The sequence below is a fragment of the Cannabis sativa genome, chromosome 3 (genome assembly GCF_029168945.1).
Source record: "Cannabis sativa cultivar Pink pepper isolate KNU-18-1 chromosome 3, ASM2916894v1, whole genome shotgun sequence".
NCBI lineage: Eukaryota > Viridiplantae > Streptophyta > Magnoliopsida > Rosales > Cannabaceae > Cannabis > Cannabis sativa.
In genome coordinates, this window is record NC_083603.1 from 11,998,121 (window position 1) to 12,070,209 (window position 72,089).

The following is a 72,089-nucleotide window of genomic DNA, read 5'->3' on the forward strand; positions in this document are numbered from 1 at the left end:
GACAGCCATGATTACAAAACTTGCTCTGGTACCAGTTTGTTGTGCTAAACGGTAGGGGTGAACATAAAATCCGGAAAACCGTTCAAATCGACCTACCGAAAACCGTTGGAAACCGAAACCGAAAACCGAAAAAATCGCTAACGGTTTAAACCGCCATTAAATGGTCGGTTTTTTTTGGTAATAAACCGACCAAAAAATTCGAAACCGACCGTTATACATATATATATTAATTTATTAAGTTTTTTTTCATGTATTATAGTTACTAATAATATATACAAATAATATATTATTTTTTTTATTAATATTAAAGTTAAAAGAATAAGATAATTAGTTTTTGAAAAATTAATTTATATGTTTGTAGTTGTAAAATGTAAAATAATATATTTATAGAATAAATTGGATTATTTTTTTTTTTTAAAAAAAAAGTTCGGTTTGGGTGGTTTAAACCGACCAAACCGAGGTTTAAAACGGTCAGTTTTAAGATATGTTTTGGATTGGTCGGTCGGTTTTCGGATTGCACCGATCCAAACCGAAAACTGAATTTTGGATTTTTATCTAAAAAAAACCGACCAAACCGACCGATGCTCAGCCCTACTAAACGGAAACAATCAGTGACTTACGATTAGTGTACCAGAGGAACAAACACGCAACACAATCGAGAAACAATAAATCAAGAGATCACAGAATTTAATTAATGAATTTAGCAATAAAATAGAATAGAATAACGTGAGGTTTAACGAGTTCGAGCCATGTGAAATGCTTTACATCTCGGTCGAAACAGCAACATCCATATCTTTATTGATATCAGTGTCTATAAGGTTACAAGAATCTTTCCGAACTCTGAGAGATTACAAGAAGAAGTTTCTCTCTCTAGTTTAGATTCTCTCATTCAACCTTACACTATTATGATTTTCACTCAAGCAATAATGGTCTTAAACTCATACAAATTACAAAGATTGATAGTTATTTATAAATTTACATTGTTGCCAAAAAAATATTTATGAAATCATCTTGGCACATTTACACTGCCTTAAATGATCCAGCTCATTACCAACAACAATAATTCACGTCAGTTTTGATAATGCACTTTCAATGCAAACAATCTGAAAGCTTTAAGACGGACAAGCTATCCGAATATGTATAGGCGTTCCTTCTAGATAAACATCTGTGATTGACAATAGGCTATTTGGGAATACATCTCTCGGTTGACAACAAGCTATCTGAAAGATATTACAACTACGAAACACAAGCTTCACGGAAGGTCCATTCAGATTGGCCACCACTTTACTAACAAAGCTTCCAAATGATTACCAAGCTTTTTGTAACTTCTTTTTGGAGTAATACAGCTTCCCAAATGACAAAATTTGTAACCATAATCAACACTAACTTTAGTTTTATTTTTATTAATACCAGACGTTTCTTTTCAAAAAAAAAAAAAAAAAAAAAAAAATTTGACCAAAAAAAAAACCACAAAAAATGAAACGAAACGACATTTAGTCATGCTAACCCACATATATTGATGACCCCAAATCAGTCTATTTGTTGCAAATGATGACACATTAACTTAAATTACAAAAGTTTACAAACCCAACCAACCTTTTATATATTGTATAGATAAGGGAAATAATTTTATTAATTTTAATATAAAATAAAAGTAGTATCTACCTTATATATTATTTTTTTTAATTAATTGTTTGGGTTACTCCTGTAATTTTTACGTGGATTGTTATATTTTCATAAAAATATGAAAGAAGCTGATTTAAAGTGTAAAAAATAAATAAAACCTTTTTTATGAAAAAGAAAATAATAGTATAGTTGAACATTTTTTGCTGAAAAGTAGTACACTTGGAGTTGTTCTTTGATTTACATCCAATTTCTTCATTTCTCGTATATTCTACTCACATTACTTTGTTCTTTGTTCTTTTTTAGTATTCACCTTTCCAATTTTGTGTATATCACTATCAATGCTAATAAAAGATCACATACAGTATAAATGTTGTTTTTTCGTCTTCAAGTATTATTGCAATTTTTATAGGGATTATTTCACGAATACACAAAAATAATAAAAAAAAATTATAAAAATACGGTTTCACAAAATTTTAAATAATTTTACTATTATTTTGATTTTATTTACAGAAAATACGATTTTTTATGTTGTACTCTTGTTAATTTGTTGTTAATTTTTTATTATATGTATGCTATTTTTTGTTGTTGTTTTAATGTTATTTTGATATTATTTTCATGTTATTTTTATGTAGTTTTCTTGTTATTTTTGTGTTTATTTTCATAGAAAATCGTAATAATATAAAAAAAGTTCTGTAAACATAAAAATGTAATTTTTTTTATAAAAAAATAATGCCTTATGTAATACCCTATAGTTTATTAACGAAACGGAATATTTATGTTGTATTTAAAATTACAAGCGTGATGATATGGGTAATACCTTTGAGCATGAGCGTGCTTGGTTAGTCACACTTCATGCTTCCACTAATTCGCAAACATATATTATACATAGCCAACAGCCATGATGTATATACATAATACATAGACATGCATGTATTAGCTCATAAATCAATTTCAAGAGTTTTATTTTGACCCTTCATATAAAAATATGTAAACTATACTCCACAAGTCAACCATGACATGAATGAATATCATAGAAGCATGAAGAAGAGAGTGAAAAGGTAGTTGATAAATCATATAAATATATGTAATCCATTTTGACCATTGGAAAATACATACAAAAATGCAATGTTTATATGAAATTAATAAAAAAGAGGATATATTGGAGAGTCAGAGTGTAACGCCCGTACTTTTATAAAAATATTAATTTTGTTTACAAGTGTTAAACGCGGAAAATCATAATGTCGTATTTTTATTTAATACTTGAAAATATTCACAACTGGCCAGTTTTCGTACAAAAGACATAATAAATAATAACTAAAATAATTGTGACATAAGTTTAATAGCGTAAATAAATAAACAGAGCGCCCTAGACCGCCCACAGTTATATGGTCCTCAGCGAGTTCACACACACAAGCGTCCAAAGTTCCACTCGCCACCGACTTTCTAAACTTTCAGTTACCTTGGTCTGCACATGGTAATTTGATAAGGGTGAGCTACTAAACTCAGTAAGGAAATGTGTGTCAGGTAGTCACATAAACAAAAAAAATAAAAATAAAACTTAACTAAAAATGCACATGCTCATATATTGACAACTAGCAATACATAAACTTAACCATATCACTAGTAGCTAATAATTAGGTTCTAAGCTAAATCACATAAAATGATTACGCCCAAGTTCGACTTTGGCAAATAAACCCGAGCTATTGGACTAAATGGCGGAGGGCTGGGTTCAGTAAAATCGTACCCACTACTAAATGGCCCCCTATCTACCATATAGACCCAAGAATCAAGTATTTAACCATTATCTTCTCGGTCAAACCATGTCACATAAACTATAATCTATCTAATTTAAATAATGTCAAACTACTATACATTATTTAAATAACATAACAATCATAACTAAATAATGTGAATCTTATAAACACACTATTTACATACATACTTAAATAACATGAATCTTATAAACATATTATTTAAATATATACCTTTAGCAATGACCATGCTCTAATACTGTAAACATACATAAATAACATGAATCTTATAAACATATTATTTAAATATATATTATACAGTACATTAAATAACAAACAATAAAGAGTCAGGCAGAAGACCTTAGTTAACTTCTCTTTTACTATTCCCACTCTTCCTATGAATGTTATTACATACAGAAAACTTAAGTTTTTCTACTTAATTTCCTTACCTCGAATGTGGAGTTCTAGCCTTGATTGCAATAAGAGTGATCCTTGAAAACCAATAATGAGTTTCTTATGAAAAACCTAAATTTTACACTTATTAATTAGAACATATCACAATAGTATATATATAAATATATATACACGAGACCTTAACTTTGAATCTATAAACCCAAAATTATAGAATGATATACCTTAATTAGCTTCCAATGAGATCTAGTTGAGCACCAAAACTTGAACTTCAAATGATAGATGGTGACGCTAATATGATGTAAGATATATGAGAGGATGATATTAACTTAGTGTCTTAGCCTTGAGTTAATATGGACAAGAAAACAATGGTTTGTGGGTGGTGTTTGGTTTTATGGTGACATATTAAGCGGAGCTAAGGCTTCATTCTAAAATGAAATAAGTGAATATATGAGGGAGAGAATAATTGCAAGAGAATTTTGGTATGTAAATCCATAATAGAGATTGGTGTGAGCTATGTTTACACTAATGACTCCTATTTATAGCCTTAAGCTTTAGTTAACTCACCCTAAGCTATATCCTTTAACTTATGCCACGATCCCCATCTAACCATAGTTAAACTTTATAAAGCTATTAAATTAAGCAATTAGATAAATATATTCATCCTTAGCCCCTAACTATTCGGTCAAAGCTTCAGTAATTCCCCAAATAAATCGAATTGAAGTTAGCAATTGGTTTTTGATTTGTTAATTGGTGAGAGCTTTATCCTCTCTAGTTCCCACGTATACAATCTTACTAGACTAGGTTGTATAAGATTCTCCTTAAACTTCTAACTATCCTTAGTACAACTATTACTACTCAATAATGATTATAAAATCTTTTCCTAACTTAATAATATTACCATATCAAAGCACATAGTAATTTCAAATAATCCAAGTTATAAGAACGACACAATGCCTACAACTTGAAAGCAAGACTTACTCATAATTTGCCACCTGTACAATTTTAATTTTATGCTTAATTACTAACCACCCCATTACTTGTATTACACACATATACTGTATGGAAGTAGCTTACAAGCAACTAGCACCAATCCATCAAATAAACCCATCAATTTCTCAACTAATTTAAAAATCTAAATAATTCACTATAATTTACTATATCATGCTACACGTGCATGCTTTCCATGCATAACATAAAATCACTATAACTTTATTATCGTAAATTTAAAGAAGGTCACTCTTTTACTAATTTATTCATCTATTCACTACTTCCACATCGAGATATCTAGACTATTCTAATAATAATTAAATAAGTAATTTTAATAATTGAGTTATTACAATCTACCCTCCTTAAAGGAATTTCGTCCTCGAAATTTACTTACTTGAGAGTAACTCGGGGTACTGATTCTGCATGTCCTTCTCCAACACCCATGTCGCTTCTCTATTAGAACTATCACTCCACAAGATTTTGACTAAAGGTATAGTCTTATTTCGTAAGACTTTTGTTCCTTTTTCTATCACGCGCACAGGGCGTGCCATGTAACTCATGTCCTGCTGCAAGTTCAAGTTCTCGTATTTAAGCACATGTGTCGGATCAGGTACATACTTCCGTAACATAGAAATGTGGAAAATATTATGTGTTTCTGCTAATGTTGGCGGTAGGGTCAAACGGTAAGCTACCTCACCAACTCTGTCCAATATTTCAAAAGGACCTATAAATCTTGGGCTTAACTTTTCCCTTTTTTTTTCGAAACGCATAACCCCGTTCATAGGTGATACCTTCAAGAACACTAAGTTCCCTACAGAAAACTCAACCTCCCGTCTTTTCAAATCTGCATAACTTTTCTGTCTACTTTAGGCGGTGAGCATCCTTTGCCGTATCTTTTCAACTGCTTCTAAAGCTTCTCTTACTGCTTTGGACCTAAGTAGTGTCTTTCTCCAACTTCATCCAAGTGAAGCGGCGATCTACATTTTCATCCATAAAGCATCTCATATGGTGTCATTTAGATTGTGGCTTGATAGCTATTATTGTAGGAGAACACCATTAGAGGTAAATACTTACTCCACGAGCCAGTGAAGTCCAGTGCACACGCTCGAAGCATATCCACAAGCATTTGGATGGTACGTTCAGATTGTCCATCTGTTTGGGGATGAAATGTTGTACTTAATTTCAACCGCGTCCCCATTGCCTTATGTAGACTCTCCCAGAACTTGGAGGTGAATACTGAGCCTCTATCAGAGACTATCGTCTTTGGAACTCCACGCAACCTTAATATCTCATGTACGTACAAGTCAGCGTACTGCTCTGTGCTGTAAGTAGACTTTACTGGAACAAAGTGTGCTTACTTTGTGAGTCTGTCTATAATTACCCAAATTGAGTCGTGTTTCTTGGTTGTTCGAGGTAGTCTTGTCACAAAATCCATGGCTATATCTTCCCACTTCCATTCCGGGATTACCAAGGGTTGTAACATCCTTGTTGGTATCTGATATTCAACCTTAACTTGTTGACATGTGAGGCATCTAGCTACAAATTCAGCTACATCCTTCTTTATCCCTGGCCACCAATACAAGGTTTTTAAGTCATTGTACATTTTGGTTCACCCTGGATGCATTGAGTAGGGTGTAGTGTGTGCTTCAATCAAGATATTGTTTTTAAGCTCTACGTCGTTGGCTTCACACACTCTTCCCTTATACCTTAGCATGCCGTCTGAACCTTCGGAGAAATCCTCTGCCTCCTTCTCTGGCATGCCTGCTCTTTTCTTCTGTAAGAACTCATCAACAATCTGTGCATCTTTAAGTTCTTGTAGCAGCGTCAAGACAATGGTTAGGTTAGCTAGCTTTTGTGTAATGATCTTTATACCATTTCTTTGGAGTTCTTGTTGTAGTGGCATTTCCATTTGTGCCAGTATTGCCAAGCTGGCATAACTGCGTCTACTTAGCGCGTCTGCTACTACGTTGGCCTTCCCCGGATGGTAGTGGATTTCACAATCATAGTCCTTAACAAGCTCTAGCCATCGCCTCTGCCTCATGTTGAGTTTCTTTTGCATAAAGAAGTATTTCAGGCTCTTGTGGTCGGTATAAAAATTTCACATTTCTCCCCGTAGAGATAGTGCCTCCATATTTTTAGCGCAAAAACTACTGCCGCCAACTCCAGATCGTGTGTTGGGTACCTCTGTTCATACTCCTTAAGTTGTCTTGAGGCATAGGCTACTACATTGTCATTTTGCATCAGCACGCATCCTAACCCTTGTTTTAATGCATCACAGTACACCACAAACTTATCCTTGTTATTGGGAACACATAATACACGGGCTGTTATTAGTTTGTCCTTAAGTGTTTAGAAGCTACCCTCATACTTTTCTGACTAGACAAACTTTTGGGTCTTTCAAGTCAAGTTGGTCAGAGGAGTTGCGATCTTGGAAAATCCTTCCACGAAGCGTCTATAGTAACCAACTAGACCCAAGAAGCTTCTTACTTCACTTGCAGTCTTAGGTGTTGGCCAGCTCTTGACCGCTTCGATCTTTGTAAGATCCACCTCGACTCCATCTTTGGAAACTATATGGCCTAGGAATGCCACCTTCTCTAACCAGAATTCACATTTCTTCAATTTGGCGTATAGTTGGCTCTCCTTAAGTCGGTTTAGAGTCATCCTCAGGTGTTCCTCATGTTCCTCCACAGTTTTGGAGTAGATAAGAATGTCATCAATGAATACAACAACAAACTTATCTAGGTACTCCTTGAACACCATATTCATCATATCCATGAAGGTTGTTGGGGCGTTAGTTAGTCCGAAAGACATTACTAAAAACTCATAGTGTCCATACCATGTTCTGAATGCTACCTTGGGTATGTCTTCCTTCCAGACCTTCAACTGGTGATACCTAGATCTTAAATATATATATATATATATTTTTTTAGAATACACTCAAGCCTTGTAATTGATCGAAGAGATCGTCTATCCTTGGTAAAGGGTACTTATTCTTGATGGTCACCTTGTTGAGCTTGAGGTAGTATATGCACAATCTCATATGCTTCCATCTTTCTTCTTGATGAAGAATACTGGAGCACCCCAAGGTGAGTAACTTGGTCTAATGATCCCCTTGTCTAGGAGATCTTGTAGCTATACTTTGAGTTTCTACAGCTCGTAAATTGCCATTTTGTATGGAGCCTTCAAAATTTAAGCACTCTTAGAGCTAACTTGATTATGAACTCCACATCACTGTCTGAGGGTATCCCTGGTAGATCTTTTAGAAAGACCTTTGGGATTATCAGACTGCGTGGATGTTTGTTAACCGTGTCTCCACTACTTGGTTCATTAGATTGGCCAACAATGCTTGACACCATGCCTTTCTTATCTAGGTAGTCTTTAAGGATGAGATTAAAGAAGTTCATAAGGCTATCTTAACTCTTATCAACGTATACTTGTCTCTGGCCTTTGTTGCCAAAAGCGACTAAATACTTTTAGCAATTGATGAATGGATAGCCAATCCATATCGTGTGCGATGTCATGATCCTTCATTTCTAGCTCTATCAAGTCATTTGTCAGTTGTCTATTATTGAGTTTCATATATCCAATATGGGATCTACAATACTTTGTCGTTCCTTCCCCTCCAATGGGTTAGAGCCTCCTTCAAATGTCAATAATATTTTTTTTTTAATACTTTCATATGGTGGCTCAAAGCAATGTGTTGACTGTTGAATTGAATTCCTCGTGCTTTACCGCTTATTGCAATGCAACTTTTCATCCTTAGCTTGGAGTCGTTCCCTAAGCTTGACATTCTCTTTCACCAACTACTCGCAAAAACAAGCGTCCTCTCAACTCAGCTTACACGGGTGCCTCTTCCATAATAGTACAACTCATTAGCCTTGTAGCTCGTCTCCTTCCTAAACTTCTTGTAGGTGTTGAAGCTCCTCCTTCTTGTTTGTTTCTATTTAGCTAACTTGATCGTCTAAGCAACACTAACTCATAATATTTAGTTCTAATTCTTCTACAATAAAATTCTTAAGAAACGGGCCTAACTATTTCTCTATAATATATATATTTAGTAGATTAAATTTCTAAGAAACTAGCATAACTATTCTCTATAATAGGAAAATTCTCCCTATTAGCATAACAGTTCACAAAATAATTTCTATTTATTCTAAGATAAATAACTAAATAGCTAAATAACTAAATAACAATAAATAAATACATAAAATAAAATAATAAAACATTTTTTTTTTTAATATTTTTACTTAAAGAAAAGAAAATTTCTAGCCTTTCTAGTAATAATTTTTTTTTTTTTTAAAAAAAAATATTTGATTTCATATGCATGGGTAGTACCTAAACTTGGTTATTGGTACTAAGGTCTCTGTAGTAAATGCAATTTTAAAATTACACAAGTACAAATAATAATGCAAACATATAATATGAGACTTACATGGTAGCAAGCGGAGACTTTTTAACCGATGTGTGTAACTCGTGAGAACGTTCTGGACCGATATAACTGTGGCTCTGATACCAAACTGTAACGCCCGTACTTTTATAAAAATATTAATTTTGTTTACAAGTGTTAAACGCGGAAAATCATAATGTCGCATTTTTATTTAATACTTGAAAATATTCACAACTGGCCAGTTTTCGTACAAAAGACATAATAAATAATAACTAAAATAATTGCGACATAAGTTTAATAGCGTAAATAAATAAACAGAGCGCCCTAGACCGCCCACAGTTATATGGTCCTCAGCGAGTTCACACACACAAGCGTCCAAAATTCCACTCGCCACCGACTTTCTAAACTTTCAGTTACCTTGGTCTGCACATGGTAATTTGATAAGGGTGAGCTACTAAACTCAGTAAGGAAATGTGTGTCAGGTAGTCACATAAACAAAAAAAATAAAAATAAAACTTAACTAAAAATGCACATGCTCATATATTGACAACTAGCAATACATAAACTTAACCATATCACTAGTAGCTAATAATTAGGTTCTAAGCTAAATCACATAAAATGATTACGCCCAAGTTCGACTTTGGCAAATAAACCCGAGCTATTGGACTAAATGGCGGAGGGCTGGGTTCAGTAAAATCGTACCCACTACTAAATGGCCCCCTATCTACCATATAGACCCAAGAATCAAGTATTTAACCATTATCTTCTCGGTCAAACCATGTCACATAAACTATAATCTATCTAATTTAAATAATGTCAAACTACTATACATTATTTAAATAACATAACAATCATAACTAAATAATGTGAATCTTATAAACACACTATTTACATACATACTTAAATAACATGAATCTTATAAACATATTATTTAAATATATACCTTTAGCAATGGCCATGCTCTAATACTGTAAACATACATAAATAACATGAATCTTATAAACATATTATTTAAATATATATTATACAGTACATTAAATAACAAACAATAAAGAGTCAGGCAGAAGACCTTAGTTAACTTCTCTTTTACTATTCCCACTCTTCCTATGAATGTTATTACATACAGAAAACTTAAGTTTTTCTACTTAATTTCCTTACCTCGAATGTGAAGTTCTAGCCTTGATTGCAATAAGAGTGATCCTTGAAAACCAATAATGAGTTTCTTATGAAAAACCTAAATTTTACACTTATTAATTAGAACATATCACAATAGTATATATATAAATATATATACACGAGACCTTAACTTTGAATCTATAAACCCAAAATTATAGAATGATATACCTTAATTAGCTTCCAATGAGATCTAGTTGAGCACCAAAACTTGAACTTCAAATGATAGATGGTGACGCTAATATGATGTAAGATATATGAGAGGATGATATTAACTTAGTGTCTTAGCCTTGAGTTAATATGGACAAGAAAACAATGGTTTGTGGGTGGTGTTTGGTTTTATGGTGACATATTAAGCGGAGCTAAGGCTTCATTCTAAAATGAAATAAGTGAATATATGAGGGAGAGAATAATTGCAAGAGAATTTTGGTATGTAAATCCATAATAGAGATTGGTGTGAGCTATGTTTACACTAATGACTCCTATTTATAGCCTTAAGCTTTAGTTAACTCACCCTAAGCTATATCCTTTAACTTATGCCACGATCCCCATCTAACCATAGTTAAACTTTATAAAGCTATTAAATTAAGCAATTAGATAAATATATTCATCCTTAGCCCCTAACTATTCGGTCAAAGCTTCAGTAATTCCCCAAATAAATCGAATTGAAGTTAGCAATTGGTTTTTGATTTGTTAATTGGTGAGAGCTTTATCCTCTCTAGTTCCCACGTATACAATCTTACTAGACTAGGTTGTATAAGATTCTCCTTAAACTTCTAACTATCCTTAGTACAACTATTACTACTCAATAATGATTATAAAATCTTTTCCTAACTTAATAATATTACCATATCAAAGCACATAGTAATTTCAAATAATCCAAGTTATAAGAACGACACAATGCCTACAACTTGAAAGCAAGACTTACTCATAATTTGCCACCTGTACAATTTTAATTTTATGCTTAATTACTAACCACCCCATTACTTGTATTACACACATATACTGTATGGAAGTAGCTTACAAGCAACTAGCACCAATCCATCAAATAAACCCATCAATTTCTCAACTAATTTAAAAATCTAAATAATTCACTATAATTTACTATATCATGCTACACGTGCATGCTTTCCATGCATAACATAAAATCACTATAACTTTATTATCGTAAATTTAAAGAAGGTCACTCTTTTACTAATTTATTCATCTATTCACTACTTCCACATCGAGATATCTAGACTATTCTAATAATAATTAAATAAGTAATTTTAATAATTGAGTTATTACACAGAGACCACGAGTAATCTAAAAAAAAAATACTTTGCCAGAATAAAATAATAAAAGGGTGCCAAAAGTTGAGTTTAACATAAATTTAATTTTTTTTAGCAAGTATCTAATATGTTTGTAAAATTATATGCAAACTCTAATATTATTTTAAACATAATATATAAAGCTCAAATGTTAAATCATTATCTAAACGAAACATATTATATCAATTACATTCAAATCTTCTTTTAATAAATTCAAAACCCAGTCTGTACTTAATAAAATTATAATTTTATAAACATCGAGCACTTTATACGCTAATAAAAATCATTAAATTTATACTACTTATAAATTCTAAATTTTAAGTATTTATGTTCCTATTTGCCCATGATAAAATATTTACTTATAATTTATACATGATCGAAATGATTGGCAATTAAGAGTATACCTCAAAATTGGTTTGATGTACTTTCGTATCTAATAATTCAAAATTAATCAATCAGCCCAACTATTAATACAACAGTAGTAGGAGTGAAGTGAACATAATATATAGGACAAAATCTATTCCCATTTGCTTCTGCGTCTTGCGCTCTTAGCATATCTAAGCAAGCTTACCAATGATTCCATATTCATGAAAAAAAGGGGCCCTTTTATCTTTAGCTGAGAGAAGAGAAATGATTGGAGGAGATGGGATTTATCAACCAAGGGATAGAGATAGGAGTTGCGGCTCGGCTATGAACAGAGGCACCATAGTACATACGTAAAACCAACCAACAGGGCATTTGCAACCAATGCATTGGACCAGAATTGAACCCACCATTTGCACTGACAAAGCAATTTATAGATTCAGAGTTAGTTATCATTGTGATTTGTTGTTGTTGAACTTACCAGAAGAAAAAAAAAGGGAAGAAAAAAAAATACCCATAGCTTTGAAAATCACAATGCAAATGCAATATGCTAAGTATTCATATTAGCATCTTTCAAATATCTTGTAGAGTTTCTCCAAAGAAGCAACCTGCACAAAGGGAAGTTAGTACAATATTTCAATCCCAGCAGAATCGAGAAAAAAAACATATCATTGTTGCGACCACAGACCATAAACGTAAGCAGCAGCATCAAAATTATCTGAGTACAGCTTGGAACAGTTAAGAATTTAATCAATACTCAATGTTTAGAGATGCAAATGCAAATGCAATTACAAAGATGAATCTAGTATCCAATCAGAATAAGTCTAGATGTACAATGCTGTATTCCAAACCAAACCATAGTTGTTAGCTAGCTCTTTATATTATGTGATGTTTATTATTTATTTAATTTCATGAACAAAAAGCGATTCAACCTGAACAACTGGATAATAAATTTTACAATTAAAACAGAGTTTTGGCCACATATGACTGAGCAAGGATAGATATGAAGTTGTCATTTACCCTGTAGATATAAAAAGAGCCTTAAAGTGACCAATTATTTTTATCTCCTCCATGAACACCCAAAATACATTATTACTGATGCATGACCTCAAAGTTCAACTTTTGCTAGAGCTCATTGTGAGTCACTTACACTTCAGCATATACTAAGATTTCTATTTTTTTTATGTCTTTTGGCATTTGTCAGGTTCATGTTCTCATTTCTATGAGATTAACATGTTTCTTTACTTTGCATTTCATCCCGTTCATTAATACAGATTTTCGTTTCCATTTTTTTCTTTAAATAAATAAAAAATCCTCAATGATAGTAATCAGTACAGTTGTGTTTTATAGAAGACTTACCCGAACAAATGTTCCATTATTAGCCATGGAAGCTGGAGGCTTAAGAAAGAGTTTTATGGCTGGAAACAAGATATGCTGGATTGACCACTCACGCTGGGCCCATGCAGTTTCTGCCTCTGAAAGTAATTCATTGTCAATTTCAGTTGTCATGATGGCATTATCCCCTGTGAAAACAATCAATTTATAGTATATAGTTAGAGGCAAAATGAAGCTGCATGATTCCCCACATAAAAGTGATATTAATATCTTCTACATGCTGACATTTGACAACTAATATTAATCTTAAATTGTAGTCAAGCGAAAGAAAGATAACCAAGCAGTCAGAAAAAGAAATTTAAACATACGAATGATGCCTAACAACACAACCAGAAACCACTCCTCAGCTGTCGTCATGCCTTGAGGTGCAACAAAAAATATATCTGATTATCCACAAAATATTTAATATTATGTCCCATACACAAATGTTTATGCAGCTTTATGGAAGAACTTTTAAGTTTTGATACAGAATTAAGTGAAGAAACACTGCAATATCGCTACTCAACATAACTATCAATCAAGTCCACATGTCTCAGAAGATGCATTCCAATTTATCAACCATTAAGTTAAACCCAATTTCCACACAACCCACAAAGAAGTTTTTGTAGCAATTTAGCAGCTATAAGTATTACAAAGATTTAGTCCTTTATGATTGTAAAAGCCATGCTGAAATCCATTGACATTTCTTAATAGAGAAGATAGAAAAAGGAATAATCTCATTAGTGCATCTGTTCCAAGTGCCTTACAAACAGCTAACATCCTCACCAAAGCTCTACTAAAAACATTTATTTCTTGATCAGGGATCTTACCTCAGATCTATGGCAGCTTTGTCTCTTTCTTTTGGTATTATAAATTAAAAACATATATTTTACAGGTACGTTTAATTTATGAAATTCTTTAGAAAAGAAAACAGCATGGTGAAAATAGTACCTCTTATTTCCATTTGTAATAAGAAAATGAATTATTAACAACAAACCAATGAGCATTCCGGTAAGAACTACAAACTAATGAGCTTCAACGGCTTTACTTATTATTTTTCTGTAGCTAAAAGAGCCTCTGAATCATCATCCATCAGTATTTTTTATACATTTTTACAAAAGAAACAATTACAAAAAAATTAAAAAATTAAAAATAAAGCTGATAAGATGTTGAAAGATTAATTAATAAAGGATAACAACATTTCCGTAGGAAGTTATGAATGAAACACATAAAGGTGATAAGATATCCTAACATGTTTCCCTTAAAAGTATAATTATAAATGTTAAAATAGAATTAATTCAGGCATAAAAAGTATACTTTGTCTCACCTGACGGAGTTTCTATGTCTTCAGTGTTCTGCGAAGGCCTTTTCTTTTCATAAAATTTCAAACCATCACCAGTTGGGTTGGGCAACATCGGTGGATGCATAGCATAGAAGTTTCCAAGAGCTGCTGCGATTGCTTGAAAGCAAGTTTTTTCATTCTCCCAATCCACCTAGAGAAAGATAAATTGTCTCAAAAACCAAATACCTGAAAATCATGCTAGGGAAAACCTGAAATTAAGGAAAACATAGCACGCCTACATCATTTCCCAAACAAAGGACAAAGTCAGGAACACGATCCATGTCAGGTGTGTACTGGTCAAGTACAACTGGAAGTCTCGTCAAATTCCCATCTATGTCTATATGAATGCAAAAATATTCTTCTAGCATTTCACGTTTCTGCTTCAATAGCGCTGCACTCATCTAGAAAATATAACATTCCAATAATTATTGTTAGTGTACTGAGAAAGAGGTTTAGGAATTGAAAATTTGGCATTGAGAAAAGAAGCATTAATGGCTATGGAGGTTTCCTTAGAAGATTCATTATGGCATAGAGTTTAACAAAAGCAAGCATGGAGCGGTGGTATCACTATCAATTCTCAATTGGGATTCTGGAAAAAGACCAGTCCCCTTGCCTTAATCCCCTAGAACCAAGCACATAAGAATAATTTGCCATCTATAATAGAAGTCTTTGCTAGTAAAGAATCTACAAATGCATCTCACATACGACATGACATGTCTATGAGAGTGTATACTAAGACGTGCAAGAAGTTCTAAATGACCAAGAATTGTCCTCTATGGTCACACTTACCAATTAACATTCCCAGCAGAAAAAGGTTTATTGAGGCATGTCCAACAAACTATACATGTTGTGTTTACTATGTACATTAAGGATTTTTGAGCATCATGTTGATTATGGATCATATTCTAAACTTCAAATCTTCTCGACAATAATTTGCATCCCAACAATATGACACAAGCGAAGCTCCAAGTTGTTCAAAAAGAGTTGTGTATTTTCCAGCTTTTAGCTTTATGAATGTCATAATTCTGATACCTATTTTGCTAGTTCAGATAATATTACTGAAATTAATATGGTCAATATATGAAATAGAGAGAATTGGATTTAACAGCGGACCGGAAACAGGAAAGATTTTCTACAAACACAAATATACTAGATGAAGACTGAAGAGAACGCATACTTCGGCAATCTTCTCGTTCAAATCATCATTAACCGCGCATTCTGGATTTAAATTCTCCTCTTTCAATGCCAACATACTTAACTCCTTCAGTGATGCTGGATTACTTAGCTCTATAGCATTGAAATGGGCAAAACGACGCAATACTTGCTGATACATTAGCTCTTTGCTGTAGACATTAGAGAGGAGTAAAACAAATTAAAAGCCAAGAACAAAGAAGTGAAGAACATGAGAATCGTGTTTAGAATCTACTTTTATGTATCGATTTTGAAAAAGAAAATACAGCATAGCACATGGAGGTCCCAAGGTCCCAAGCTGCATGTGCCATTCAGAAACTCACATATCTACACATGCATAAATTTTTTATTTTTTCATTTTTATTTTTATTTTTTTTATTTTATCTACACATGCATAAATAGTAAAGTTAAATAATAATAATAGACATCCCACAAATATGCCAACACAAATACATTATATTTCTGGAACTCGCACTCATGCTCATGCAATACAAACATACATGCATACATAAGCTGATGTAAAACGGAAGTTTTATTTTCAGGTGTGGTCTATATTCTTTACTACTTATTTCACTTCAAGTTCTAAAAACTTATTTTAATGTTAGTAATCAACCTAATAAAATTGGTAAGTGCCACAAAAGGAGACAAAGGTTACACTTCTATGAGTGACCTCCTCCCAAATTTATTAGGGACCCTCAGTTATGGCGAAGGAAAAGAAAAACTGTGGTGACAATCAGCAATTTGGAAATTTCAACATAAACAAAAAAAGTACAAACTATGACATGAAGATGAAACCCTCTCAATACAAGAAAGTTCCCAACCCTCTACTAGGGTCAAGAAAAGGTAAGCCCTCAAAACCTGTAGCTTGATAAACCCTATTTGCTTAAAAAAAAAACAAATTGCTACCCAAAACATAACTTTCTCCCATAGCTCTGTTGCTGCTTCCTCTTTATCTTCAATAATTCCATTCCAGTCACACCCTAAAGAACAGCAAGGATGCCTGCTGTCCATAATGTAGAAATCCTCCTTCCCCCAAATATTTTACACTCTTAACAGAAACAAGACTTAGGAATGCACCACTGAATGTCAAATTCAGTGAGCAATTTAACCCACAATTCTGTAACAAAATCACACTCCATTCAAAAATATGAAAGATATTCTCTCCATTTCTCTTAAAGCATACACATCATCCGGGAGAGAACAATTGGCATGGCTACCTCTGTGAAGCGTCTCATGAATTCCAAAGCTCGTAACCAAGCGAACACTTTGACTTTTGATGGTGCACAGCTCTTCCAAACTGTGTTTGGCCCACCTGTCCTATCTGAAACCCACACTCTCCCATCCTCCAACACAGAATGAATCGAGCCATTTACAAAAATAGATTTCCCTCCACTGTCAACTATCATGTCTTTAGTCTTTGATACACATTCTTAGCTGAAGAAACTGACTTTTTTTTTTCTTTCAAAAGGAGACCAGTTACATGTCCATGAATGACCTACTCCCAAATATATTAAGAGGCCTCACACATGGCAGAGGAAAAGCGGGATTACAAACACCAACAATTTATTGTACAAATACAAATACCAACTTTCAAGTATTGTGATTCTTTCTAAGGTCTAACAGGTTGTTATCTCTTCGCCAATAAACTCTTTTTATCTCTCATTTGACACCGACAAATCAAGAATAAATATAACTCAAAAGATTATGCCAAATAAATCAGGATCTGAAAAAAAATTCAAACTTAAACTAAAAATAAAATAATGTCGAGCCTAATTTCTAACTAACTAATTTTTAAATTTCTACACAATTCATCATTGAATATCTAGGCACACCAAAATCAAACTATAAATGGAATCCTTGAAAGTTGAAAGCCAACCAGATAAGTTTGAGCAGATAAATACCTCAAATTCACTACATTTGCAAGATAGAGATGAGTGTCATGCTGAAGCAGTGCAAATACATCATCTGCCATTCCGACATATGTACAGTGTCTTACAATGTCCAGCAAACCTAGAAAGAATTTTTTGACAGAAATATGCCAATAAGAAGCATTCAGTAAATCCACATGACAAATAAATAATAGACATTAATATCATCAATGAGCTCCTGAATGAGAAACTTACTAGAATGAGAATTGCCATCAATGTCATCAATGAGCTCCTGGATGCTAGTGAGATCTGCAGTTTCCTTTGGGTTCCTTCTTTGTCTTATAGATGACCTATAATTGGTTGGGAGTTTATGAAGGGTAAAGTGTGAAGAGGTATTTTATTTTTGATTACTTACTATTTTAGGAAAAAGAAAAAAGGAAATAAAATCTCCCAAATCAGCCACTAAAATAGCAACTACATCAAGAGCAAAATCAGTAATAAAACATTAATCAATTAATCGATGACTTAAAGGAATAGCTTATCTAAAGAGAGCTGTTATCTTGTCATTGGAAAACAAATAAGGTTTAATCTCTATTTATTTAATAAACAACAGATAAGAATGATAATACTAGAAGTTTTGTAATCTCTATTTATTTAATAAAGAACTTATATTCATAAGATAAGAATGATAATACCAGAGTAGAGTGAGTGAAAAACACCTACAAACATTCAGAATTTTTGGGGGTCTAATTTGAAAGAAATAGCAGAATTTTTTAAGACAATGTAAACTCAGAAGACAACCTCTGGGAAAGGATTAACTTTTGGGTGGCAATTTGGGTAAGAAATCAAAAGGTTTTGAAGGATTATCATTTTCAGATACAACTAGAAATTGGGAGAACTTTATGTATTAATTGTAAAGATTTATTTTCATGTATATGATGTAGAAGTTTTCACCCTATTTTGTGATTGTCTTGTTTTGTAAATCTTTTCTTGTTTTTGCTTTTGTCTAAATTATATTTGTACTTGTGTTGGTGTTTGTTGGTGTTGGTGTTGGTGTTGTAACCACTGTTTTGCTCTGCCACATGTGGAGAATTCTCAATAAATTTGTGAGGTAAGTTATGGAAATGTGACCTTTGTCTCTTTTTCCAAAAAAAATAAGAAAAACACCTACAAACATGTTTTGTAAATCTTTATGAATTTGTAGAATCCGATTCAATTCAAGTTTAGTCACTCTGCATTGGCTTAATGAACTTTTAAGTCCTCCTTTAAGATGTTAAGTTTATCGTTCTTTTGTAACATAAAAGAACTGTTAGTCTCACTTTGGACAAAGAAAATACCCATACATAATATATATATAAATATAAATTGACTGCCAGGTACCTAGGTGACTTAGGAATCCAGCCTAACAGCAAGCCTACCTTACTGAAGTCAAACTAGAAATCCCGTCAAGATGGCTATGGGATTTGGTTTGCATGTAGGCATGCAACCTTCCAGCAGGATCTGATGAATCTGTTCTAACCATTTTATGCACTGGAACCTTTGGAGGTTTTGATCCTATTAATCATAAAAAAAGAAAAAAAATATTAAACAAGAATAAAGAAAAAAGAAAAACATTGAGTATTTTCAATCAGTTACAAATGAAAGAGTAGAGCTAGCCAAGGGTATGCAACTAAAACTAATGAAGGCAATTGAGTTACCAGATGGTGAAGGATTAATATCCGAATCCTTTAGCGAACACACTTGACCAGATGAAGATGGCTCAATTGTCTGTTATGTGTAGAGCACGAAAGATATTCCAGGAAAGGAAAGTTAGAGAAAAGGCATTATTTGAGAAATAGAGTTGCAAAAATGGTTGTACAGCTCATTCAGAAATGAATATTGAATTAGTATACTCAACATGAGCACATTAATAAAAAATGCCAATCTCTATGTAAGTCGGAGCTCTTTAAAATCTTTGATATCAAAAAGTCACAAAGCCACCCAATGTTCAACTTTTTCAAGCAGACAATCCTTGTTTTCCTCTCTTTAAAAGATCCTTTGTTTCTTTCAAGCCATAAAGCCCACCAAATAGCTACAACTCCCATTTCCCACAAGACTTTTTTAGCTTTTATTGCCAGACACATCATGGATTAGTAATCCACTGCAGTAATTTGAAAAGCAGCCAACAATCTCAAGAAATTAGACCAAATGCCCAAGGAAAGAAAGAGGAATGGAGGAGCAAATGATTTACATTTTCTTTACAATTCATCAATAAGACGCACCTCCTTGGAGAAAGCATCCAAAACGGTCTACTCCTTTGAAGATTTTCGTGGACACTCAGACAATTGAAACACACAAGCCACGAGCTAAGCAAAAACACTTTTGGAAGCCATAGGACATTTCCAAACCGTATTTGTGTACTTCACAAGGCTAGAAGAGACCTCTTCTCACTAGTATGTTGAAGGCTGATTTGCAAAATAATATTTCAGAGGAATCTCCTAACCATACTCTCCAATCCTCCATGGTTTTTTGCCACAATCTCTACCTTATGGGTTCTTAACATTAATGGCCTAAATTTTGTGTTGTTTGGCAAATTGGGCCCTAAGAATTGTGTTTTTGTAAATAAGTCCTAATTCTAACATTTTCAAGGGCAAAATTGGCATTTCTCTATATATTATCTATATCCACAAAATTTTCTAAGAAAAACAATGTATAATGAAATTCAAATGTCTACATGCAAGAATTACGCATTTTTTCAAAAACATCAACAGTTATTAACAAACTTGACTAATTTGTCACTATTTTGAAATCTCAAAAACTTGATTGCAAGAAAGATACAAGCGACTAGATTGTCAAATAGTAAAAAAGCTAAGTAGCACTCATGCTAAAAACTTCAACCTTATTTCCATTGAAGCCCGAAATCTCCCATTCAACAAATAAAAAATTGATTGAAGGGTACGTATCAAAAAACTATTCGCTTATATTCACATACAACTTAAGAGCCACCGTGACAATATAAAAAACACAAGTAAATAATAAAATTGATCCAATGCAAATCCAAGATTTCCCCACCATTTGACATGTGCAACAATCCTTTTAAACTTTTCTCAATTTTATATAAAGGACTTTTGGTCAAATACACAAAGATTCATCACAAGCTAAAGGTCAAAAGTATCTGAACTATCAAAATTCACCTTCATACGGATCAAACAAAGAAGTAGAATTCTGAAATATGCGGTTTGGAGCAAAATACAATCCAACTCACACCACAAAGAGTTCATAACCACATGGTACAGGGCAGGCAATTTCAATGGATTTGAGATCATTTTTAACAGCTTTGTCATGAACGCAACTACTCATTCTATGAAACTTGTGGGAACAAAAGCCGAACAAACAAACAAACAAACTCTATTGTCTAGTTTCAATTATAGAGAAAAAATATATATTTTTAAGAAAAAAAAGACAAAATTCAAGAAAAATATATGAGCTATGATTCTTTAATTTGAAAAATTAAAAAAAAAACAAAAACAAAAACAAAAGAGAAAAGAGAAAAGAAAAGAAAATCATAAAATCAAAGCTAAGTACCCCGTTGCAAGACTACCTGTTCTTGAAATGTCCTTGTGTCATTTGAGTTCCTCAATTTTGACTCAACTAGAGATTGTATCTTCTCAATGATGACTTCTTGATTCAAAAGGCTTACCTGCATAATATCCACATATCAACAGTTAGTTATAAATTTACAAGCAAAGCATTATGGTATCTATCAATGTTTTCACATCGTATTAGAAGAGAAACCGAGCTTGAAGGGGTGTGTGGAATTATTTCCTAAATATGAAGTTGACGAGCATTGAAAATAGTCTTTCCTAGATTAGGAAATCCTTTCCTTATATCATTGTATCAATTATTTTTACAAGTTAAGACAGCAGATTGTAAAGTTTGTCTGCTGATTGTAAAGTTACGTCAGCAGATTGTATTATGCTATACACAATATTATTTTGCATAATGAGAAAGTATTCCATTTTTCCAAATCTCACATGGTAATAATTCTGGTACTCCAGGTAATTCATCAATTTATAATGAATTGAAAGAGATAAAATAATACAAAAATAAAAGTATGGACATGATCATAAAATTAGTAAAACAAAAATTATTGACAACTTCAGGTAATTCATCATAGATAATAAGGTTTCAAAATAAAAATAATGACGTTTCAGTATAGTGTACAACTGACACTTATTCTCCAAAAGCTTAGAGATAAAAATTGTAAGAGTAAAGAATTAATGAATAAGATGAAATTTAGAAGAAAAAAAAATCTGAAAGTCTATACCTCTCTTTTAGTTGGGTGAACATTCACATCCACATGCTCTGGTGGCAGTACAATGGACATGTATATGAAGGGTTTTGATGCTTTTGGCAATGTTGCAGAATAAACAATTTCAAGAGCTCTTTTCAAAGCAGTCCATTCAACTAATCTATCTGTGCTTTAAGACAAAATTAAACTATGGTCAAAAGAAAACATGCATATAATATATATATATATATTTATATATATATATATATATATAGAGAGAGAGAGAGAGAGAGAGAGAGAATACAGAAGTTTGTTGCGACCTTAAAGTAATGCTCATTGTAACAATTTTCACATATTCAATTTATTTCTTCAAGGAAAACTGATAATTGAAAGAGGTTATAACTACAATTTGAGAAGACTAAATACTACATATATATAAATATATGATAACTACCCTTTTGGTAACTTCATGACTTGTAGAATTTAGGTCTAGATGTTGGAATAACTATTAAACCAACAACGGAACTAGCAGACCAGCAAAAAATTATTGCCTTCTCTAGAAGATATTCATTTATGAAGCATCATAAAACAAACTTAGTTTGACAGGACAACATAAGAGATGCATGCACATGAAGCAACTTTTTCACTTTACCTAATTACTAATGAATGATATATACCATTTATGCTTTCCAAAAAAAAATGATATATACCATTTATGAAAAGAACCATTGTTATCTTCTTTGCAACAAAATTGAAATTGGAGATGAGTCCATCCATCTTAAAAACTGAACTAGATAGGTCATTGTCAGAAGCTTCTATTTTCATAAGATTTTGGGCAATTGACACCCCATAAACAGATCTAATAGCATCAACCCTTGAACGTGTGCCAACAGAATGAACATCTGCTCTGGCAGCGCCGTGCTGATCATTTACAAAAAAGACGAAAAGCCATTTTAAACCGTGTATGTTACATAACATAAATATAAATTATCAGAATGTTAGTAACCCACCTTTCTACATGAGAAACTAACACTTGTATGATGAATTGCAAAGCGGCTTAATAAGTCTACAATCTTTGAGTAATCATCAGCAGAATTTTGTAGTGTCTTTCTCCGAGCACTCATATTATAGAATAGATTTTCAACCTAACACCACAATGACCCAATAAAAACAATAAACAAATTACAATTTCATGAAACAAACAGTAAAGTTTTACCTTGTGCATTAAATGGGCCTCATTATTTTGTACATAACAATGATGTAAGATTTTGGAGGGGATAAATCAAAACAAAACTCAAATAGTATATGAATCAGTGTACTAACTTTCTAACAGACTACAACAGAATTTATGGTTCTTACCATTATCTGAGTTAAAAATACCAAACAGTAAACTTTTACCTTGTGCATTAGATGGGCCTTATTATTTTGTACATAACAATAATGTAAGATTTTGGAGGGGACAAATCAAAACAAAACTCAAATATTCTTCTATACAAATCAGTGTACTAACTTTCTAACAGACTAAAACAGAATTTATGGTTCTTACTTACCATTATCTGGGTTCCTTTTACAGCAGCACATGCTTTGGGTTCACGCTCCATGACTCCATCCTTATAAGATACCCTGAAAGTGAAACCATAAATAAAATAGAACAAACTAAAGGAACGAAAATGCAAAATTGAACTTTCAATTTTTGTCGAAGGACATATTGTCAAACAGGTATCCTGCACCACCTGTAACCATGCAATTGCCCCTTTGTAATTGTGGTAACTGTAACGTGTCCAACATAGGTCATACTCGCCAACGCTTCTCCTCGAAAACCCATAGACTTAATCGACTGCAAATCCTCGAAAGTAGACAACTTCGAAGTCGTATGCCTCTCGCAAAGTATCGGCAAGTCCTCGTACTGTTAAAGTTGCAACCATTTGAAACAATCAGAGAATAGTACTATCCATTATTCCGTTTGGATAACGAGAAAATTGATCAAAATAATTAAATAAATAAACTGACGCGGATTCCATGGCCGTCATCAGTCACTTGTATGAGCTTCAGGCCGCCGTCCTTCACGACAACGTTTACAGAGGACGAGTGGGCGTCGAGACTGTTCTCGACTAACTCTTTGACGGCGGAGACCGGGCGTTGGATGACCTCTCCGGCGGCAATCCGATTAACGACGGTTTCGTCTAGACGACGGATGTTGGGAGGGTCTTTAAAGACACGCTCTTCTTGTAGGTCGACTTCCATTGCATCGGCCATTGAAGGTTTCGCGAGAAGTGTGCAGTCCTTGTCGACTGTTTGTTCGAATTTTATCTCCCGCGCGCTCCAGCTTCGACTTCAAAGGCCAAAGGTTCAACTTGGTAGCGCCATTTCCGAATGCCGCCTCGTCACTAACAAAAAAAAACCACTTAGACTTTTTGGAAGGGAAATTTGATTTTCGAAAATCAAAAAGAATTTTCCCTAAACCAAAAATTTAAAACCTAAAAAAACTATTCCTTTTTTTCCAAAACCCCAAAAATACCCCCCTCACAATATTCTCTCTCTCTGCATCATCTCTCTCTCCCTCTATCTCACCCCAACCGCCCACCCTCACCCGAACCACCCTCACCCACCCACGTCAACCCCAACGCCGATCACCACCCTCACCCCCGTCGACCACGACCCCAACCCCTCCGACCCCAACCCCAACCCGAAAGAGCAACCCCAGTCTCTGAAACTTTTTTTTTTTTTTCCTGCGATTTGAGAGAGGGAAGAAGACAAAGGTCCGACCGTCTTTTTAATTTTTTTTTTTTTTTTCTGCGATTTTGGAGAGAGAGGAAGAAAGGGTCCGATGGTCGGACCTTCGGGTCCAATGGGTCCGATGGTCGGACCCATCGGACCAGAAGGTCCGACCGGCTTTAATTTTTTTTTTTTTTTTTTTTTGCGATTTGAGAGAGAGGGGAAGAGAGAGGTCCGATGGTCGGACCTTGGGGTCCGATGGGTCCGATTGGTCGGACCCCATCGGACCCCATGGTCCGACCATCGGACCTGGGGTGTGGGATTCTTGGGACCGGCTAGATAGAGAGAGAAAGAGAGATAGTTTTAGTTTGGGGGTATTTTTGGGGTTTTGAAAAAAAAAAGTATAGTTTTTTTAGGGTTTAAATTATTGGTTTAGAAATTAAATTTTTTGATTTTCTAAGTATAGAAAATCAAATTTCCCTTTTGGAAATTTAAAAAATTTATCTTTGTAATTATTTTTTTTTTTTTTTGGAGTTATTAGATAGAAAATTCATTTTATTTATAAATGTACCTTCCTATAGTAAAGAAAACATTTATATATTTTATGTAATTTTAATTAGAAAAATACTACTTATTGTTGCACGGTTGCGCGGTAGTTGCATAAGACGAAAGTTTCAATCAGACGATGGTTGCAGGGTGGTTGCTAGGTGGTTGGCTGAAGGTTGCATCAGATGAAGGTTTCAATCAGACAAAAATTTTTGGGTAGTTGGTCGAAGGTTACATCAGACGAAATAACTATTAGCAAAATGTTTATGCAATTGTAATGCAACTATTGTGAAACATTAAAAATCATAACAATGTTTTCACGTACATAACTTTCTACATGTCTCGTTATGATTTAATATGAACAAATTCACCATTAGATCTTTGGAAAACAACAAAAATACACCAGGATAAATATTTTACTATAGTATCGATGTAATTTTTTTTGGATTATACTTGAGCTGGATTGTTTGGGAACTCCAGTTCAACATTTTGAGATCTGTCTTTTATGGATCTAAAAATTGATTGGAAAATTCAAAATCCGCACTTGTGTAGATTGAATGTTGATTGACATGTAAAAATAGTCGATCAAATACAATCCACACATATTTATAAAAAAATATTAAAAATTATATATAATTAAAATTTTAATGTAAATAAAATAGTAATTTAAAAATCTAATACATATGAAACACATATATTTCAAAACTTTTATAGATCAAATGTATATTCCATTTTTATATATAGTTTTTACATTTCTTTATTCATATAATTTTTTCTTCTTTTGAATTTGTTATTTTATTTATTTTAATTTGTTGTTAGAGACATAAAATATTTTATTTTGTTGCTAATTATGTGAAAAATATATATATATTTTAATAAATATTAAATAATTTAATATTGAAAAGTAACCAATCCAAAATAACCGATCCAATTCGCACTTTTGCGGATTGGATGCGGATTGGATTGAATCCAAAATATGAAATCTGCATTTAGTGCGGATCGGATGTACTATGAGTAAAATAGTGTAGATCAGATGTACTATGAGCAAAATAGTGCGGATTGGATTGGATGAACGCCCCTAGTTGGAATTCAAAATAATCGTGGAACAACCGTGAAAACTTAACACAGTAAATAATATAAAACTTTCACATTATTTTTTTAAAAAAATTTACCCTACACTATAAAAAAAAAAGGAAAAAAATTAAAAATTTCGAAGACAGTGTAAAAATTAGAATAAGTTGAAGAATACTTTTTTTTGTGTCTATTAATTAAAAATACCTTTATATTATATTTTATTAAAATTTACCTATTTTTATGAGTAAATTACTTTATATATCTTTGATTTTTACTTAAGTATAACACATTATTTATATTAATTTATGGAAGATAATAGAGATATTTATAAAAGTAAGTATATTTTAAAGAATATAAAAATAAATGTAAAAATTAAAGAGCAATTTGCGGCGAAACCCCCTTATGTTTTGATTTTTATACACTTAACCCCCTTATCTTTATTTTTGGTGGCAAAACCCCCTTATGTTTTAATTTTTATACACTTAACCCCCTTATCTTTTTTTTTGGTGGCAAAACCCCCTTATGTTTTAATTTTTTACACTTAACCCCTCTATCTTTTGTTTTGGTGGCAAAACCCTTCAGTTTACTTTTCTTTACAAATTTAAAGTTTTAGTTAAATATTACCGTTAAATACTAACTGGATTACTACTGTATCGACTTCGAGGTTTTACCGTTACATATACAAAGGTGTATACAGTGGTCATCCAGTTGATATTTAACGGTAATATTTAACTGGCGTGTCAAATTTGCAAAGAAAAATAAACATAAGGGGGTTTTGCCACAAAAAAAAAGATAAGGGGGTTAAGTGTATAAAAATTAAAACATAAGGGGGTTTTGCCACAAAAAAAAAGATAAGGGGGTTAAGTGTATAAAAATTAAAACATAAAGGGGTTTTGCCACCAAAAATAAAAATAAGGGGGTTAAGTGTATAAAAATCAAAACATAAGGGGGTTTCGCCGCAAATTGCTCAAAATTAAAATAAATAAAGTAAACTGAGTATACAATTTAATTTCCTCGTAAAAACTATGATACTGAACCTAGGCCCAATAACGGTCCAAATAAACCATGGGAAAGTAATGTCACTACTCACCCACCACACCGCTACACTCATTCACACGTGACTCACGTGACTATCTCCTCTCAAATCCCCTTGTTGTTCCCTCCGCCCAAAATCCTAACCGAAAAACAATCTCCAACACTTCTCTCTCTCTCTCTCTATTCTCCACCTATCAACAATGGCGGCCTCTCTCTCAATCTCAAGGCTCCTCACAGCTCCATCAGCCACTCTCTGCCTCTCCACCACCGCAACTGCTTCTCTCTTCCCATCCAAAACACTACTCTCCTCTCGTCTCTCTTTCACTTCCTTCGCCCTCAACAACCGCCACCTCCCAAAGCCACTCCGTTTCTCCACCGCTAAATCAACCTCAACAATCTCCGCCACAATCGCCGTCGGCGACAAGCTTCCGGAATCAACCTTGTCTTACTTAGACGCCGCCGGAGAAGTCCAGACCGTCACCGTCTCTGACCTCACCAAGGGCAAGAAAGCCGTACTCTTCGCCGTTCCCGGCGCTTTCACCCCGACCTGCTCGCAGAAACACCTCCCCGGATTCGTGGAGAAGTCAGCGGAGCTGAAATCGAAAGGCGTGGATACCATCGCCTGCATTTCGGTGAACGACGCCTTCGTGATGAAGGCTTGGAAGGAGGATCTGAAGGTAAACGATGAGGTTCTTCTGTTATCCGATGGAAATGGGGATTTCACTAGGGCAATTGGTGCGGAGCTAGATTTGAGTGACAAGCCAGTCGGGCTCGGAGTTAGGTCTAGGAGATACGCACTATTGGCCGAAGACGGCGTCGTTAAGGTCCTCAATTTGGAGGAAGGTGGTGCCTTCACCTTTAGCAGCGCCGACGATATTCTCAAAGCCCTTTAAGTTTAATCTCGGCTCTTTTCAAAGGTATTTTCTGTTTATTTTTTTTTACTCTTTAGAATAAATGTTAGTGTACGGACGTTATGAGCTTTCCGGTCAGGCAGTCATGGAAAAATGTTGTTGAGCTTTTGGTTTCAGATAACAATGTCAGAAATGTGGTTCATATTTATATTATGATAATGATGGTGAAATGGGTTAGTCCAGTAGTCTTTTGATCTTTCAATAAGGCTCAAATGAAGTAGATTAACAACATAATTCATTGTTAAATTTGATACGTTCAATTCAAAATGTTGTTTGTTTGGATTGATTTTGAGTAATGTGGAAGAAAAGGAATGAAAACAGTGCACAAATCATAACGGTCCAAATCCAATGAGCTACTAACAATGGTAGCCGCAAAAAATTTAGTGAACGCCGTCTTAGGCTATCCATAGTGTTCTCATAGCATAAAAATTTGGCAGGGAATTGTGTAATTTAGGCACAAAGTTAATGGCTTTAATTATCTATGTATTTGAAAAAGAAACATAAGGTGACAACTTTATGCATAAAGTTCTCTCATGGCACAACGATATGGTAGGGAATTGTGTACAAAGGTATTGTCCCTATAATAACAAAAAAAAAAAAAAAAAAAAAAAAATCTCAATCACGTAAAACACAATTTGACAACTTCTCAATTGTATTTCAAGCAATAATTTCTTCTTCTTTTATTTGAGAACCACAAATCAGAGAAACATAGGACAAGTATTGCTTACCTTAAGATTAAGAGACAACAATATTTTGTGTAAGTATTTTTTTTTATTTATTTTATTTGGGGTGGTAATTGGAGATCAAGATAAATAGTTCAAAAGCTATGGAAATAATTTTGTTATATCCAAGATTCCGCTATGTACCAGAACTGTCACGTGTCCTACAGAAGGAATATGAATCAACTCAATGTATATAATAATGACATTATATTATTAAATGTCATTCAAATAACTCGTGTCAATTAAATACAAGTTTGATAGAAATGTTCAAACTCGCTAACTGCATAGTTTTATGCGAGACAAGAATAAAAACTATTAAATTAGAATTGACAAGACATATGTTCACCTTGGAATAAACAGAGTAGCAAGATATATGATACAAGATATCAGAGATGGTGAAAATAACAACACTCAATCGTCTCACATTATTCACAACACGCATCACTAATACAAGTAAAGGGATACAGCGAGATGAAGTGTTTCCAACATTTAGTAGTTTTTCCTATTAAGATGGATAAGAAGAAGAACTCAATTTGACGAGATACAACCATCCTAGTCAACATAACCGTCTAAAGGATAAAAACAAGGGGCAGTTGGATAGTTATTAGATATTATCCATGTTTAAATAAATGAAATGTGGGAATGTCCACGTTTCATCAACAAATGTAAATGAATTAATCCCAATAAAATAACTGCAAATAAGGGCTGAATTTATGAGAAAAGGGACGACAAAAAATAGAGAGAAATTCTATTATTTTCAAACATTGAAATTTATTTTCTGCAATCTAAAAAATATCTCTAATAAGGACTCGTGGAGTATGTAAATTTTAACTACAAAACCACGTAAAATTTTTGGTGTTATTTATTATTATTAAATTCTGTAGTATATTTATTGCAAAAAAGCTATTAATTTGGTTAAAAAAATCTGTGTTAACAGTTTGGTGCTTTCATTGAGAGCCTTGGTGATAAAAACTCAGAATAATCACTCCTTATAAACACAAATTCAAACTCATATTAAATGACTGGTAACAATCAACACAACAGTAATTGTCCTGAGGAAACAACCCATCGTCTTGGCAAGGAACCTATGGGATCTTAAAGAACCAACACATCTAACCGCGTTCAGGGAGGAATGATGGTAATTTCAATGTTGCTAGGGATCAAATCCCAAAAAGAAGGAGTGAGGACGCCTATGATCCTACCAGATACGTGCCACTGGTAGAATTAGAAAATAGGCAACTTCGACAATGCCTGGCTGAATCAAACCAATGAAATGTTGAGTTGGAGCGAGAAGCAACAGCGCCCAGGGCAACACAATGAACGATTCCTCAAAACCAGCCTGATCCAACAATAAGGAGACCACGAGGAAGACCTCGGGTTCCAAGACTATGAGACAAGAGAATAACCAAGGGAATCCCCCAAATACCCAAGAGGAGCAACTTGGGGATACAAGGGATGTCCCAATGGATAATCAACCTAACCCAAATAGTACAAGGAATCAAGAACATCGACGAGATGTTCCACGAACTTCCCATAGATTTGCGAACCAAGGGAATGAACGAATTGACATGCCATAATCATCTTGCATGAATGAAGAGGTGAGGCAACCTTGACCAGGGGACCATGGATTTCCTCGTGATAATGAGAGAAACCTTGGAAACTAACTTAGGTCCAGTGATCTCCCTCCGAAACATCCGCAACACCCATCTCGCGCGAATAGGGAAAACATGCACACTTTCTTGAGTAGGGGACGTGTGTTTAATCTCTTCCAAAGAAGAAGACCAACGCGAGATGAAGCAAGCTCAAGTACAGGGGGATTGCGATCCCACAGGCATAATAGGTCGAGTAGACAAACGGGAGATGGAAGTAGATCTCGACATAATTATGCAGACCAGGAGAGTATAAGTAACTCACGAAGTTATTTGTCGGAGAGCTACTCAGAGATTAGGTCTGTAAGCAACTATGAACAAAGGCATCACGAACCTGATTTACGTGAGAGATTAAACTGAAGGCAACCAGACCTTCGCGAGCACTTAAATTGAAATACGCCTGATTTGCATAATCAACTTAACCAAAATGCAAATCAGCAACCTGTGGATCCCATCCAATTACGAGTAATTCAATTAAAGGACAAATTTAGAAAATATCAAGATGGAGAATATGGCAAGTTGCCAGGATACGATTTAGGCGAAGAAACTGAGCCATTCCATCCTGATATCTTAAATTCAAAGTTTCCTCAGGGATTTAAGAACCCACATGTGTCGCAATACGATGGAACCACAAATATGGTCGCTCATTTAAACAATTTTAATACTATTATGCGAGTAAGTAATGTTTCAAATAACTTGCGTTGCATTTTATTCCCAACCTCCTTAATAGGAGTCGCGAGTAGTTGGTTTGATAAATTCACCAATCATTCCATAACATCCTAGGAACAATTATCGAGGGACTTTAAAAAGTAGTTTCAGGCTGCAAGAGACCGTTGACCCAAAGCATCATCTTTGACCAACATAAAACAACAACCTGGGGAATCTCTTAAAGCGTATTTGAGTCACTTCAATACGACCACTGCAAAAGTCAGAAACCTGAATGATAGTATTCAACTAACAGCACTTTAGGCAGGAATCACACCTTAATAAAAAAACAAAATAGTACTTTGGAGGGTTTTCCCACCAAAATTTGAGGTTGGAGGGTTAATTGCAAGTGAATTGAGAGTTCGAGGGGTTTAGTCGCAAATTACTCATAATATATTTTTCTCTAAAAAATACTTTTACATTTTAAAAAAAACTTCTCTCTCTAACTCTCTCACTCTCCGGCATTTAACTCCGACCCAGAACCCCTGTCGTCAACACATAGTCCGAAAAACCCTGGACGCAAGGTCCCCTTGGTCGCCTTCTCTCACGGCGTCTCTCATTTTTTGCATTTTTTAGTTTCCAATTTTTTTGTGTATTTTGCGATATTTAGCGATGTGTTTACACTGATAGACCAAATTTGAGGTTATGGATGAAGTTTAGCGATGATTAGTGATATTTGGCCATGTTTTATATATTTCACGATAATATTAGTGATGTATTTGTGATATGAGACTAAAAAATACATAACACATCGCTAAACATTGATAATTATCGTGGAAACTTGAATGTGATTTCACGACATTTAGCGATGTGTTTAGCGATGTTGTGAATTAGAGACATTTAGCGATGTTTTGGGATATAGTGACATTTAGTGATGTTTTGCGACATTGTCAAAAATTAGAAAAAAATGCAAAAAACAAGCGAGTTGAGAACTCGATCGATGAGTAAGGATTTCAGGGTGGTTGAACTCATGAATTTTGGGGCTTCGAGGTGGAGACAATAAAACTCGGATAGAGTGAGAGAGTGAGAGAGTTAGAGAGGGAGAAAGTCTTTTTTTAAATATAAATATTTTTAAGAAAAAAAAATATTAGTAATTTTTTCCCCCGAACTTTGACATGTACTAAATCGTGCCCCCTGAATTTTTTTGGCCGTTAAAAATTCCCCTCGAACTATTGAGATTGTTAAATTTAAGGACTTTTATCTAATTTTAGTAAAAAAATTGTAACATGTATGAAAGTTCATGGGGCGTGATTTAGTACATATCAAAGTTTGAGGGGCGTGATTTGATAGATATCAAAGTCTAGGGAGCATAGTTTAGTACATAAACAATCACTGAACAGTAAAATTGAATGAAATTTGACAAAAGTCCTTAAACTTAACAATCTCAATAGTTCGAGGGGAATTTCTAATGGCCAAAAAAGTTCAGGGGTACGATTTAGCACATGTCAAAGTTCGGGGGGAAGAATTGCTAATTAGCTTAAATTATAAGTATCTTAGTTTTACTTGGGTAGTATAATATGCTAAACCAAATTTCCTATTTGTATAACCCTAATTTGAATAATGAGTTGAATAATGGCCTACGTAGTCACCTTGCTCCACAACAACAACCATGTAAAATAAAACCAACTCACTTTAAATTTTTTCTTCTTCTTCTTCTTCTTCTTCTTCTTGGGGATTAAGTTAAGTTTCGGAACCGAGACTCAGACATGGCGAGACGACTCTATCTTCTTCCCCAAAAACTCATCTTCACAACCTCTTCCATTCCCCAAAACTCACGACCACTTCCTCTTTCCCACTTCTTCAGCTCCGAGCCCGACACTGAAGCTTCTTCCAACCTTAACTCCGGAGATTCGATGGCTAACCTCAGCAGAGACGAAGAACGCCTTGAAAAGGTTCAGAAAATTCGACATCTTCTCCAACAAGGCAGTGTGGATACTGCTCAGAGGCTAATCGGGTCTCTTGTTTCCTCAAAATCTCATTTTTCTTCTCCCTATGATCTTTACTCTCTCTTATCTATCTCCGCTGCGCCTTCCATGAGACCTGCTTTATCAAATATTATATTATCGGCTTGTTTGGAATCTAAAATGGTCGCCGAAGCCATGGAGTTGTATGGTTTGGTGAAGAAAGATGGTGTGGTTCCTTCTTTGAACACGGTTCATATGTTGTTTGAGTCTCTGGTGTCTACGAAACAGTATGGGAAAATGCTCGAGTTGTTTTCTGAGCTTGTTGATTCAGGTATTCGACCCGATAAGTTCACGTATGGGAAAGCGATTCAGGCTGCGGTTAAATTGGGTGACATGAAAAGGGCTATGGAGCTTATGAATTACATGAAGACGAGACATATTAGCCCTTCTGTGTTTATATACAATGTCTTGCTTGGTGGGTTGTGCAGAGAGAAGAGAACTAAGGATGCAGAGAACTTGTTTGAGGAAATGACTGAGAGAAATGCAGTTCCCAATTTGGTCACCTATAACACGCTTATTGATGGATATTGTAAGGTGGGTGAAGTGGAGAAGGCTTTTGATTTAAGAGATAGAATGAAGAGTAAAAATGTGGAGCTTAATATTCTTACTTACAATTCATTGCTAAGTGGGCTTTGTCGGGCAAGAAAAATGGATGAAGCGAAGCAACTTTTGGAAGAAATGAAAGCTACTGGTTTGGTGCCTGATTGTTTTACTTATAGTGTGCTTTTTGATGGGCATTCCAGGTGTGGTGATAGTGAGGCATCACTAGCTTTATTTGAAGAAGCAATGAAAAGAGGGGTGAGAATTAATCATTATACTTGTAGTATTCTGTTAAATGGTTTATGCAAAGATGGGAAGATGGAAATTGCAGAGGAGGTTTTAAAGAAACTAAGGGAAATTGGGTTGGTTCTGGATGAGGTAATTTATAACACCATGGTTAATGGTTATTGTATAAGAGGTGACATGGAAAAGGCCATTTCTACAATTGGAGAAATGGAAGTTCATGGGTTGAGACCAAATTGCATAACTTTCAATTCTTTGATTGGTAAGTTCTTTGAAATGAAGAAGATTGATAAGGCAGAGGAATGGATTCAGAAAATGGCACAAAAAGGAGTTTCCCCAGATGCAGCGACATATAACATCTCAATCAAAGGTTATGGAGTAATGCGCGAATTCGATAAGTGTTTTCTCATTCTTGAAGAAATGGAGAGTAAAGGGGTTAAACCAAATGTTGTAACTTATGGTTCTGTCATAAGTTGTTTATGTGGGGATGGTAGGCTCCTCGAGGCTGAAGTAATTCTAAGGGATATGATGATTAGAGGCGTTAGAGCAAATGCACAGATATATAATATAATCATTGATGGTTTGTGTAATGCAGGAAAGTTAAATGATGCCCTTAGAATCTTTGATGAGATGGTGAAAATTGGTATACGTCCAACACTTGTGACATACAACTCATTAATTCATGGGTTTTGCAGAAAAGGAAAATTGACTGAGGCTGAAGGCTTGTTTTCCCAAATTCCAATTAGCGGATATAGTCCTGATGTCATCACTTATAATTCTTTAATTTCTGGTTATTCTGATGTAGAAGACAGTGAGAAATGTTTGCAGTTGTATGAAACTATGAAGAGAGTGGGGATTAAGCCTACACTAAAAACATTTCATCCTCTAATTAGTGGATGCAGTAAGGAAGGTATGGAGGTAGCAGAGAGAGTATATCAAGAGATGTTAGAGCTTGGTTTGGCCCCAGATCAACTTATATTCAATGCCATGATTCATGGTTATGCAGAGCATGGTGATACTCAAAAGGCAACTGCTCTGCATACTGAGATGATAAACAAGGGACTTCATGTTAACAAGATGACCTACAATAGCTTGATTCTGGGACATTTTAGAGAAGGAAAATTGTCTGAGATAAATGATATTGTCAATGATATGAAGGCCAAAGGATTGGCTCCTAAAGCTGACACCTACTATTTACTTGTTAAGGGATATTGTGAACAGAAAGACTTTAGCGGGGCATATATTTGGTACAGAGAAATGTTTGACAATGGTTTTATTTTGAATAATAACATAGCTAAGGAGCTTGTCTCTGGTCTTTGCCAAGAGGGTATGTTGCTGGAAAGCCAGGTTGTCTCCTCAGAAATGAGCGTCAAAGAAGAAGATGATTGCAGCTTTAATGAGGAGGATCTTTCTACTGTTTCTAAAATGTAAGACACAAAACTTATCTAAAAAGCCAAAAGGATCAATTAAACTCGTGTACTTTCCTTTCCTTTCATTCACTATCGGGTGATCGTGTTCTTTTGAGCTCCATTATATTTGATTAAATGTGACCGTAATTACTTGAAGATGAAGTTATTTGTAATTTGTTTCAAACACTGTGATTTTGACATCCATATCATGTACTTAAAATATTGTTTCTATTTCCCTTTAACCATTGACCTCCGATGCATGAAGGTGAGTTGATTCCAAACATGGTTGGTGGGAACTTCACACTTTGCAGGGTCACTGTTCTGCCCGTAGACCCGGTATTGAAGAGGTAAATGTGTATCCTCTCACTGTTATCTGATCCATGATGCTCTTCGTGTAGATACTGTTTTGTTTCTCTTTATTATTATGTTCTTGAATGTAGAGGACAAATGAGGTTCACTTTTCAAACATTTACTAGTTCTTATGTGACATGGTTTTCGATTCAGTATAGCATGGACACAAATGGCTCGCAAAGTAGAGTTTCATAAACAAATAGCCCCTTTTTATACAAAAGAACAGCATTGCTTAAACTACCATACCCATCTGCTATATATGATCCGATCCCAATAGGCTAACAACAAATTCTAATTTACTCTCTCTGATATGATCAAACCTTCTGAGCAGTAGTATTTAACAGAGAAAAATGCCAGCCATTTACAATAGAACAGTAGTATACCACAAGAATTAGCCAGAAAAGAGTAGTATTACTGATTGAAATTCCAGAGCAGAAATGTAACAGAGAAGTAATGGTCCTTTCTGACCAATGATGCAGATAATAAACTCAGTGCTTGCATACTCACTTTATTCCTTTACTTACCTATTTACACTATCCTAAGCCAACGCACCCACTGTCCTTCCATACAATGATCCGTATACCCTTTTTTCCCTTTATGTGCTTACACATGTTAACAATTCTGGGGTCTAACATTACCGGCTGCCCAAATTTCAGTTTGTCCTCGTGGTGAAGGATGTTAACACTCAAGTCACAACCCCGCTCGATCTCTATCAAAGAACCATGTCAGTAATGCGGTGCCCTCTGAAGGAAAGGAGCAACCCAATTGGAGTGAACAATCGAGTCTGTGAGAGAAATAGCTCCTCACAGCATATTGACCCTAACCAACGGAAATGAAGTGCAGCTTGATTGAGCTCCTTGTGCAACTTTTGCCACCAGGATACATAGTGAAGCCCGACCTTGAAAATGTGGTTCTTGTCCCTGTTGGGCGTGCTCCACCCCTCTATCAAAAATCCTCCAAAGGAATTTGAGCATTTCCTGTGGCAATTACACTAGGTGTTGCTCATCTGAACCCCATAAACCCAAACTAACATGAACAAGAAAGAAATTGCATGTGACCTTGTTGCAAACTGCTTGGTTTAAGCAGAGGAGTGGTTAGAGTGCCTTATCTATTATAATTAAGAAATTTTTATAATCTTGAATGCGTCGAATTTAAATTAATAAATTCTTATATTATAAATTTGTAAATTCTTGTGTTTGTGTTGTGCATTAATTTTATATTTAAAATGTAAAAGTTTTACTTAACATGAATACGAACGAGTCCTTTAATTCGGTTTAAAGAAATTAAATTACAAAGTACAAACTTTTAGCAGGCTAATATAATTTTTTTTGGTTACAAATATAAATTTTATCTAATTCTAAAGCATGTTTTATTAAGTTATAAGTAGTTTTATTGGCATCCCTCCTAAAATGAGACAATAATTTCAATTAATAAATAAATAAAAGTTTGACAACTTCTATAATAATTTCTTTAAAAGTAGAATGGGAGTAACTTCATTTAGATTATCATGAAATTAGGAAAGAGTAAACTCTTGTGTAGAGACCAATCCTCACGAAAGATTAGGAATTTGGAGAGAAGAGTCTCTTGGAAGCTCAATATTATGACTTTGTCACTGTCTTTTCAAAAGATTTGAAGAGATGGACCTTTCGGAAGCTTGAAATTTTAACTTTGTTACTGTTTTTTTCAGGGTAAAGATCACTTGAGGAATTCATTATTGGTGAAAATAGCTGGTAGAATATTTCTATTCTTGATTATTCTATCAGCACCCACACCTGTTTTACGATCAGCAAGATACACCTCTGCATCAACATTTAATTTTAAACCCAAACCAGCAGGCAGCTTCCAAGTTCCTTGAGCAGTAGGGACAGCAGCAGCGGGAATCAAAACTGGGTCTGGTGGCGCACAAGCTGCTATATATTGGAGCACGTAAGAGGCGGCAAAGAATGCAAGAGCAGCCGCTGGCCTTCCTCATCGACCATGAGCAGCCCATTCTGTTCTGTCCAGATATACCACATTATAATAGATTCCAATTCAGCTTTGAAAAATGAAGACAAATGTACCAAGTAGTCCTCATGAACCATTGAGTTTGCCTTGTGAAAATCAAAATGATAGTCTGAATGATTTCAAAGCAATTATTTATATATTAATGAAAGATAGTGTAAATATATCTTTGGACTGGTACATACAAATTTGTCCTTAGAATGCCATTTGTTGCTAGTGTACGTATTGAGAAGATTGTGCTCAAAATTCATATTTATTTAATATGAAACCATCATTAATTGTGAAAGTAGAACTACTGGTCAATATTGTCATCTACTATGAAATTTTAGCTATGCTCAAAAATGTTATGCTGAACATTTTATAAGAGAATTAGAGGCAGAAAAGAGAAATACATTATAACTGTAGACTTTATCTCATTTCTTACTTTCTTTTTTCTCAAACAATTCCAAGGAAATAGAAAGACAACTACAAAATTTCACAATTACAAGCAATTCACTCAAATAACTTCAACCTACTTGGGTGGTCAAACCCAGAAGATTTTACTTCACTTGATCTTTTTCCCCCTCTTTGTGCTTCATTTCATACAACATTTCCTTTTTGTGTTTTCTCGTTACATTTCTTGAATATTCACAAGAGAACTAACAGATCTTCGAGTTCACTAACTCGAAATTTTATGATGAACTTGAAAAGAATGACAATATAATTTTTTTTTTCTTTTTTCTTTTTTCTTTTTTCCCCTTCTTTTTTACAAGCTATAGGAGACAACTCACAATTTTTAAAAAAGCAGATATTACGTTGGTGAAGAAAAGTATGTTTATGAAGGCACATGGCTAAGAGAGAGATCAGAGGATACTTGATCATTGATCTTATTATTGGGTTCCCTATTAAGAGTTTGGGACAAAGGTGCCAACATATCCAAACCCCATGATGAAAAAGGCTATTGCTTGTACGAAAAGGTAAATGAAGAAGTGGTTCTTGCCAAAGAGAACATCATAACAGCCGCAGAAGAAAAGGTAAACTCCCACCCCAAGCTCCAGCAAATGAAGCCTGCACACAATGCAATCAAGTTTGCAAATGTAAACTACATAATCATAGCTCTATTACTAAAATGCATTACGTGGTTAGAAAGAAAAACAAATTTCTACCTTTCTCCAATCTTAAACCGAGGTTTTTTCGGTGTTTTTGATGCTTTTCCTTTGAGGGCGTCTCCTAGTTTTTCAGTCACAACCCATTCATTCACTCTGCTCGTCTCTAGAAGACCGATGATAGTAGCCTTAGTTCGGTGTAAGGACATGACATTCTCAAAAAGAATCCAGAAAACTATTAAATGGAGTGACCTGCATATAGTTATGGAGACAAGCAAGCCTTGCATTTTTCAGAAATAATCATTGAACAGCAAGAACAGAGACACAGATAATCATACTGAGAAGGGTTTATCTCAAAACTTCAGATACTTGTACTAATCTAATATGAAGATGAATAATAAGAGCTCTAATGGAGAGTTGACCTTGGAGTTCCAACAGCATTAAGAAGGGTAATGATTGAAGGAATATATACAGCTCCCCATTTAGGAACCTGAACTTCTGGTACAATAACAGTTGCAGGCAAAACAATGCAGTAAAAGATGAACGTAATGATATGCGCCACGATCTTCCTGACAAAGAAGAAGCTGTAAATAACATGCACCTTCTTCCAAGTTGTAACTTTCTGCAATCAAAACAATGGATCAGTTAAAAAGAAGAAGAGTCATTAATATCCACACTACATACATCATCAATACAATCTCTCTCACCTTGTTCTTTATAATCTCCATAACCATTTTCCTGAAAAGATTGGCTGGACCACAAGACCAACGATGTTGTTGATAACGGTAGGCCTTTAATGTACTAGGCAATTCATTTTTAACCTGAGTAAATATATAAATATATATACATAAAAAAGATTAGTTCATCTAACATTTCTTCCCAAAGGGTGTCTAAATTTGTTATTATTAATACAATTAAGCACCTTAAGATTACTAAGGTAGACAAATTTCCACCCTTTAAGACTAGCTCTAACAGCTAAATCCATGTCTTCCACTGTGGTCCGGTCTTTCCAACCTCCTGCCTCATTCAGTGCAGCAATTCTCCAAACACCAGCTGTGCCTGTTTCATCAATTACATAAAGAGAGAAGTTAGCTCATATAATTGAATTGCTCCTACCATTATTACTATCCACACACACCAACCAAGCTCAATCATTAAATACTAAACAAACCCATGTCACATTATATGTTACAATGTAATTTTTTACTATTGTTACCTAAGTTTGTTTGTATCAACCCTTGAAAAAAACAATATATACAATGTTTGTAGCTCATAACATCACAGTCAAGTAAGTAACTCTTCACAAACCCTTTAACATCATTCCACTAGTTTAAACTCAAAGATTTATTATTATCTGACAATATAACCAACAACATTTATTGAAGTGTAAGGAAAGTATTTTCCTTTGTTTTTAAATAAAACAAATAAAAGGGATTTTGGTTAAGCTGACCATTGAATCCAAAGAAGGCATAGGTGGAGGAGCCCACTTCTTGCTCCACAGTGAAATGGTAATCCAGTGACATTTCTTGCATTCTTGTCATCAAGCACTCATCTGAGTTCACTACAAAAATAAAAATAAAAAATAACAAAAATTATAATTATAAAATACAATAACTATCACCATAGTCAATGTTACAAATGAGATGTTTCACAATTATTATATATACGTATATAAATAAAAAATAATAATTTGAAACCGAGGAAATGACTTGAATTGTCGGTTAACAGAGCATTGACACTGACTAGGGAAAGAGGTCCACCATAAACAAAGCACATGCTACTGCCGGACTTGGGAAAAGAAAGAACAACAATCCCATTCTTTTTTTTTTTGAAGAGACCAATATACCCCTGACAATATGATCCAAATCCAAACACACCCTTTATGATGGCACACGTGTTTGTGATATATAGCACTTAAAAATAGTCATATAGTTATAAAAATAATAATATAACACTAGAAACCAAACCTTAAAATTCTTTGGACTATATATATACTAGTCTCTGTTGATATTTAGTTTTTACATTCAGTATATATTGTTTTGACTTTTAAAAGGGTTTACTTCATTTACTTAATTTATATGGAGCAAAATCAATAAGATTGTTCCATGAAGAAAAGGAAGATGCCCTATAAGGCTATAATATTCTAGTAATAACTTATTTAAGCCTTTACATTACTCATTGCTAAGTGTATGTTGAAAAAGAGGACCATTTTGGTCACATTACACAGCCACAAAAAATAAAAACTTTGGCTTTCTTAATTATAATAAATGAGTTCTGATATTGGTTGCCTTTTCATTAATGAAAAGTTGGTTACTACTTACTATATCACCATCACCACCAATTCAATCTTACATTAAAGTAAAACTAAGTAAAAACAGAATATCAATAGACGAGGGTCCATTTTTTTGACCCATTGAAGCTAAAAAAGAAAAACATAAACAACAAGAATTGAATATCTCCATCAACCTCCATTAAGGTTTTAATTAAAAAAAAAGCAGCTTGAAATAGCTACGAGTTGAATACTTGGTATAGAATTCACACACATGTGGTTTTGATTTTAGAGGGTTGGACCCAACCCAAAAAAAGAAAAAAGCTGATAAGAGATCCAAACGTGGCCAAATTATAAGAAGCCAACAAGGACTATAATTTGATTATAGGTGTCTTGAGCTAAAAATTAAAAATGACTAAAAAGCAAAAAAGTGGGGTCACACTCATTTTCTATACACAAGTTTCTCAATGTTTGTATACTTGTAAAAATAAGGCTCACCGACAGTTCTAACAAAAGACACTGATTTTTGTTAATTTTAATAATAATAATAATAAAAACATACTAAGAACTTAAGAAGAAGAAAACACCAACCAAGTAGTATTAGCATTAAACATAAGAATAATATTATTTTAGAATGTATTACCAAATTTCCAACGAGCCTGAACCAGACCCAATTCAGAGTTGTGAACAAGAAAAGGAATGGTTCGCCATAAAAAGTCTGGTTCGGGCTGAAAATCTGCATCGAAAATGGCTACGTAGTCGCAGTCTTTGACATAGCTTCGTTTCATGCCTTCTTTCAAAGCACCAGCTTTGTAACCATTTCTATTGTCTCTTATTTCGTACTTAATATTTATACCTTTGCTAGCCCATCTTTGGCATTCTAACTCAACCAAATCCTGAATTTCCCATTAACCATAATTACATAAAAAAAAAAATTAGATTTTTAATCAAATATGACAAATGTTTTTTTTTCTGGGTACCTTGATTGTTGGGTCTGTTGAGTCATCTAGTACTTGTACGATGATTCTATCAGATGGCCATGAAAGCCCACATGCAGCTCCAATAGAGAGTTGATAAACCTACAAATAAAAAAAAAAATAAAATGAAAACAGAGACAAAACAATAATGGTATGAAAAATGAAATATGAAATATGAAAATGACCTCTCTTTCGTTGTACATTGGGATTTGTACCAAAACCATGGGATAAGCTAAGTTACCAAGCTCAACATCATCTCTAATGGGTTCCCATTTGTAACGTTTTTCTGGTTTTTGACCAAAGAGTTTGACAAGAACAATCACAATGCCCATGTAAACTCTCTCGATGAAAAGCATCAACGACATGATTAAGCACAAAACGACAGCAAGTTGTAGCAAAGGAACTATCAATGGAGCTTTGATCTGACCCCAAATTAATCCCATTTGACTTACAATGTCATCTCTGGTACCTTCAAATGTGTCTGGAAGAATACTTGTCCCACTCAACCGTTCCATTTTCAGCTATTGAAAATGAAAAAAACAGAGCAAAGAAAAACAAAACGAGAGAAAGAGTGTACAAGTAGTGAAGATTGTCGTTTATTTTGCTCAGTAGATCTATATGGACTTTAAAGAACCTTCCTTTGTTTAAAGAGTAAGAATATATTTATAGGGTGGCTTTTGCTTCTTTGATAAGCAAAACACACACACAAAAAAAAAAAAGGAGAGAAGAAAGAAACAATGGAAGAAATGGCAGAGCAGAAATGTCAGTGAAGAAGAGCTTAAAATCCAACAAGTATTACTTCAAACACCCGCAATAACCCCAAAACAAAAGTACAAAAAAAAAAAAAAACAATACTTAGAATAAACCCATCTTAGATCTCAATCCAACCAAGCCCATGAACACAAAAACAGAAAGAAAGAATGGGAGAAGAGAAGATGAAACAGAAAGAAAAGAAAATGTTATATTATTATTAATATAGCAAGGCCTCTCTTCCTTCTTTCTCTTCTCTAAAAAGGCCTTGGAAGTGTTATGTGTTTTTTTTTTTGGGTGTTTATATAATGTGTTTTGGCTCCTAGAAAATGCCTATAGGAAGATTTAAGTACTGTTCCAACTACAACAAATATGCGGCTTGGCCTTGGTCTTGGCCTTGGGATTGTGTAAAATAAGTAAAAGAAAGGTCAAAAGACAAAGAGCATTATTATAAGGTACCAAGTCCCACCACTGTATTTTCCTGTATATTTAAATAAATTATAATTCTAATATTTACCACATTTACTATAGTTAATAGAATTTATATATATAAAATTTACTTACTCTACATATAATATTATTAGGTGTCTCTTAGCAATTTTTGAAAGGAAAAGGAAAGAATTAGGACGACTCAGCAACAGCTGCTGTCACTCCTTAACGCTTGCTTGGCCAATGTAGTGTGGGGGCAAATGAAAATGAAAATGGCTCAATTAATCCAAATACAGTTTCTAATATATATTTATATATATATTAATATAATTACCTAACTGGTAATCATTACAACTTTTTTAATTTTATAGACCTTAAACATTGTAATTATTGGCATTGGTAAAATAGGAGTGTTTATAATCTACCAAGAAAGCAAACATTACAACTTACAATTTACATTTTACATTTTATTAAAAAAAAAAAAACCCTTTTGCTTTTCATTGTTTATTATTTATAACTAAAATGAGAAATTTTGATACATGTATAATAAATTACAAGAAAACAGTGATAACCGTCTAAAAATTGTTTGTATTTACCAAAGTGTCCTTTGAGGTTTGATTGAGGGAGTGACAGCTTAGATCAAATGCTTCTCGTGTATTGTATGCTTTTTATTTATTTATTTAATTGTATTTATTTTCATCAAGTTAATGAACATTTGTTGAAAATTTATGCATTTACACGTTAGATTTGTCTCAAACATGACTATAAATTTTAGAAGATGAAGATGGCGATGGCTACACATGAAAATAAATAAATAAATAATATCAAATTTAGTTATATTTATTATTACAATATGAAAAAAAAGAACAAACTTTCAAAAAAAAAATATTAATTAATGAATTAATTGTTGATTTTTTTTTTTGCAGCAATTAAATGTTGAAATTTAACAACATTCCAATCTGTAAATTGGCATATTTGATTCCAAATATTCTAAATTCATTCAATTGTAGAGGAAGGAGATAGAGAAAAGAAAAGGGTAAAGTATGTTTAAAAGTGAGTAATAGACAGTTGGAATTGTGTATGTGCTGTGTGTTTGATGTTTTTTGGTGGGTCAATGAAAAAGTCAAACATCATTTTGCCTTTTATTTATTTATTTGTGCTGCCTTGGTATGCAATTCAAGCATCTAGGGCTGGTATATATATAAACATTATATTTAAGGCAGACAGAGGACCAAAACATGAAGAATATCTGTAGTAACATAAATTTTCAAATAAGGAATTGTAGCTGTTCATTCTCATTCTTAGGGGCTCTTAAGTTTGGCATTTTCCTGCCTTTTTGGAACAAAAACTGGCACTAGCTATATATATATAATCATATATATATATATATGTATATGTATGGTACATATATGTACGTGATTCATTCATGTATATGTGGTTTTCATGGTAATATTGCTAATGCATGTTCCCGAACCACAAGTTATTTTAACACTTGAAAATTATTCATCCCAATAATTGATTTTAAGACATATATATATAAGTGTATATAAATATATAATATTCCTATTTATATAATGAATATGATATAGTGTATTTACTAATTACTTTTGTATAAACATAATTTCATTTACTAATTAATTGCATTATGAATGACTGGTTATTCAAAATAAAAAATATACTTTATCATCAGTATACAACAAAATAAATGAATCAATAAGAATTATATCATATTCTTCTCCTTATCACCTCTAGCTTCAAATGGTATATATTGTTAAGATTGTAATTTTGTTTTTCTTGCTAAATTAATTAACCAAATGGTAATTTTGTTATTTACAAGAAAAATATTATATTTATATATATCTATATTTAAGGAAAACACAAATTAATATTATATTATAAGCAATCAAATGATTCAGGTCATAGATCAATTGGAATTTGGAAATCACGTCTATATAACTCTGATTGATACAAGTTAATTTTTTTTATGTATATAAGTTGAGACTATAATCGAGAGAGAGTGAAATGTAATCTTGTTATTGAATGAATTAAGTTCTTACAGAGAGCCTCTTTATATAAGAGAGCAGAGTAGATACAAAAGCAAGACTAAGGTAACTAACTCTTGTAACAGAATTAACCAACATAACCAATGCAACTACTAACTAACAAACGGTGCACTAATCTTGAGTATCCTCAATATCCCCCCTCAAGCTGGAAGGAGGATACTTTAATGACAGCTTGTGGCAGAGAAAGTTAAATTTTGGGAGAGTGAGAGCCTTAGTTAGTAGGTCAGCTGGTTGCTGCTCTGTGGGAATATAGGAGATTTGAACTTTGTGTTTGTTGATTAATTCTCGAACATAATAGACATCGACCTCTATGTGTTTAGTTCGTGAGTGAAACACAGGATTGGAGGCAAGTTGCTGAGCCCCTTGATTGTCACACCATATAGTAGGAGTGTTTGATAGGGTGATGTGTTGGAAATATTTTACCAGGATCTAGATTTACTACCAAGTATGTTTTATTAACATCCTAATATGAATTCTAAAACAATGAAATAAACACATATAAAGTTTAGTAAACCTTACATTGAGTGTAGCGGAATCTAATGACTCCTTCCATTCAGATCTCTAGCCCTTGATTCCTTTCTGTAGTAGAGCATAATCAAGATCTGAATCTGGATCTCTTTCTCTCCTTCCTTTGATGCTGATTCTCCTTCTTGTTGTTTGGATTCTCCTATAGTCTTACACACTATGATTGAGATACCACTTGATGTGTGTGGGCACTACTCTATCACTCAAGGATTTCGAAATTCAAAGAGAAGAAAGGAGAGAGGAAAGTGGCGCATGGCTTTTTCTGAAAGGAACAATATGCAAAGTCATGAGTTTCCTGAAGCCAATACTTTCTATTTATAGAATGCCTTCTAGGTTTAGGTTAGAATTGTATGGCATTAAAATAATGAAAAATAAATGATAAACCCTTTGCATAGTGGGCGACCATATAAGGAAATTGGGCCTCACTTTGCAACTTTCCCATTTTGTTATTTTTCATTCTCATTTTCTCAAAAATGCCAATTTTCCAATTTAACCATTTAAATGCCAATTCTAATTATTTAATAACTTAAAAATAATTAAATAATATTGCCATTTAATATATTTATTAATTTAGACATATAAAGTCTCTTAATTAATAAATAAACCTAGAATCTCTTTTCTTTACAATTTCGCCCTTGCTTAGTGAAAATTCATAAAGTAGACATAGTCTAACTTTAGAATTATAATTAATTAATTAAAATAAATTAACTGAGTCTTACAAGCAGTATGGTCTCAACTAGTATGGGGACCATGGGCCTATATTTCCGAGCTTCCAATAAGTCGAACCGAATTTACTAAGTAAATTCCCTAACTTATTAATTCCTTATTGAATCCACACTTAGAACTTGGAATTGCACTCTCAGTCATATAGAACGCTCTATATGTTCCACGATATAGATACGTCATTAGTTATCCATTGTTATAATCCTAATTTGATCATTGACCCTCTAATAGATGATCTACATTGAATAGGCACTAAATTACCGTTACACCTTCAATGTATTTTATCCTTAAAATACTTAGCTCCGTATAAATAATATTTCAGCGAAGTGAAATGAGATCTCCACCATTTACTCTGTTTAGCCAAGCTCGAAGGATATCATCGTTTCAATTCTAACTTCCTATAGAAGTTATAGACTCCATATTTATGTTAGCGCTCCCACTCAATCATACTATCTTGTTCCCAAAATGTACGTATCACCCTGACCCAAAAGTAGGCTTAACTAACAAATCAAAGAACATGTATAGTACTCTTGAGATCGAACCTAAACATATCAGGATTAAGATCATTTGATCTAAGATCAACGGGTGATATTGAATTGAATAGATATTACGGTAAATTTTAATATATCTACTCAAAGTTCAATATCGGTCCCTTCCGATGTATACTCCATACATCCGATACTGGTAAACTTTGCCAATGCCCTAGAAAGGACATAACACTTATCCAAGGTGTAAGAATACCTACCGCTGATTATCATGTCAGTCTAAATCCAGTGAACTGACAAATCAGGGAATAAACTTTCGAACATATAATTAAGATTATATTCCACTGTGCTGACAACACTATAATCATTAACAAATTCATATGTTCTGGACTTAAATAGAATTCATACATTATATATATAATCATGAAATAAATCATGTGAACTATGCAACATAAAATGTTATTTCAAATAATCTCACTTGCACTAATATAAAACAAAATGTGCATTTCAAATAATCTCAACATCTTGATATACAAATCAAGTGTAGTAGTAGTAAACTCCTCGTAATAGGATCTGACAGGTTGAATTAAACACAACCTCTTCTCCACCATTACTCCTCCTTAATCACAAAATCCTTGATAATGTGAAATTCCTCTTTATATGTCTACTCTTTTGGGATACTGGATTCTATACTTTTGGCAACTACTTTTGGTTAATCAGGAAATTAACTCTAGTAGTTAAGACAAGTTGGAACGGTGCCACAAATGTATAGAACTTTTCTAAAGTATCTTTCCTGCAACTTTAACATTCAGTCTCTCTCTGGTAGACCTAGAGATTTCAGATAGGTTTTTACACTTCTCCAAAATCACTACTCCACCCCCAGAGTAATCACCATCTTATCAGCAGACTTTCTAGCACAAAGGCAAGCCTCGAGATCTGATGTGGTGTAGTCTAAGAGTTTTAAATACACCCTTATTGACTAACATATAGTTCCTCTCCTTAATCTTAAGATTTACTTGATTATCTTCTAATGTGCTTCTCCTGGATTAATCTGATACCTACTCATTACTCCCACTCAACAGCAGGTGTCTGGTCTAAGACATACTAAAGCATATCTGAGACCTCTCACTGTTGATTTAAGAAATTCTTTCATGGCTTTATCTCTTCTGGAATAGTTGAGACTTTTCCTTAGATAAATAAAATCTATGCCTAGAAGTCGAGAGGCTTCTATAGATTGCTATTAAAAAGAGAATGCTTCAGCATCTTACTAAAGTAAGTTGCTTGCATTAGAGTAAGTAATTACCAGGTATACCATAAGCCATAGGTTTAGATAAACTCAAACCTATAATACTAGGAACAGGAAGTTTTGTTAAAGTCCATTGAATAGACTTATTAACGAAAATTTCCTTTTATGTCCTTGTGATAGGAAATTTTAGGTTACTCCATGTGAATGGGTCAAACCATAGTTCTATTGGCTTTTCTTCTTAGCTTCTTATCTTGACAATCCATTACTTGCTTAAACTCACAATGGATTTTAATCACTAGTGTCTTCCAAGTCATAATAAGGTGAGTTCCTAGAAACCCTCCCACTACGACAAGGTACTGTGATTTGTGTCTAAGAAAACTAAATGGTATTGACCTCTTTGGTTGTGTCAAGACAACAGAGGTAGTGGGATCATCATATTTAGAATAAGATGATAGAACACTTTTGGAATCAATAAAAAATATCTCCTTTATTTGCTACTTTATTTTCACACTTAGTCATTTTTCTTAGAAAAGTTGTATTTGTTTAAACAAACACTTTCTTATCTATTGACTATGGGATGTTCCACCCCTAATCACTTAGAATAGCTAACAAACATGCAAACCAAGGTTAACAGTTCTAGCTTTTCTTAAGATTTCGATTAGGTCATCCATGAATCTAGTAATGATTTACATTAAGTATACAACCATTGCATCATTCTTAAATTGTATTACCATAGAAGGATTTAGGCAACGAATAGTAACTAATCATCAATATGCATTGGATATAATTAAAAAAATCAATTTAATGATCTTTGAACTGCATATCTATTAACTATTTCTCCACCCCTATCAGTTCGTAAGATCTTTAACCACTTACCATTGCTAGAAATTCATGAAATTTTTCAAACATTTCAAATTTCTTTTGCTTAAGGTAAAATCTAGAGTGATCGTTTTAAGAATACAACGAAAACTCATATCCACCCCTGAATGTACATCCATCTATGAATGAGATGAACTTACTTTAGTGGATATAGGCATATTAACTCTTTGCAGAGATTGATCTTGTCAAAATCACTATGAACAAGATACAAATGCCATAGATTTATAAAATATGGTTGTGTCTTTTGATGACTTAGGTTTAGTTACATCAAAGAGTTCTTAGAATAGTGCAAGTGGATTCTGGTCACAGAATACTAAACTCATACAGTTTGAATCCATTGAGAGAAAATAGTTATTAAACACTTGTGAAAGTGTAACTGTATAATGAGTAATTCTTTCTTGGACCACTACTACTAATTTAACTTTATGATTTGCCTATACAAGTAGGAGATTTCTAAGATTGAGGATTTATATCAATTCGGGATAGAATTTTAGGAATATAATCATATGTGTCATTTAACTTCTCAAGAGAAAATGACATTATATAATTTATAAACCATTCATCCAATGATATGTTATTGAGCTAATTCGAAATGAATAAGCTAAGAGGAATTAGGATAATTTCGTTTTTAAATAAGAATCCAACGATGCTCCAATTAGCGAGAGTCAAAGTAATCTTATTTATACAATCTTCTTGTTTCATATTGTAAATACTAGTCTAAGGTGTCATCAATTGATGAACAACTAGATGTTGCATTTACAATATTTATCTTTCGAGATCTAACACTATTATGTTTGTCTAATGGTGACAATCCATTAGGGATTTATCCCATTAGAACAACAAACCAAGTTAGACCAACAATGAAGATTCGAAATTAAACTACAATTTAATAACAGAAAATAACATGGTTCAATATAAATTCGTACACAATTCAGAAATTATTAAACATATAGCAACTAGGAATGACAAGTGAAAATACTAAAACATACAATCCTAAATAATTTCCAAGGTCTTCAACAAACTAATATCAGTGTCCCGTTTATGCGAGAGTCAGTGATACCATCCATTGAATAGAGTTGTCAGCTCATCTAAAATGATAAACATTCTAGCAACCTTTTATTCGATCAAGATTGGAATCCAGCGTTGTCCCGTTTAGGCGAGAGTCAAGGCTATTCTATCTTATGAGCTTCCACCATTGTTTCATACTTTTGTAAGTCAAATACAGTCGCCACCATTAGGGTGATCAATACTATATAAAATACTTACAAATAATATTATCTTTCGAGATTCTACGACGTTAAATTGCTAATGAACGTTCCTCCATTAGGGAGGATTACTCACTAAAACAAGAACTATGTAGAACCAATAATGGAGATCGAATGTCCTAATAATAAAGCTCATTATTTAAAGTGTATTTTCTTCTAATATTTATTTTAATCAATTTATTTTAAATATATATTTATTTAATTAAAATTTCCAATTTAGAATGAAAAATTCTAAATATAAATTTTAATTTAATATTTATAAATTATACTTAGATGGATATGAAAATAACATGAATTATTTCCATCTTAGTAATAATTTCTAATAAAAATTTAGAAAATTATTTAATTTAAGTTGTTTAAAAATTAATTTAAATTAATTTACAACTCAAATTTAATTTTCTATAAATATATATTGCATTTCGAAAAATGAAGTGTCTAAGAATACTACTTTCGAAAATGCTTTAAAATAAAATAAAAATAAATCCTTGAAAAATTATCTTAATTTTATGTTGGCCCAAAATTAATTAATAAAATTAATTTACAACAAAAATATAATTTTCCTATTTAATTAAATATTTAAGAATAAATTTCAAATATTTAAGTACCATGATTAAGAATCAACTTAAATATTAATTTTCTATTTAATTAAATATCACTAGAAAAATACTTAATCATTAAATGAAAAAATCATTGATTTAAGTTGGTCCAAAATTAAAATAAGTAATTTTTAACTTTAATCTATTTTTCAAATAAAATTCAAAATTTCTGCATTAAAGAAATCCAATTTCGAAATTGTGGAAAAAAGATTAATAAAATAAAATAAAATATATTTTGAAAATTATTCAAATTTAAGTTATTCTGAAATAAGATTCCAAACTACAACAACCGCTTTGTGAAGACAAGTTTGGGCGTAATCAGCCACCCTGTCTTCTCTTTTCCTCTCTTGAATTTCGAAATAGCCTTGAGTGATAGAGTAGTGCCCACACACATCAAGTGGTATCTCAATCATAGTGTGTAAGACTGTAGGAGAATCCAAACAGAAAGAAGGAGAATCAACATCAAAGGAAAGAAAGAATGAGATCCAGATTTAGATCTTGATAATGATCTGCTACAGAAAGGAATCAAGGGCTAGAGATTTGAATGGAAGGAGTCATGATATTCCGTTGCACCTAATGTAAGGTTTCTTGAACTTTATGTGTTTATTTCATTGTTTTAGAATTCATATTAGGATGTTAATGAAACATACTTGGTAGTAAATCTAGATCCCGGTAAAATATTTCCAACAACTGGTATCAGAGCCAGGTTAATGATTTACTTTCATGAAATATGAATTAAAACGATGATATGTGTTGATTTGGATGGTTTCATGTTGATCTATGTGTTGTATTGATGATTGATTGATGTTTGTGAAATTCTGGGAAAAATAATTGAATCTTCGTTTCTGGAATTATTTTTATTGGATAGTATGGAAAAAATTAAGCAATTTCTTTTTTTTTTTTTTACAGAACTCAATTTCGATTTTATTTGAATTAGTTATGATTTTTTGAAGTTTTGAAAAAAATCGGGGGTGGTGACACTGTTGGGTTTTATGCCCTAAATAAAACTCATTTCAATATAATCAGATTTACTTATTAATATAGATCAGAAATAACATTTAATGTTGCATGGTTCACATGATTTATTTCATGATTATATGTATATAATGTATGAATTCATCTGAAACCCTTTTCACATACTTGATCCTGTTTATTGTGCTGTCAACACATTGGAAAGTAAACATGACTATGTAAATAAAGTTTCCTAGATTTATCAGACATAGGGTTTTACTGATATGATAATCTACAACAGAGTTTACTTGTATTTGGAGAAATGCTATGTTCTTTCTAGAGCATTGGTTAAAGTAAAGCTCAGGTTGGATGCATGGAGTATGCATCGGAATGGACCGATATTGAACTTTGACTTAGATTTATTAAACTTACTGTAATATCTATTCAAGTCAATATTGCCTAGTTGATCCTAGATCAAATGATCTTAATCCTGTTATGATTAGGCTCGATCTCAGGAGGCTATTCGTGTTCTTTGATTTGTTAGTTAAGCCTACTTTTAGATCAGGGTGATACGTACATTTTGGGAACACGGTAGTGCAATTGAGTGGGAGCGCTAACATAAACATGGAATCTATAGCTTCTATCTGGCGAATAGTAAGTAAATGATGATCTCCTTCGAGCTTGACCAAACGAAAATAAATGGTGGAGATCTCATTTCACATAAGCTAAAATATCATTTATACGGGGTTAAGTGTTTTAAGGATTAAATACATTGTAGGGTGTAACGGTAATCTAATCCCTTTACAGTGTAGATCATTCATATAGAGGATCATTGATCAAATTAGGGTTATAACAATGGATAACTAATGATGTGTCTATATGGTGGAACATATAGAGCATTCTATATACTGAGAGTGCAATTCTAAGTTCTATGCGTGGATTCAACGAAGAATTAATAAGTCAGTGAATTTTAGTAATAAATTCTTGATCTACTTATTGGAAGCTCGGTTATATAGACCCATGGTTCCCGCACTAGTTGAGATAGTATTGCTTGTAAGACTCATATAATTGGTTTTGATTAATCAATTATAATTCTCAAATTAGACTATGTCTATTTGTGAATTTTTCACTAAGTAAGGGCGAAATTGTAAAGAAAGAGTTTTAGGGGCATATTTGTTAATTATGATACTTTGTATGGTTCAATTAATAAATATGATAAATGGCAATATTATTTAATAATTATTTATAGTTATTAAATAGTTAGAATTGGCATTTAAATGGTTGAATTAGAAAATTGGCGTTTTTGAGAAAATCAGATGCAAAAGATAAAACTGCAAAATTGCAAAAAGTGAGGCCCAAATCCACTAAGCATGGCCGACCACTTTTGTAGGGAATTTAAACTGATATTTTCATTATTTTAATGCCAAATAATTCAAACCTAACCCTAGTGGAATGCTATAAATAGATAGTGAAGACTTCAGGAAATTTACACTTAAATTTTCTACTTTTTCATTTAGAAAAACTGAGCCTCTCTCTCTCCCTATCTTTGGCCGACCACTCCATCTTTCTCTTCCTCATTAAGATTTCGAAATCGTTAGTGTTAGAGTAGTGCCCACACACAGCAAGTGATACCTCAACCATAGTGAGGAAGATCGTGAAGAAAGACTTTCAGCAAGAAGGAGTTTCAGCATTAAAGAATCAAAGAAAGAGATCCAGGTTCAGATATTGATAATGCTCTGCTACAGAAAGGAATCAAGGGCTAGATATCTGAACGGAAGGAGTCATTATATTCCGTTGCACCCAATGTAAGGTTTCCTAAACTTTATATGTGTTTATTTCATCGTTTTAGAAAGTTCATATTTAGGGTGTTAAACAACATACTTGTGAGTAGATCTAAGATCCTGGTAAAATAATTTCCAACAGACCCACCCTTGTGCGCGTGGCTGGCTGCTGGCAGCACCCTTTGTGCGCCCTAGCAGCCCCTTGCGCCCAAGAATGTGCACTTGGATGGTGTGCTTTGCATACCATCCGTACAACTCACAATTATTTTCGTTTTTCTTCAATTTTTCATGCTATTTCATGGAATTAACTTCTGATTTTTTTGTGTAGTTTTGTATTTTGATTTTTAATTTTCATATTTCAAATCTAATTATCAGAAATAAATTAATTTGATTTTTTAAAATTAATTTTAGATATTAGTGTAATTTGATTTTGAAAATAGGTAAAAATTAATTTTTGCTTACCTCTTTTCTTATTTTTTAAAATTTTATTATTTTATTTTAATTTTAAATCTAAGGTGAGATATTAAATTCCTTTTATAAAAAAATATTCTTTTTTTAAGTAATTTGACCTTATTTAGATTTAAAATAAAATTACTATAATCATGGTATTTTAAAAGGAAATAAGATATTTTTGCTAACTTTTAAATTTTGTTATTTTTACTTAAATTAAATTATAAAATCAGAAAAAGGTATGTATTTATCATTTTATTTTATTGAATATTTAATTTATAAAATAACATGAAAATTTAAAAGGTGGTTAGCAATTTTTTTGAAATGATATTTAGGTTAGTAGAAACCTAATTTTTTCAAAAATTGTAGGTTTAATTTTAAATATTATTTTATTTTACTTAAAACTAAAAATATATTTTTTTATTTATTTATTATTTTCGAAATTAATATTTTATATTAAATAAATCCTACATCCAACAATCCAATCTAACTTGTTGCAGGAGGATGTGTTTTAAATTGTTTGTATGTTTTTCTAAAACCTATTATAATTGCTTGATCTAAATTGCCATGGTTAACTTGTTGACAGATCCAATGATCTGATTTTAACCTATGGTTCAATTGTTAATAGGTCAAGTAAATAATTTGTAACAGGTAAATTTTACATTCTTCTTTCATCTGTGTATGACCTAGTAACATGATAGGATCCATCCAAATCTGTATGCCTGTGTGAGCCTATATGTTTATTTTATTATAGATGCATATATATATATAGGTTGTTGCTAAATAAAATGTCACACCCTGATAGATTTTATTTAGGTCCATTTAGTATTTGGGCCTATTCAATTAATAACAGTTGTTCATTTTAAGGTGAAATTCCTCTCTTTTGGGCCTTGTGTGAGAGTTGGGGGCCAATAGAAGTGGGTACGACATACTGAACCCAGCTCCCCCTCACATGAACTACCCCAACTGTGAATGCCCATTTGCCTGATTTGGATAACTGTACTAGGTTAATTAAATTAGTTTAACCTAATAAAATTGATTAGCAACATAATTAATTGCAAAGTTTTTTTTTTTGAAATTAATTTAAGAAAAACACACTTAGTTTAATGAATTAATTTCTAGATAAACTATTGTATTTTTCTTGTATTTAATTAAATAAAGAATTTTAACTAATTAGATTTTTTCTGAAACTTACTTTAATTATTTCATTAAATATTCCTATTTAAGTTATAAATTAGTTATGTCTAACTAATTTTCCTTATTAACTTAAATTTGGATATCTTTTGAATTTAATATTAAGTTGAGGAATTATAGGAATTGGTTGTTGAAGATTCTTAAGATATTTTTTTAAGTTGATTTTAAACTTAAAATGGAATATTTTTAAATTAAGTAGTTACCACTTAATTTTGATATTTAATTAAATTTTATTTGGAAACTTTTTAAGTTGGTTATTATAGATTCTTTCTATAACAACTTAAATTAGATATTTTCCAAATTTTGAAAAGATACTTAGTTAAATGATATATATTCTAGATAGTTATTTCTATACTAGTTATTATTTCTAATATTAAATAGGAAAATACCATTGATTGTGAAATTAATTGTTAAATAATTAATTTTGGTACAATCTAAGTTTAGTATATTTTCCTAGTATTAAAATAGAATTAATAATTAAGTTTCCTCTATACTTAATTATTTATTTCTTGAATTTAATACATTTAATTAAATTAAAAATTTCAATATCTAAGTTGATTTTCATCATGATACTTAAATATTGTTATTTTCATGTTATTTAATTAAAGTTGAAAATTATCTTAAGTTTGGAATCTTATTTCAGAATAACTTAAATCTGAATAATTTTCAAAATATATTTTATTTTATTTTATTAATCTGTTTCCCACAATTTCGAAATTGCATTTCTTTAATGCAGAAATTTCGAATTTTATTTGAAAAATAGATTAAAGTTAAAAATTATTTATTTTAATTTTGGACCAACTTAAATCAATGATTTTTTCATTTAATGATTAATTAAAATATATGAACTAAAATATATTATAATTAGAAATTTAATTAATTAGTCAATGAAAGTCTAGATAGATATTATCTGTTTTGCTTGAAGTATTTTTCTAGTGATATTTAATTAAATAGAAAATTAATATTTAAGTTGATTCTTTAATCATGATACTTAAATATTTGAAATTTTTCTTAAGTATTTAATTAAATAGGAAAATTATATTTTTGTTGTAAATTAATTTTATTAATTAATTTTGGGCCAACATAAAATTAGAATAATTTTTTCCAAGATTTATTTTTATTTTATTTTAACAAGCATTTTTTTGAAAATTGTATTCTTATATATACTTCAATTTTTCGAAATGTAATATATATTTATAGAAAATTAAATTTGAGTTGTAAATTAATTTAAATTTATTTTGAAATAACTTAAATTGGATATTTTTCTAAATATTTATTGGAAATTATTACTAAGATGGAAATAATTCATGTTATTTTCATATCCATCTAAGTATAATTTATAAATATTAAATCAAAATTTACATTTAGAATTTTCATTCTAAATTAGAAATTTTAACTAAATAAATATATATTTAAAATAAATTGATTAAAAATAAATATTAGAAGAAAATACACTTTAAATAATGAGCTTTATTATTAGGATATTCGATCTCCATTGTTGGTTCTACATAGTTCTTGTTTTAGTGAGTAATCCTCCCTAATGGAGGAACGCTCATTAGCAATTTAACGCCGTAGAATCTCGAAAGATAATATTATTTGTAAGTGTTTTATATAGTATTGATCACCCTAATGGTGGCGACTGTATTTGACTTACAAAAGTATGAAATAATGGTGGAAGCTCATAAGATAGAATAGTTTTGACTCTCGCCTAAACGGGACAACGCTGAATTCCAATCTAGATCGAATAAAAGGTTGCTAGAATGTTTATCATTTTAGATGAGCTGACAACTCTATTCAATGGATGGTATCACTGATTCTTGCCTAAACAAAACACTGATGTCAGTTTGTTGAACACCTTGGAAATTATTTAGGATTGTATGTTTTAGTATTTTCACTTGTCATTCCTACTTGCTATGTGTTTAATAATTTTTGAATTGTGTATGAATTTATATTGAACCATGTTATTTTCTGTTATTAAATTGTAGTTTAATTTTGAATCTTCATTGTTGATCTAACTAGGCTTGTTGTTCTAATGGCACAAATCCCTAATGGATTGTCAACCATTAGACAAACATAATAGTGTTAGATCTCGAAAGATAAATATTGTAAATGCAACACCTAGCTGTTCATCAATTGATGACACCTTAGACTAGTATTTACAATATGAAACAAGAAGATTGTATAAATAAGATTACTTTAACTCTCGCTAATCGAAGCATAGTTGGATTCTTATTTAAAAACAAAATTATCCTAATTCCTCTTAGCTTATTCATTTCGAATTAGCTCTATAACATATCATTGGATGAATGGTCTATAAATCATTTCATGTCATTTTATATTTTCTCTTAAGATATTAAATGACACATATGATTATATTCTCGAAATTCTATCCCAAAATGATATAAATCCTCAATCTTAGAAATCTCCTACTTGTATGGCAAATCAGACTTAGAGTTAGATTAGTAGTGATAGTCCAAGAAAGAATTACTCATTATATAGTTACACTTTCACAAGTGTTTAATAACCATTTTCTATCAATGGATTCAAACTGTATGAGTTTAGTATTCTGTGACCAGAATCCACTTGCACTATTCTAAGAACTCTTTGATGTAACTAAACCTAAGTCATCAAAAGATACAACCACATATTTTAAATCTATGGCATTTGTATCTTGTTCATAGTGGTTTTGACAAGATCAATCTTTGCAAAGAGTTAATATGCCTACATCTACTGAAAGTAAGTTCATCTCATTCGCAGATGGATGTACATTCAGGGGTGGATATGAGTTTTTTGTTGTATTCTTAAAACGATCACTCTAGATTTTACCTTATGCAAAAGAAATTTGAAATGTTTGAAAAATTTCATGAATTTCTAGCAATGGTGATAAACCATTAAGGTAAGTGGTTAAAGATCTTGCGAACTGATAGGGGTGGAGAAATAGTTAGTAGATATGCAGTTCAAAGATCATTAAGTTGATTTTTGAATTATATCCTAACTTACTTCCCTAGAAATTCAATTTCATATTGTTGATTAGTTACTAGTCATTGCCTAAGTCCTTCTATGGTAATACAATTTCAGAATGATGCAATGGTTGTATACTTAATGTAAATCATTACTAGATTCATGGATGACCTAATTGAAATCTTAAGAAAAGCTAGAACTGTTAACCTTGGTTTGCATGTTTGTTAGCTATTCTAAGTGATTAGGGGTGGAACATCCCATAGTCAATAGATAAGAAAGTATTTGTTTAAACAAATACTAATTTTCTAAGAAAATGACTAAGTCTGAAAATGAAGTAGCAAATAAAGGGGATAATTTTTTTCTTGATTCCAAAAGTGTTCTATCATCCTATTCTACATATGATGATCCCACTGCCTCAGTTGTCTTGACACAACCGAAGAGGTTAATACCATTTAGTTTTCTTAGACATAATTCACGGTACCTTGTCGTAGTGGGAGGGTTTCTAGGAACTCACCTTCTTATGACTTGGAAGACACTAGTGATTAAAATCTATTGTGAGTTTAAACAAGTAATGAATTGTCAAGATAAGAAACTAAGAAGAAAAGCTAAGAGAACTATGGTTTAATCCATTCACATGGAGTAACCTAAAGTTTTCTATTACAAGGACATAAAAGGAAATTTTCGTTAATAAGTCTATTCAATGGACATAACAAAACTTCCTGTTCCTAGTATTATAGGTTTGAGTTTATCTAAACCTATGGCTTGTGGTATACCTAGTAATTACTTACTCTAATGCAAGCAACTTACTTTAATAAGATGCTGAAGCATTTTCTTTCCAATGGCAATCTATAGAAGCTTCAAACTTCTAGACATAGATTTTATTTATCTAAGGAAAAGTCTCAACTATTCCAGAAAAGATAAAGCCATGAAAGAATTTCTTAAATCAACAGTGAGAGGTCTCAGATATGCTTTAGTATGCCTTAGACCAGACACCTACTGTTGAGTGGGAGTAATGAGTAGGTATCAGATTAATCCAGGAGAAGAACATTGGAAGACAATCAAGTAAATCTTAAGATTAAGAAGAGGAACTATATGTTAGTCGATATGGGTGAGTTTAAAACTCTTAGACTACACCACATCAGATTTCAAGACTTGCCTTTGTGCTAGAAAGTCTGCTGATAAGATGGTGATTACTCTGGGGGTGGAGTAGTGATTTTGGAGAAGTGTAAAAACCTATATGAAGTCTCTTAGTCTACCAGAGTGAGACTGAATGTTAAAGAAGCAGGAAAGGTACTTATTCAGTCTAAGGAAATTTCTATACATTTGTGGCACCGTTCCAACTTGTCTTAACTACTAGTGTTAATTTCCTGATTAACCAAAAGTAGTTGCCAAAAGTATAGAATCCAGTATCCCAAGAGAGTGGACATATAGAGAGGAATTTCACATTATCAAGGATTTTGTGATTAAGGAAGAGTAATGGTGGAGAAGAGGCTGCGTTTAATTCAACCCGTCAGATCCTATTACGAGGAGTATACTACTACTACACTTGATTTTTATATCAAGGTGTTGAAATTATTTGAAATGCACATTTTGTTTTATATTAGTGCAAGTGGGAGTTTGTTGGGTTTTGTGCCCTAAATAAAACCAATTTCAATATAATCAGATTTACTTATTAATAAAGATCAGAAATAACATTTTTATGTTGGATGGTTCACATGATTTATTTCATGATTATATATAATGTATAAATTCTATTTAAGTCCAGAATATGAATTTGTTAATGATTATAGTGTTGTCAGCACAGTGGAATATAATCTTAAGTATATGTTCAAAAGTTTATTCCCTGATTTGTCAGTTCACTGGATTTAGACTGACATGATAATCAGCGATAGGTATTCTTACACCTTGGATAAGTGTTATGTCCTTTCTAGGGCATTGGCAAAGTTTACCAGTATCTGATGTATGGAGTATACATCGGAAGGGACCGATATTGAACTTTGATTAGATATATTAAAATTTACCGTAATATCTATTCAATTCAATATCACCCGTTGATCCTAGATCAAATGATCTTAATCCTGATATGGTTAGGTTCGATCTCAAGAGTATTATACATGTTCTTTGATTTGTTAGTTAAGCCTACTTTTAGGTCAGGGTGATACGTACATTTTGGGAACATGATAGTATAATTGAGTGGGAGTGCTAACATAAATATGGAGTCTATAACTTCTATAGGAATTTAGAAGTGAAACGATGATATCCTTCGAGCTTGGATAAACAGAGATAAATGGTGGAGATCTCATTTCACTTCGCTGAAATATCATTTATACGGAGCTAAGTGTTTTAAGGATAAAATACATTGAAGGTGTAACGGTAATTTAGTGCCTATTCAATGTAGATCATCTATTAGAGGGTCTTGAGTGGGGCCCATTAAGTGGTCGGCCATCAAGTGTAATTTTGACCCTATTTTATCATTTTTTTTATTCCTAATAATTCAACCTAACCCTAAGAGAAGTAGTATATAAGGATAGCTAAGGTCTCTTCATCAAACTAATGCCTCCAAAGCTAAAAACCTAACTTTCTGATGAGACCTCTTCCTTCTTCTTCTTCCTCTTGAATTTTCGAAACACTTAGCCTTTCTTCACAAAATAAATTCAGCCATTAGTGATTGAGTAAGTGTCCATATACATCAAGTTGGTCCTCAATCATAGTATGTAAGACTGTGAAGAATCCAAACATAAGGAAGGAGTTTCGGGCTCAGATCTTGGTGATACTCTGCTACAGAAAGGATACAAGGGTTAGAGATCTGAGCGGAATGAGTCATTTAATTTCGCTGCACCCACTGTAAGGTTTGTCATAACTTTTATGTGTTTATTTACATTGTTTTAGAAATTCATATTAGGATGTTAAAAACATACATGGTAGTAAATCTAGATCCTGGTAAAATATATTCCAACAGCATATTGTTGTTGTATGAAGTAACATGATTCGATGCTCCACTGTCCAGGTACCAGTTGGTGTCTTCAGTGGTTGAAGGAGAAGCTACATAGGCTTGTGGTGGATTAGAAGCAGGGTTGAGATTGTCATCTGGACCATTGTAACTTAGGTCAAATCTTTTGTAACACCGTTGAACAGTGTGTCCAACTCTGTTGCACAACTGACAGATTCGACGATTACCCTGGTTAGGCATTCTTCCACTTGAGTTTCCTCTTCCTCGAGTGTTTTGATTAGTGCCACGACCTCTAGTCCCTTGATTTGTATTTCTAGTTTGTTGACTGGAGTTAGGGGGAGTGGATTTCTTGAATTGAGCCATATTTGTAGAGGCTCCTTTAAGATCAAGAGACAGGCTAGCAGCATGAGATTCAGTCTGATCTCATGATTTTACATTAGAAATTGGACTTCTTGAAGGGTTAGGTTGTCACGGGAGGTTAGACTAACCACAACTGCTTCATATTCTGGTCCTAAACCAGCAAGAACGTATAAGATGAGTTGATCATCTGTGATCTGATTTCCAGCAGCTCTTAATCTATCAGCAAGATTTTTCATCTATAGGAGATATTCATGATTTCATCAATGGGTAGGTAGCCTTTCTTGGTGTTCTGCAATTGACTCATGAGATGAATTAATCTTGCTTTAGATGTTGTGCCAAAGAGCTGTTCCAGAGTCCTCTATAACTCGTGAGCAGAGTTGCAATTGACAACATGTTTCCAGAGATAGAAGACATTAGCCAAGATAGTAAAAACTGGTCTAAAGTATCCATCGAATGTAGTTAGGTTTCAATACCTGAGTGGTGCTTTCAGGAGGTTGACGAATGCGTTGTTGAGGGGGATTCAAGTTCTGCAAGATTGATTCAAGATCACGAGCTCGTATGGCTGGTAGAACTTGTGATCTCCAAAAGAAATAATTGTTGAGATCAAGACGCAAGGGAGGGAGGAACATAGTTGTTGGGACAACAAAGTTGTTGGCTGAGGCTCCATTGGATGACGCCATGATCGAACCTTCGGCTCCTGATACCAAGTTGAGACTATAATCGAGAGAGAGAGAGAGAGAGTGAAATGTAATCTTGTTATTGAATGAATTAAGTTCTTACAGAGAGCCTCTTTATATAAGAGAGCAGAGTAGATACAAAAGCAAGAAGCAAGACTAAAGTAACTAACTCTTATAACAGAATTAACCAACATAACCAACTTAACTACTAACTAACAAACAGTGCACTAATCTTGAGTATCCTCAATAATATATATATTTTGAAGGGAAACCGATACAGGTTAAAATAACAAAGGTAACAAAGTTACGCAACTAGAGGAGGATTTTCTTCCATCTATAATAGTTCATTGTCTATCCTAAGGGCATGGAGAGATACCCTAGGAGAACTAGACAATAAAGCCATAATATCAGAAAAAAAAAACCTCAAAACTGAGAGTTGTCACTACCAACCCACTAATAGAACACCTACAAAATAAAGAGAAAAAAATCAATACATAATAAATATTTAATAAAATATGAAATTTCCCTTACAAATAAAATAAAATGAAATGAAATATGAAAATTTATATAAATAGTTACATAAAATTCTCTGATGTAAATATTAGAACTTATCTATTCTCATCTTCATTACTGACGGTGACTACACTACATTTGATGTGTTATTATTAGACCAAACTGACCTTACAAAATTAAAACTAGCTATATAATAACTTTACAAAACCAAAAAACTAGCCATATTGTTAGCCTTACTAAACTAAAACTAGTCATACTAGCCTTACAAAATTAAAATTAGCCATACTGACCTTACAAAACTAAAAACTAGCCATACTAGCCTTACAAAACCAAAAATTAGCCATACTAGCCTTACAAAACAAAAACTAGCCATACTGGTCTTACAAAACCAAAAACTAGCCACATTGGTCGTACAAAAGAAAACTAGCCACATTGGCCATACAAAAAAATTAGCCACACATTGACCTTACAAAATTAAAAAAACAAGCCACTTACAAAACTAGACATATTGCCTTACAAACCCAAAAAGTACATTAGCTATAAAAACTAAAAAGTCATATTATATCTATAATTGAGGACATTGCTCATTGCACATTTAATACCATTATACAATTTTAAAAATTATTAATATAGGCTACCAATCCCATGATAAACATTATATTTTGGTAATTAAATAAATACTATATTTAGTGTAACTTTATAGAAAAAAAATAAAAAATATTATTTGATAAAATTTGAATGAATTATAATGAATTTGGAACAATCCACGTTATATATTGTTCACCTTAAAAATTGATCAACCGACAGCGGGATCGTACTAATCTGATGTTTGCCACGTGTTACACAACAAGAACAATAAAGTAAATAAGACAAGGATATTTATAGAGGTTCGACCCCCTTAATTAGCGGATAATGACCTACTGCCATTTTGGTTGTATTGATACCTAAATATAATACTATTCAGATTACTATAGGTGGGATTTGATATAACTCTCTATTAAGTTACAAAACATGGATCAAGTAGGTAGATCTCTAATGAGAGAAAAGTATAACCTTAGAGGTGTGAGAGAGAGAGAGGAAGAGAGAGCCCCTTGGGTGTGTACAAGTGAGAGAGAAGAGAGATTAGGATTTTAGACTTGAAGTGATTTTGAAGCTAGAATTAGACTTAAGTTTTCTAGGTTAGAGTTAGTGCCTTTATATAGGAAAGCCTAAACCCTAATTTACATGAATTCCTTATATACATATTAAATTGATTAAATACAATAGACTAAATTGCCCCTTAAAAGTAGATATTTTCCATCAGTTTGTTGGGCTATTAAGGGCCCAATTCGCAAGTAGCTTGTAGTCCACGTATCACGCTGTACAGAGAATCCTGCGAGGTCAATCCTCGTTGCCTATACACTTCAGAATATGGTCTGGCCGACCATGCAAGGTTTGTAGGTTGAGGTCTGGCCAACCATGCTTCTGCCAGGACTTGGCAGGTCATGTGCCTACCAGGATCCTGCAGGTCACTGTCAGCTGTACCAAGATGAGGCTTTTGGATGTGGGGGCCAGCCTTTAGCAAGTGGAGGCCAGCTTTGTACACCGTTTCCTTATAGAGGTCAAGTTCCCTTGGTCTGGAAATCACCTTTCGATCGGCCAGCTTGTGCCCAGATCCTGGCCGACCATACAAGGTCTCTCTGGCTGGCCTATAGGATTCTCTTGGCTGGCCAGACATGTTGGTACAACTTTTTGATGGCTCGCTTCACTCCTTTCAGTTGTTGCTTGACAGTTTTGCCATACCTTGTATGGAGATCCTTTCTTGCTATTGGCAAGGTTATATTTCACGTACTGTGTCTTTGGCTTACCAATTAAGATTATGAGTTGCACACTTTACAGACACAAATCGAAGATCTAACAATGAATTTTGATGAAAATAGTGTGTTTAAAAGTTCAATTAAATTGATAAAAATGTTAATTGGGGATAATTCCATTTCAACAAAGGAGTATCTAAAACAACTGCTCTTTCAATGTCTGGTGGAGGCAATGAAATTGAATTGAGGATCTAACATTCTCGAACTCAGGCCTCAAGCCCATAAAATATTTAGAGAGCCCCTTTATACTCTATAAATAAGGCTATTCTATGATATATGAAATTCTTCCCGACAAGAGTCTCATTTCGTGTATTGATGTGAACTGCTTTACACTTTCCATTTATTTGTTCTACTAGATTACGAGATTATATTATTTTTCAGTGACGGAAAGCACCTGTAGCCCCCATTTCCGTATTTTAAAAAATCGGGATCCCCCTTCTCTATCCCCTGCTAGCTGGATAAGGTGGGTTGTTTTCTCATAGTCTCCATTTCGAGATGGTGGATCGGGCTAATCAGACTGGAGTTGTCTGGAATGGAAAGGAGGGATGCTTAAGACAATCCTGAGCTTCGTCAATAGGCGTCCAATCCTGGGAAAAAAGGTTCGGTGAGGCTTACTCATCTCAGACGCGGGATTACCAATGTCACTGTAACGCCCTGTCCAACAGGGACGCCACGTGTGTGCACTTTATTTAAATTATCAATAATTATATAAGAGGTAATTATACTAAAAGTGTGGGTAATTAAATTTTTGATAGTTAAAACTCAACCTTTAAATTGTTTAACAAAAGATAAGTTACATGATTTATGGGGTCCCCCTGTTTTCAAAATATTTACAAACTGGTTTCAAAGTATTTTACAACATAAGCTTTATATTTTCCAAAATACAATCAAAATAGAGCATCCTGTAAACTGGGCTGCCTGCGGCTGGTATGTACATTGCTGCTACGACCATAAACTCATGGTTGCTCGACTTTAGCTTTTCCTTTACCTGCACCATAAAGCACCAGTGAGTCACAGAGACTCAGCAAGAAAGTGATTAAAACAATAATTGAAAGAAAATGATTATCAACTTATTCTCATGCCATTATGTTTACTCACTATTCGATAATAATAAGCATTTCCTTAAACATCATACATTCCTGGTACTTAATAAAGTACCACTTTTACCACTCGTTACATACGAGCTGAATATGTCACTATCGTTGCCCGATAACGCAAACGATAAGTAAGAAACCTAACCGCGGTTTCAAGAGTAATTACTCATAACGGTAATAACCGTTTCCAACCCTAGGTAATAACCTAGGCTTAATAAGCTTTAGTCAACATCATAATAATAATTAAGGTCACCTCCATTCATTCATCGATTTTTAACCACATACGGTGCTTACCACTTTTCTTACCTTAATTCAGAAGTCAAGAATATGGCCGACCTGGGTGGAAAAACAAGCTAGGCAATCCCGGTCCTATGTCACGACAATTGAAACACAATAAATACCTTAACATAATATTCCGGATTAAAACCCTAATTCTAAACCGATTAGACTTAGCCTTCACCATCAATATAATAATTCAAATAACTCAAAATTATTCAAAGGCAGGTACTAGGTTCAACCCCGAGCTAAACACGGATCAGAGAAAAACCCGAGAATTTTTCCCCTGCTGTAACCGGTCGACCGGTTCTGATATAGCAGAACCAACCGGTCGACCGGTTGCTGCCAGACCAGAAAAATTCTGGTTTTTCTCCTCCAGCTCGAACCAAAACCATTTCAGACCTAATTTGCACTTCCAGAACAGTTCAATATACCAAATACAATACATTCAACACATCATTTAATCACAATTCACCCTTTAACTCAAAATCAACATCTCACTTGATAATTTGCATAAAAACATCACTTTCAACATCTATTTAATTGGACAGCCCTCAATCTCACTCAATCTATATTCAAACAAGTTTCAAATCAACCCTAAGAACCTACCCTAACCTCAGTTTATACCCCAGCTCAGGATTTAAAGAAAACCTTACCAAAACCTAGCTAAACTCAAGGAAATCCATTAAGGGAAGAGAAGAAATCTTACCTCCACTTAGCTAGCTTCTAGGGTTAGGATTTGCTCAAGAAATTGAAGAGAATAAATGAGTTTTCCCCTGGTTTCCAGCAGCCTCAAAGATCGGCAGAAGGAGAAGAAGAAGAAAAGCTTGGTGTTGTGTCTTTTTTTTTGAAAAAAAAATAAGTGGTTTCTTGCCTTGGAAGGAAACTCTTAAATAAGGGTTTTCTTTTTTTTTTTTATTTTTTTTATTTTTCTCTCCAGCCCACAAAATATATATGTAAAGAAAAAAAATTGCCAAAACATGAAATGACTAAACTATCCCTCAAAATAACCTAAACTTAAATTATAACCTAGGGGCATTTTGGTAATTTTTACTAACTCCCCAATCCGACATTCTAATAAAATTCTAACTTAATCCGGGATATTCTCAAAATAATTCTTTCATTTAATATCGTGACATTGCTAACCACATAGCTAAAATTCCACAATTACCGGGCTCAAAATAACGCATTCCATTAAATAATTTCCCAACAATTTACCTAAGTAAGATCATAATCCTACTTCATTTTCCAAGTAATTACATATTTAATAAAATATGTCCATTTAAATATTATTTATTTTTTGGGATATTACAGTCACGATTGGAATTAGGAAAGGAAGTTGGTGGACATGTCACGTCAGGTGGATAAAATTTGAGATAACATTTTCCCACAAGTCCCTGTTTGAACATCTGGTCAGATAGAGACTTTCTAGCTCTCGTCTTGTTTGTAGTAGTCTTCGTCGATTAGCCTTATCTAGCCAAGTATTGGCTCTTTGCATGACATGCTTTTAGATCTTTAATCCTCTCTCTGTATATACGTCTCATCTTCTCTTTCTTGGATATCTCTTCTTTGTACCTGCCATCAATAAGTTTTAAGTCTTTTAAGCTTTTGGAAACTTTTTGATTCTCATGTTAGTTTGTAATCTCTTTGGTATATTGATCCTCATGACCATTTTAAAATGTATAATGTGTGACTTTTTGATGGAAAATATTCGATTTAGGCCTTGTTGTGATTCTTGACTCTTTGAGCCATAAAGAATACGAGGCACATATTCGAGTTTTAAAAAAAACACCCATTTGGATTCAAAAATAACCTTGTTCTGCTTGGGAGGTCTTGCTTGAGACCTAGCGAGCCCTAGGGCTTAATCATGGGAGTTGGCCAGCTCTAGGGTTGTACCCTATAAAGCTAGCCTATTTATGCCTGGGTTTGGTGACCCTGGCCAGTTCTTGGCCGAGTCATGGGACCCTGCCCGACCCTTTCAAGGCTTGAGGACCTTGGTCGGTATGGGCCTTGGTTCCAAGTGGGTAGCCAGTTTTTTGTCCTCTTTTGACTTCGGCAAGAATCCATATCTGTAGGCATATACAACCTTAGTCTCATACGTGGTTCCCTTGGAAACTCTATATAAAACTTAATGGTGAGTCTATTATAGTCGAATGTTCAACTTAAGACTCAACATCTTCCAAGTTGTTACACTTGAGACTTTGCTAATATCCAACTTGTACGTGGCTTGCAATCTGTAAGGAACTCTGCCTTAGATGTAGCCCGGTACGTGGCCCCTATAAGAGCTTTGTCCGATTCTTTTTTAGCTATACGGTTCTTGCAGAGCCTTGGCCTCATGCATGTGAACTGATTTCATATTTGGCCTCAAGGCTTTCATGTTCTTGATTTGGCCTATAGGCTCTCTATTTTCGAACATTACTATTATTTAGCCTTAAAGCCGTTTATGACGGACATATGATCGTCCTGGCTATCTTCTTATGGCATTGACATGTTGTTAGAAAAGTTCTCATTACAAGAGAGAATATGAGGATTACAATCAAAATACTCAAAATTAAAATATAAGTATTTCATCAAGATTACAAGAAAGCTAAAGAAGAAGAAGAAGAAGAATTACACACAGAAAGCTTGACCAAGGCTCAAGGACCTTTGTCCTAAAATTCATTTCCTCCCTCATATGAACACTCAGGGAAACTCTAGAAATGCTCTTAAGGATTTATCAAGCCTCATATGCTCAGCCTAGTGTCTAAGGATGAGCATATCTTCACAAGGTTCTAACCACAACAAAATGGTTAAAACTACTTCTCTTACAAGTGAACAATATGACCTCTATTTATATAGTTTTCACTCTCATATAAACATGAATGACCACCATAAAGTCCTTGGATGTTACCAATCATAAATTGGGCATTTATGTTATTAATTGGGTGATTTGGAGGAGTTTTGGGCTGTTACAAAGACTCACAAACTTTCAAAAACGTGTGCAAGTATATGCTGAAAAAAAAAGTAACTAGTTACTAGTTACTAGTTACTATTTTTTCAGCTTAGGCCCATTCTTCTCCAAAGTGTTCCAAATGATTCCCACTTGATTTTGAACCATTTATATACCTTATAAATGAATAAATCAAGTCTCCAACAATAATATTTTCAATAGCTATCATTCATTCACATTCATAAACAATTAGTAACATCTTTTACTTATTTAAGAGTGAAAAAGAGATGAGAGTTACATATTCAAGTGATCATCAATTTAAAGGATTTGCAACTCCTATTTTGAGATCATTCTACGCACATTTTGTAACTCCATAATATATGTTACAATTTGACAAAATTAATACTTGGTCACACTTAATTATTTAATCTAAATATTATATTATATAAAATAATATAACATTCCCCCATTAGATTAAATAAGATCTCATTTGTAGCAAATAATTTTGTAACACAACATTTTATTTAATCAATCAAATATTATATTATGGAGTAATATAATATTCCCCCACTTGATTAAATAACTCCACTCTAATAGAAACCATTGCATTTGTGCATAGTGTAAAATGTCTTTCGACTTGAATTTTACCTTAGTGTAATTACCACAAAGTTTATCAAAATTTTGGTTGCCATAGCATTGAACCACTATTTCTTGATAACAAACCGGTGATAACACACACACACATTTTCTATGTTCACTCAAGAACCTTATGGATTGCTTTTGCACCGTTAATGGCCATGTGCACAAATCCAATTCATGGACTTTCTAGAGAATAACTCCCATAAGAGGCGGCACCACCCCTAATCCATATAGGTGGAGTTTTAGTGTCTCACAACACTTTAGAAATTTTCTTAAACTTAAGTGAGTTTTCTTAAGCTTAAACTCCATTAAAAAACCTTTCAGTTTTAACCCTCAATTTTCACCGCATGTACTCATCCATAGATGGGACAATTGAGTACCACATTCACTCTATTGACTTGTTATTATCTATTGAACTTAAGACTAGATTTTTACTAGTGTTAAGATAGGTTACCATCAATGAGCAAAACGCTAAGGGAGTTTAGGTCTCATCCCTCGAAATTCATGCTTTAATCTTGTATGACGATTAAGCGATTTGTTAACCTCACACTTTTGATTCCAAACGAATCATGCTAGCCAAATATATAGTGTTCACTTTGTGACCACTTTTCTCCTTAATTACTTAAGCTTTGAAAATTCAATCATAAAAGATTATTTTTTACACAACTCAATTTCTCAATAATTTTGATATCAAGCATATCAAAATTAAACATTAATTTAGACACCAAACATGTCTAAATTACACAATTAACTTTAGACATCAAACATGTCAAAGTTACACTTTATTTAAGACACCAAGCATGTCTCAAATATACACATTTTTAGTTTTAGACACCAAACATGTCTAAACTTCTCATATTGGAGTATGCACCCCTACCATTTTAGATTTAATTTCTTTCTTGAAATTATTACCACCAAATTTTGACACCAAATATATCTAAATTTTCATATGAACATAGAAAAATATTAAATTCAAAACCACATCTATATAAACAATAATTTCTAACCAAATTTGATTAAACTCAAATCTCACCCTCACATTTGACCATAAAGTGAAAATATCATATCACTTTAAAATAAAAACCTCTTTATTTTATTTTGTTCTCTACACATTATCTTTCAAAATAATGTGCACTCAAAATTATCATTAATCTTTAGGGATCACATGATAATCTCTCAAAATACCACTTACAAATTAATAGAATTATTTTATCCATTATTTGTCCTTTATTAACAAAATTATACTTAAAATTGTTAATAGATAACACAAAATTCTCATAATAATAAAAATGCTTCTTCAATTTTATGGTTATCTCCTCATTGAGATTAGTCCAAAGTTAACAAAATTACTTCTCATCAATTTTGTTTCACCACTTTACTTTTTAAGATTCAAAATTGCTTCTCCAATTTTATAATCTTTTATCTCATTATTTGAATCCACAATGATCTACTTTCTTTGAGTCTAAAATTGTCCTTCTAATTTTATGAGCTCATTTAACAATCTAGATCCACATTGATCACTTTGCTCTTGCTATGACAAGAAAAAACATAAGAAAGTGTAACTCGCATAGTTCACTTTTCTTATCTCATAAAATGAGATGGTTATCATCAAAATGGAACTTCATTTCCCAGTAATTATCTTTAATCACAATATAATTAATCTCATAATAATAATGATAGAATGAACACATTTTCTTTATCATCATCTCTATTATCATACCATATAGTACATATATTAATATGATAATTTATATACATATATTAATACACAAAATTAATATATAGCTCCCATAAAATTATAACTCTCAAATAATTTTATGTTAATTAATATTTTATATATGTTACCATACTATCATAAATAACATACACAAAATATTAATATTAATTCCACAATTAAATATATATATGTTACATATCATATATATATAACATACAAATACATTAATATGCATATACACAATATATATATCATATACACATAATATATATAATATATGCATGTATATAGAAATCACTATTTCTACATATTTATTCTCATAAATATATATGTAATTATATCTCATGCTCATCATATAATATACATATAACTCACATATGTCACATGTTATATGATATATATCTCTCTCACATATATACATATACTAATATGTTATAATCTCAATTATAATATTATATATCACTATGTATAATAATATAATATACACATATCATATATATTAACATGTAAAAAATTTATACCAAAATATCA

At 32.9% G+C, this 72,089-nt stretch overlaps 4 protein-coding genes and 3 long non-coding RNA genes across 10 annotated transcripts; 2 read left to right on the forward strand and 5 right to left on the reverse strand.

Moving 5' to 3' along the window:
• Positions 1-2,910: 2,910 nt before the first annotated feature.
• On the reverse strand, positions 2,911-8,795 carry LOC133035626 (uncharacterized). The gene is made up of 3 exons (XR_009686774.1): positions 4,013-8,795; positions 3,827-3,902; positions 2,911-3,091 (listed from the first exon to the last, which is right to left on the reverse strand). It is a non-coding gene; the product is annotated as an uncharacterized LOC133035626 (long non-coding RNA).
• A 552-nt stretch (positions 8,796-9,347) lies between these two features.
• Positions 9,348-11,578, reverse strand: LOC133035627 (uncharacterized). Its single transcript, XR_009686775.1, has 2 exons — positions 10,510-11,578; positions 9,348-10,399 (listed from the first exon to the last, which is right to left on the reverse strand). It is a non-coding gene; the product is annotated as an uncharacterized LOC133035627 (long non-coding RNA).
• Positions 11,579-11,881: 303 nt separating this feature from the next.
• Positions 11,882-24,457, reverse strand: LOC115710197 (DNA mismatch repair protein MLH1). Of its 2 annotated transcripts, XM_030638545.2 has the most exons (17): positions 24,067-24,457; positions 23,790-23,962; positions 23,607-23,679; positions 23,067-23,201; positions 22,767-22,977; positions 22,093-22,241; positions 21,367-21,465; positions 19,484-19,553; positions 19,205-19,340; positions 18,042-18,136; positions 17,820-17,928; positions 15,905-16,070; positions 14,967-15,128; positions 14,713-14,878; positions 13,371-13,534; positions 12,526-12,619; positions 11,882-12,429 (listed from the first exon to the last, which is right to left on the reverse strand). In XM_030638545.2, the coding sequence occupies exons 1-16, from the start codon at positions 24,310-24,312 to the stop codon at positions 12,575-12,577; spliced, it is 2,199 nt and encodes a 732-aa protein (XP_030494405.2). In that variant the 5' UTR covers positions 24,313-24,457; the 3' UTR covers positions 11,882-12,429; positions 12,526-12,574. The 2 variants fall into 2 exon arrangements, with proteins under 2 accessions (XP_030494405.2, XP_030494406.2); XM_030638546.2 differs by lacking the exons at positions 23,607-23,679; positions 23,790-23,962; positions 24,067-24,457 and adding an exon at positions 23,416-23,422.
• A 298-nt stretch (positions 24,458-24,755) lies between these two features.
• Positions 24,756-25,236, reverse strand: LOC133035628 (uncharacterized). Its single transcript, XR_009686776.1, has 2 exons — positions 24,933-25,236; positions 24,756-24,893 (listed from the first exon to the last, which is right to left on the reverse strand). It is a non-coding gene; the product is annotated as an uncharacterized LOC133035628 (long non-coding RNA).
• A 2,220-nt stretch (positions 25,237-27,456) lies between these two features.
• Positions 27,457-28,621, forward strand: LOC115709786 (peroxiredoxin-2E-2, chloroplastic). The gene has a single exon (XM_030637997.2). It carries the CDS (start codon positions 27,627-27,629, stop codon positions 28,317-28,319), a length of 693 nt encoding a protein of 230 aa, XP_030493857.1. The 5' UTR covers positions 27,457-27,626; the 3' UTR covers positions 28,320-28,621.
• Positions 28,622-32,962: 4,341 nt separating this feature from the next.
• On the forward strand, positions 32,963-38,901 carry LOC115709927 (pentatricopeptide repeat-containing protein At5g12100, mitochondrial). 3 transcript variants are annotated; one of them, XM_030638190.2, is made up of 3 exons: positions 32,963-35,587; positions 35,835-35,916; positions 37,608-38,901. In XM_030638190.2, exons 1-2 carry the CDS (start codon positions 33,120-33,122, stop codon positions 35,836-35,838), a joined length of 2,472 nt encoding a protein of 823 aa, XP_030494050.2. In that variant the 5' UTR covers positions 32,963-33,119; the 3' UTR covers positions 35,839-35,916; positions 37,608-38,901. The 3 variants fall into 3 exon arrangements, with proteins under 3 accessions (XP_030494050.2, XP_030494051.2, XP_030494053.2); XM_030638191.2 differs by having other exon boundaries at positions 32,964-35,587; positions 37,684-38,901; XM_030638193.2 differs by lacking the exon at positions 37,608-38,901 and adding an exon at positions 36,577-37,120 and having other exon boundaries at positions 32,965-35,587.
• Positions 38,311-43,398, reverse strand: LOC115709928 (glucomannan 4-beta-mannosyltransferase 9). The gene is made up of 9 exons (XM_030638194.2): positions 42,438-43,398; positions 42,256-42,354; positions 41,919-42,171; positions 40,457-40,567; positions 39,929-40,065; positions 39,714-39,827; positions 39,429-39,628; positions 39,067-39,258; positions 38,311-38,968 (listed from the first exon to the last, which is right to left on the reverse strand). Exons 1-9 carry the CDS (start codon positions 42,765-42,767, stop codon positions 38,806-38,808), a joined length of 1,599 nt encoding a protein of 532 aa, XP_030494054.1. The 5' UTR covers positions 42,768-43,398; the 3' UTR covers positions 38,311-38,805.
• Between the last annotated feature and the right edge of the window lie 28,691 nt (positions 43,399-72,089).

Excerpts from the sequence above, each read along its gene's own strand:
- LOC115709927 (XM_030638190.2), top strand. The coding sequence starts at position 33,120 with ATGGCGAGACGACTCTATCTTCTTCCCCAAAAACTCATCTTCACAACC.
- LOC115709786 (XM_030637997.2), top strand. The coding sequence starts at position 27,627 with ATGGCGGCCTCTCTCTCAATCTCAAGGCTCCTCACAGCTCCATCAGCC.
- LOC115710197 (XM_030638545.2), bottom strand. The coding sequence starts at position 24,312 with ATGGCCGATGCAATGGAAGTCGACCTACAAGAAGAGCGTGTCTTTAAA. Across the intron at positions 18,137-19,204 it reads TCTAGTTTGACTTCAGTAAG|GTCATCTATAAGACAAAGAA; the intron begins GTAGGCTTGCTG and ends AACCAATTATAG. Across the intron at positions 17,929-18,041 it reads TGATGGCAATTCTCATTCTA|GTTTGCTGGACATTGTAAGA; the intron begins GTAAGTTTCTCA and ends AATTCTTTCTAG.
- LOC115709928 (XM_030638194.2), bottom strand. The coding sequence starts at position 42,767 with ATGGAACGGTTGAGTGGGACAAGTATTCTTCCAGACACATTTGAAGGT. Across the intron at positions 42,355-42,437 it reads CAATGTACAACGAAAGAGAG|GTTTATCAACTCTCTATTGG; the intron begins GTCATTTTCATA and ends TTTTATTTGTAG. Across the intron at positions 38,969-39,066 it reads CGGTTTAAGATTGGAGAAAG|GCTTCATTTGCTGGAGCTTG; the intron begins GTAGAAATTTGT and ends CATTGTGTGCAG.